This window comes from Eutrema salsugineum, unplaced genomic scaffold, assembly GCF_000478725.1.
Source record: "Eutrema salsugineum unplaced genomic scaffold, Eutsalg1_0 scaffold_8, whole genome shotgun sequence".
NCBI classification, from domain to species: domain Eukaryota; kingdom Viridiplantae; phylum Streptophyta; class Magnoliopsida; order Brassicales; family Brassicaceae; genus Eutrema; species Eutrema salsugineum.
The window spans coordinates 7,635,437-7,706,122 of record NW_006256414.1 but is presented as its reverse complement, the minus strand read 5'-3'; the positions used below and the strand labels follow the sequence as shown (position 1 = coordinate 7,706,122).

The following is a 70,686-nucleotide window of genomic DNA, read 5'->3' as shown; positions in this document are numbered from 1 at the left end:
TTAACTGGAATGACTCGGCTTCTCTCATGCTCTGTTTCAGAGTCCTTTATGAGAGGTTCAGGCGTCAATCTCCCCTTAGAGTCTGCGACAGGTTCTTCCTCCAAAACTGCTGTCATAGCATTGCAAAACTTCTTTGGATTATCTTCTACTCTTTCTGGTAAAACTCCTGGTTGCCTCTTCATTGAATCTGCAGTTTGACCTATTTGATGTTCCAAATTCTTGACATGGATCGCAAGAGATTCGAACTTCCCATTCAAATCAGTGTAGATACAATCGATCTTCACCCCCATTTCCCTGAATGACTTCTCATTGCCTTGAGTAGTCTGCATCATAGTTTGTTCAAGCAATTTTACCTGATTACTTAGCTGGGAAAGGGTTGCTTCTAATTAGATGGTCTGTGCTTGTTGAGGATCGAATGCTGGTCTTTGTTGGAAGTTTCCTCCTTCATAGTTTCCAACTTGAAACTTGTTTTTGAAAACTCCTTTGTTGCTGTGGATAGGGCTGATTTTCTGCTCCTTGATTTCTGTATGAGAGATTGTTGAAGCTGGCACCAGAGTTCCTAAAGTTGTTGTTGAAAGCTGGACTAAATCGATTATGATATGCCTGGGCTCTCATAAAATTGATTTCTTCCTCTTGGTACATGCCATCTTCTTCATATCTTCCATCTTCCTCATTTCCGACAGCAATATCACAAGCATGTATATTCTTGTTTTGAGACTTATGAAGTTGACTTACCATGCTTTTTAGCTCATCAATCTCCCTTGATTCATGACTAGTGATAGTCTTCTTTGATCTGTCATACTCAAGGTTGTTGTTGCAGTTAGCTACAGCCAGATTTTTGATGAGTGCTCTCCCTTGTGGTATGGGTTTTGAACTGAAATATCCATTGCTGGCAGTGTCAAGAGAAAGTTGATACTTCTGTAGAAGGTGCTTAGCAGGTTTGCTCCAGAAAAACCATGATGAGGGCAGTCTCTCTCATACTCCTTGAATCGCTCCCAGGCTTCATAGAATGATTCTATTGGGCCTTGTTGGAAACTTTGTATCTTGTTTCTCAGCTGGTTCGATCTGGACTTGGTGTAGAAGTGGTACAGGAAAGCTAACTTGCATTCTTCCCAAGAAGTAATAGAACCAGATGGCATAGATTTCAACCATCTAAAAGCTTTATCACTCAGAGAGAAAGGAAAGAGGTTACACTTCACATAGTCCACAGTTTCTGGAGTTGTTCTCACCATTCCAGAGATTTCTTCAAAAAGATCAATGTGATCCATTGGATGCTCAGTAGAGATTCCATGGAATTGGTTCTGTTTCACCAAAGAGACTATCTGAGGTTTTATCTCATGATTATCTCTTGGAACAGGGATTTGAATAGCTGATCAATTTTGAAAGTGTTGGTGAGGTGCATCAAAATCGGCAATGAGTCTGTTCTGAGGCTGTCTTCTCGCAGGATTGGCAAGCTGTATTGGTCGATTTACTTCTCTAACAACTGGTGGAACAATGTTTTCATCATTCCTTCTTCCTTCAACATCGGCCTGGTCTTGTCTCCTTTAATTTTCAGGTGCTCGAGCAGGATTTAGAGGAACTCGGTTTCCCTCTTCATCGAGTTGTGGCTTTCCATCTTCTTCATGAGCAGCATCTAGGTCGTCACCATGAACTGAACCACGGTCATCATCTCCAATGTGATCCTCCTGATCACGGTTTAAAAGATTTTCCCGATGGGCATTAGGATTGGCCATCTTGAGCGTTCTTCGTCTGAGTTTCCTAAGTGCTCTTTCGTGTTTGTCAATCTCGTCTAAGGGAAATACGATTTCGTCAGAATCTATCCTAGTTTTCATGCACCTGCAATCAAAGAAAGCAAAGATAAAAAGAGGAGTTAGAAAATCTCCAGCAGAACTTGAAAATCTTGAGGCTTAGGATTGAAATTAGATTAAGAAATCAAGTCAACAGCGACAGATCCCCGGCAACGGCGCCAAAAACTTGATATGAATGCAGTGGGCAATACAAGTTTTACCCTAGACAAGCTGCAAGTGCACAGCAAACGCAGTAGTACTTAGGGATCGAATCCACAGAGATCTGTGTGTTGAGGACTTCTAACTGATGCTTAAAACAATCGTAAACCTAATCTAATAAAAAAGGGTTTTGGTTTGTCACTAAATCTAATTATGCAGAGAATTAAAAGAGCTTTAAGTAAAAATCGGTTGAAAAACAGTAAGGAAAAAGCGTTGGGTTCAAGGTTCATCTTTAGGGTTCATGTTCTAAAACACAAGGAATTTAGGCAAGGATTTTCTATGACTCTGAAACTAGGATAGACACATGTAAGATTAGCCAACTCTCGTCACCCTAATCATCTAATCCCTTGTTCATGGCAATTAACTATCGCTCTCATGCCAGAACAAGATCATGCTTTGTAGATCGGAATCCATCTCTGCTTACGTATCCTCCGTAGGTACCTTTCGTCTCCTACGACGGGGACATCAAAAAGATCCGGTTCAGGCAACCCAGATACAACACTCTCATGGCTCGGATTAAACCTAGGATTGGATTCTGGGTGATCAATCCAGAATTACCGCTTTGAGAATTGGATGAATGGGAGAATCATGTTAAAAATCAAAATCCTTTTTCCTAAAAACCTAGATGTCATTCTAACATGGGATCCCTTTGGATTACCCTTTCACCCAACTAGGTGACTACTTAGACATGGCTGAGGTAGACATCATCATCGGTTTAGAACTAAGAAGAAAAGTAAAAGAAGCAAAGTTGCAGAAAAACTTCTCTTATTGAAGACAGTATGGCGATGGAGAGCTTCTACAGATGCATAAAAATAAAACCTAAAACTATGAATGAGTTCTCTCTCAAAGAGAAGAAAGAGGCTCTCTTACAAAAGACTTAAAAATGAGGATTTATAGTGTTTCTCCAAGTCTTGGGCGTCTAGGGCTTGTAAAATGGGTGCAGGTAGTGTCTTGGGCCTTAGTTGGGCTCCTGAGGTTCGGACATAGATCCACCGGGGGTGAAACCTCCTGAGCAGCGGTGGTAAGAAGGCTGGCCGCGGGTGAAAGCACTTGTGCTTTATTGGGCTTGTGTTGATTGGCCTTCAGTGCATTGATGATATTTTGAGATCCAACCGTTGGATTGCTTTGATTGCAAGTGTGTTGGAAAGCTGGTTGGCTCCTCTATAATGTCTCCAAATTTGGGGATTATCAGACGGTGAGAAGGTCTTCTTTGGTTGCCAAACTTCTGACGGCCTGAATTTATCCAAAAATGTACTTTTGCTCCAAAATGCACTACAAAATCCCAAGTTTCCTGAAAAACCTTTTAAAACTCCAAAATATGGAAAACACTTATAAAACATTTAAAACTGAGTAAAAACACCTGCATAATATATTGAAAGTGATCCATAAAAATGGTCAAAATCAGGTGTTATCACTCATGTCAATAATTTTTCTACCTCTGCCACTGACAGCAACGACTCGTTCGTGTTCTGAATTTGGTCCACGAAAATTAAGTTATGACGTTTTGATATATTATATTTACGAGCATATAGATATCGGACATCGTCCTCAAATACTTGGAAAATAAAAAAATGTTAATTTTCAAAGTCAGCTTTGACACTTTAGATATCTTTGTCTTACAACCTAAGGAGTTTTTGTTCTTTTTTATAATTAAGGTGATTCAAGTTTTTATCACACAATTAATCCTCTCTATAGTGATCGCAGCTGTCAAGTAGTCTATTCACAGGGTTTTCTAACGAGTCAAAGCATAACATTATTTCAACTGGCCAAATGAAAGTAATTAGATCATTCTAGGCTTGAGAAAAATCAATTGGTGGTCTAAACCAACAGGATAACTACTCAATTCCTCACTAAGTGGAAACCACTATCCCCACTACCATATGGTTGCAGTTTGTGTTCTATTAAGAGTGGCAACGAAGAAGAAGAAGCTACGAGAGAGAGAGTGCAAAAGAAATATTTCTGATTAGTTGTAAAATGAATATACAGAATTCGTTATATACTGTAGTACTCAGCTTAAGTTAATAACAAACTTTGCCAGCTCATACTTGTGCATTGACACTTATACTCGTGTATTCACACTCATAATACACTCTCTCAAGCCTTAAGTCCTTGCTGTCTTCAGGAAGATAAAGGCTTGACATCGACATTCAGGAAGATAGCCCACAATATCATCAGGGTTGTGTTTGATCTTATACACTCATTTATAGCCTCCAACGTTCTTGCCTTCAGGAAGAGAGAGCACATCCAAGGTGTCTGCGTCCTCAACGGCAAGAAGCTCAACATCCATTTCTCTATTCCATTTAGGCAATGTCATAGCTTGTTTAAAAGATTTTGGTTCAGTTTCGGAGGTGAAGTTGAAAATAATGTCTTTGTAGTGTGGGGAGAGGTGGTCATAGGAAAGAACAGAGGAAAAAGGATATGGGGTGGTGTGTTTGGTAAATGATTGGTTGGTGAAGTCAGAAGCTTGGGTGAGATAACAATGATACTCAGATAACTAGGTGCTTGAGTAGTCCGCCGAGGCCTAGCATTGTTCAAAGAAATCAGACCAGTATCTGCACGAGTGTTTATAGGAGTACGTACGGTACTAGGGGATGCAGGCGGAGGAGATGCTGGTGGATCAGAAGATGATGCATGAGGTAATGCAAGTGATGATAATGAAGTAGGGGATGATGCAGAAGAACTAGATGATGGTGATGAGTGGAAGTAATATGCACAGGCAAAGGCAATATAGAAGAGTGGAAAAACTCAGAGTGAACAGGTGGTGAATCTTTAAAAGGAAAAAAAAGTTTCATAAAAGAAAATGTCATGAGATATAAACACTTGATTAGTATTTAAATCTACGACCTTATATCGTTTATAACCAACATGATATCCAATGAAGACACAACTACGAGCACGAGGAGCAAACTTTGATCTATTATGGGACAATGTAGAGACGTAACACAAACAATCAAATGTGTGCAGAAAGGTGTAAGCAAGTTCTTTACCAGTAAGCATTTCATAAGGAGATTTGTTTTCTAAAACAGGAGAAGGCATGCGATTGATCAAGAATGCAGCATTAGAAACACAATCAGACCAACAAACCAAATGGAGATTGGACTGAGAACGGGCTACATTAAGAAGGTGTTGGTGTTTCCTCTCGACAACCGAGTTTCGTTGTGGAGTGTCAACACAAGAGTAAAAATGAAACATCCATTTTTATTTTAAAAAATTAGAAATGCAAGTTCAGAAGCATTATCTGAGTGAATGGATTTAACTTGAGTTTGATATTGAGTTTCAACGAGAGTAACAAAGAAGGGAAAAATAGACTGAACTTCACTTTTATTTTTCATTAAGTAAAACTAGGTAACTCGTGTACAATCATCTACAATGGTAACAAAATATCTAAAGCTATCAACAAACTCTTGTCTAAATGACCCCATACATCTAAATGAATCAGTTCAAATGGAAACCTAGACAAATGATTATGTGACAAAAAAGGTAAACGTTTTTTTTTTCCAATGGGCAAACTGAACAAGGGACATCTTTTTGTAAACAATACTTAGACAAAGACAATTTTGAAGGCAACTGAGTAAGTTTATCTAGTGATGGGTGGCCTAAATGATGATGCCAAAGATCGACATCGCTAACTAGAGAAGCCCACAAAGAAGAGTCAGAAACAGATGAATCCAATGTATGTTGATCTAGGATGTAAAGCTTGTGACGAAGCATTCCTCTACCAATCATCGAGGCCTGAGTAAGGTCCTGAATGATGAAAAATTCAGGGAAAAATGAGCAGATGCCATGCTATGATAAAGCAATGTATAGACGCTGATGAGATTGAAGCTAAACAAGGAACAAACTAGACGTCATACAAGACTAATGATCAGACAGATACACAGTCCCTATTAGACTAATGTCAACCCTAGTACCGTTTGGAGGTGAAACCGTGGTGAGAGACACTGATCTAGTGTCTGAAAACAAAATTAGGTCTGAGCAAACGTGACTCATAGCTCTACTATCTATTATCCAAGCACCATAGGGAAAATATATGGATATGGAAGAAAGACATTGATGCTGAAAAGTAAGGCTGCTGTTCTCAAATCGAAAGCTAGAAGAAAGACGGAAAACTGTACCAGCAGAGGATTGACAAGCCATGACACCGTGATTAGTGACTGATGGTCGATCTTGAAAACTGAGTTGATTTATCAGATGATTGGGAGGAGCTTGATTCGGATCCATTTGTTGAATGTGATCTTGATTATGCATGTTCTGCACCTGACTGTAATCGTGAGAGGCATTTGTCATGACATTGGCAACCATTGAAAGTCTTTGAGATGCCGTAGCAGACTGAGGATAAGGAGAATAAGTCTTTAGTGCAGACTGATATGGTCTTGGACCAGAGTTGGCAAACTGCTGTCCATGATAGTTTGAAGGAGACTGAGCGGGACGAGGAACAGTGCTAGATACAGGATTAGATTCAAAACCAGGAGAGGGAGGAATGCGATAACCGGGAGGATATCTGTAGATCTGGTAAAATTTGTTGACTGTGTGGCCAAGAAGATCACAATGGGTACATAAGGGTTTCTGCTTAGCTCAATGAGCATCATTTTGTTTAAAACGACTCAACAGATTCTTCCAGATTCCTTTAGCAGTGGAGATAAACAAGAGACTCTAGCCTATCTTCTTTCTAACGGATTCCATTTACCAAATGATGGTCTTGCGGGCCTTGGATTTGTTTTTAACAAGCTCATTGGTCCTCAAAAAGTTTTTAAAGGTAAAACTAGGAACAAACTAGACGTCATACAGGACAAATGATCAAACAGATGCACAGTACCTATTAGACTAATGTCAACCCTAGTACCGTTTGGAGGTGAAACCGTGGTGTGAGACCCTGATCTAGTGTCTGAAAACAAAGTTAGATCTGAGCAAATGTGACTCGTAGCTCTACTATCTATTATCCAAGCACCAGAGGGAAAATATGTTGATATGGAAGCAAGACATTGATGCTGAAAAGTAACGCTGCTGTTTTCAAATCGAAAGCTAGAAAAAAGAGGGAAAACTATACCAGCAGAGGATTGACAAGCCATGACACTGTGATTAGTGACTGATGGTTGATCTTGAAAAATGATTTGATTTATCAGATGATTGGGAGGAGCTTGATTTGGATCCATTTGTTGAATGTGATCTTGATTATGCATTTTCTGCACCTGACTGTAATCGTGAGAGGCATCTGCCATGACATTGGCAACCATTGAAAGTCTTTGAGATGCCGCAGCAGACTGAGGATAAGGAGAATAAGTCTTTGGTGCAGACTGATATGGTCTTGGACCAGAGTTGGCAAACTGATGTCCACGATAGTTTGAAGGACACTGAGCGGGACGAGGAACAAGGCTAGATACAAGATTAGATGCAAAACCAGGGGAGGGAGGAATGCGATAACCCGAAGGATATCTGTAGATCTGGTAACATTTGTTGACTGTGTGGCCAAGAAGACCACAATGGGTACATAAGGGTTGCTGATTAGCTCAATGAGTATTGTAAGCTGCAACAAAAGCTTGATCCATTTCTGGAGATTGCTGATATCCCGAGTTTTGAAGGTTGCCTTGAGTATAGATGACCATAGAGTCATTTTTAACAGGAGGCTTGATTGCTTTTTGATGCTCATCCTAAGAAATGATATTGAATGCTTCCTCCATATTTGGCAAAGGTTTGAGCTGGAGAATGTGTCGACAAGTCTGCTCATAAACATCGTTAAGTCCCATTAGAAACTTTGTGACTTTACCACGTTCTTGCAGCTTTTTCCACAGAACTGCAATACCACACTCACATAGTCACATCTACCACATGTACACATAGGCAACTCAGCATAATGTTTGTATTCTTCCTAGAGAGTGATCAATTCTGTATAATACTGACTAATACCCATGGATCCTTGTTGTAGTGAGCTCAAACGCTGTTCAATTTCATAAACACGCGGAGCATCATTTTTTTTAAACCGACTCAACAGATTCTTCCAGATTCCTTTAGCAGTCGATATAAACAAGAGACTCTAGCCTATCTTCTTGCTAACGGATTCCGTTAACCAAGTGTTGGTCTTGCGGGCCTTGGTTTGTTTTTAACAAGCCCATTGGTCCTGTAAAATAAGGAACAAACTAGACGTCATACAGGACTAATGATCAAACAGATGCACAGTACCTATTAGACTAATGTCAACCCTAGTACCGTTTGGAGGTGAAACCGTGGTGGGAGACACTGATCTAGTGTCTGAAAACAAAGTTAGATCTGAGAAAACGTGACTCATAGCTCTATTATCTATTATCCAAGCACCAGAGGGAAAATATGTGGATATGGAAGAAAGACATTGATGCTGAAAAGTAAGGCTGCTGTTCTCAAATCGAAAGCTAGAAGAAAGATGGAAAACTGTACCAGCAGAGGATTGACAAGCCATGACACCGTGATTAGTGACTGATGGTCGATCTTGAAAACTGAGTTGATTTATCAGATGATTGGGAGGAGCTTGATTCGGATCCATTTGTTGAATGTGATCTTGATTATGCATGTTCTGCACCTGACTGTAATCGTGAGAGGCATTTGTCATGACATTGGCAACCATTTAAAGTCTTTGAGATGCCGCAGCAGACTAAGGATAAGGAGAATAAGTCTTTGGTGTAGACTGATATGGTCTTGGACCAGAGTTGGCAAACCGCTGTCCACGATAGTTTGAAGGAGACTGAGCGGGATGAGGAACAGTGCTAGATACAGGATTAGATTGAAAACCAGGGGAGGGAGGAATGCGATAACCGGAGGATATCTGTAGATCTGGTAAAATTTTTTGACTGTGTGGCCAAGAAGACAACAATGGGTACATAAGGGTTGCTGCTTAGCTCAATGAGCATCATTTTGTTTAAAACGACTCAACAGATTCTTCCAGATTTCTTTAGCAGTGGAGATAAACAAGAGACTCTAGCCTATCTTCTTGCTAACGGATTCCATTTACCAAGTGATGGTCTTGCGGTCCTAGGGTTTGTTTTTAACAAGCCTATTGGTCCTCAAAAAGTTTTAAATTTAGAAAACCCTAGTGTCTGCAAGTGCACAGATGTACGTTGTAGGACTTAGGGTGTCGATCTACAGGGAGGATGTCTAATCTGCAAGAAACAACAAACTGGGAAAGTAAGCAAAGTCATAAACTCCTGGGGTTTTTAGGTTTTTGGTTAAGAACCCTAAACTAAACCTATTGTAATACTCACAAGAAATAAGATTGAATGCAAATGAATTGTTAAAAGCATATCTCAACCATATCGACTCAAACTATAGACACTAATCTCATAGATGGCGATTTAGACTTCTCCGATTTTCTCTAATCGATATTTGGTGGCATTTCCAATTAGTTTCTGGGTGATTTATTTTCATCTGTTTCTGGGATCTGCATGGAACTAGAATAGACATGTGTATGATTAATCAACTCTCGCCATCTTAATAAACTAATCACTCAGATCTGACAGCTAACTCGCTCTCATGCCAGAAGTAAGATCATGCATTAAATATTGAATTCGTCTGCTCACATCTTCTCTATAGGTAGCCCTCGACTCCTATAGCGACTATGTTCTTCTAAAGCTAGGTATGGATGATCTGATACAACACTCTCGTGGCTCTGATCGATCCTAGGCTCAGAGAATAGGTCATGAATCTACTCTCATGCAATATGAACAAGTTAGAAGAGATGAGATCCAGAATATGGTCTAGAAACTTAGAAATCATAATCGATATGTATGCCTATCGAAAAGTCTTCAAACAACTTGACTCTCTGGGACAAATCTACATGATGCAATAAATAATAAAAGAAATGAAAGAATGCAAAACATGAAACAGAAAAGTTAATTAGATAGAAAGGAGAAAGAACAATGGATCAGGGGAAGAATTCCCATCTCCATCGCCTAACCCTAGAAAAACAAAGTTTGGTGGCTCAAAATCTCATTACAGGAGCACACACCCGTTTAGGGCTGCTAAGAAATGTATTTATAGGTCCTAAGGTCTTCCAGGTCTCATTTAGGGATTCTCTGAAGAGGAATGGCGAAGTAGGCATTAATGTTGGGCCTTGTGGCTCGTCATTAGGTCTACCGGGTGAGAGTCTTCCAGAGCAGATAAAACATAGTTTTGCCGCGGGTGAGAGTCTTCCAGGGCCGGTGAATTTGGTCAACTTGTTCTCCATGTATCTTTTGATTGCACCGTTGGATCTTTGTGATGTAAAGTGCTATGGAAAGCTGGTTGTCTCCTCTTGATTTTCTCCAAATTTGAGCTGGAGGCAGATGGTGAAAAAGTCTTTATTTGAGGCTGAACTTCTGACGGTCTGAGCTGAAAATGTGGAAATCTTCCATTTTGCCATCAGTTTCCCTAAGTTTCCTGAAAAAAGCCTTGAAACTACAAATACATAGAAATCATAATAAAAGTTCCTAAAACTGATTATAAAATTTGAAAAGTCATTTGAAATCAATGGTGAAAATGGGTTTACAGTGTTATCACCAAGTACCTACCATATCGTTACATCTAGACCATGAACCAGCATCAGGATAATCATTCGGAGGTTTAGAGATAGTAATGTTGATAAAGCCAAGTTTATTGCGGATATTCAGAGCCGTTTGAACGGGGCAACGCCATGAGTGGAAATCAGTGCCTGTCATCAATCGATCGGTCACCAGCTGAAGTCCCGCGTGATTGGCGTTATGCAGAAGTAGGGATTGTTGTATTGATTGAAGTTATTCGCCATCGGCGACAGTGAAGATTGTGAGTGATTAGAAGAAGACATTGCGAAGAAGATGAATCGCAAGAGATGTGAAACCCTAGGATTTGGGAAAAAACAAACACAACTCGTCAGATCAAGGTCTAATCGAGGAAAACAACGATTAAGAAGGAAAATGACTCGATGAAATGAAGAATCGATTTGAAAAGAGTTAGAAAGATGAATTCAGAAACAGATGCACTCATTGTCGAAGTAATTGCGCGGCTCTGATACCATATCAAGAGTGGCAACGAAGAAGAAGAAGCTACGAGAGAGAGAGTGCAAAAGAAAAGAAAGATTTCTGATTAATTGTAAAATGAATGTACAGAATTCGTTATATTCTGTAGTACTCAGCTTTAAGTTAATAACAAACTATTTGCCAGCTCACACTTGCACATTCACACTTATACTCGTGTATTCACACTCATAATATGTTCTTTACAAAAAATAACAAACTATTAAATTCTATCTATTTTGATATATCTAATTGAACCAGTTACGTTAACTATAATTTCGGATGAAGGGATTGTTTTCTACTTGATTTCAGGTTGGGTTAAAGTTTTAAATCCCAACATCGTTCTCGGAAATTGTAACATCCTTATTCTTGGTATATGTGGAAGCGCTTATAAGAATTGATTTGGCTACCTATGTCATCAAAGTGTACTTATCTTTTTGGGCACTGGTCTTGAGAGAACTCCAGAGTTAAGTGTGCTTATGCTGGAGCAATCTCAGGATGGGTGACCTACCGGGAAGTGGTCTGCGGTATCGTTCCAGTGAAGACAAAGCACGGCGAAAGATCACGTGGTGATTGCAGGGACAGTAGACAAGTCTTACGAGCCTCCCTAATATGAACCTCACTGAATTCGACACTCACTAAACTGGATCTAAGGGATAGCCTTGCAATCAAGCGAGTGGTTTCAAGGTTTTTGGACTTGATGAGACTCCAAGGGTTGCGGAAGACCCTTAATGAATTGGTTTTCGAATCAACTAAGGATATTACACACCAAAGTAGAATCGAAAAGGCCTTGAAGGATATTACACACCAATAAGAGAGTTTGATCTTACTTAGAAAATATTTTGATAAAAAGATAAGATGATCTCAAAAGAGAGTTTACAAGAGAATATAAAGAGAAGAACAGGAGAGTCTACAAAGCATTAAAATGTCTAGGAACCAGTTCTTTGAAAGCTGGCCAAGTTTGAATTCAAACATCCTTCACACGCTCCTCTTCTTCTTCTTGGACTCGGCTGATGGGCTTAGATGTGAGGTGATCCAGACTATGCCTCATTAAAAACCTATCTCAAGAAAACTCATTGGGACAAAACTTGAGATAGGGAAAAAGAGTACATATCTGGATCACAAGCCCATTAGCCTTCTCGGACTTGGATCACAACTAGAGTAGTTGTATTCATCTCTTTTCCTGTTTGTTCCATAAGCACTCCTTGCTTAAGTATATCTCCAACAGCTTCCTTGAGCTTCTTGGTCTTTGCTCGGGTCATGGGACCTTTTGAAATGAGCAAAGGGTCTTCTTGTTCCCTTCCTTGATCCTTGTCTTTGCTCCTCAGCTCTTTATCTCCTTGTGGCTCTTCTTCTGGTTCCAACTCTTTGTCGATGCTATCCAAGATCATATCATCCCCCCTTTCTTGAAAAGGATTTGTCCTCAAATCTGGATCATCTGAAAAATAAGGAATCAAGTCAGCAATATTGAAAGTAGAACTTATCTTGTACTTACCTTGTAGATCAAGTTGATAAGCGTTATCATTGATCAAACTAATTATCTCAAAGGGTCCATCAACTCTTGGCATCAGTTTAGATTTCCTTTCTGCTGGAAATCTCTCCTTCCTTAGGTGCACCCAAACAAGATCTACCTCCTCAAAGGTAAGCTTGCGTCAGCTTTTTTTAGCGTGCTTGACATATTGCTTTGTTTTCTCCTCTATGTTAGCTCTGGCCTTCTCATGGATCTGTTTAACAAGTTCTGCTCTTTTCTTTCCATCTAGGCTAGTTCTTTCACTCAAAGGAAGAGAGGTTAGATCCAAAGGCGACAGAGGGTTAAAGCCATAAACAATTTCAAAAGGAGAAAACTTAGTAGCCGAATGCACTGAATGATTATATGTGAATTCTACATGAGGCAAACAGTCTTCCCATGCTTTAAGATTCTTTTTGATCAATGCTCGCAACATTGTAGACAATGTTCTATTCACTACTTTAGTTTGCCCATCAGTTTGTGGGTGACAAGTAGTGGAAAACAGTAGCTTTGTACTTAGCTTAGACCATAAATTTTTCCAAAAATAACTTAAGAACTTAGTATCCCTATCAGATACTATGGTTCTAGGCATGCCATGTATTCGAACAATGTCCCTAAAGAACAGATTAGCTACATGCGATGCATCATCAGTCTTGTTACATGCAATGAAATGCGCCATTTTAGAAAACATATCAACTACAACAAATATCGAATCCTTTCCAGTCCTAGTTCTAGGCAATCCAAGCACGAAATCCATTGATATGTCAGTCCAAGGGTGATAAGGAATAGGTAAGGGTGTATACAAACCGTTGGACTGAACCTTAGCTTTAGCACTGATACCACTTCCAGTTGCACACCTTGCACAGACTCGTTCGATGTCTCTTTTCATGTGAGGCCAATGGAAATGTTCTTGTAATACCTTCAGAGTTTTGGCTATGCCGAAATGACCCATAAGTCCACCTCCATGAGCTTCCCTGACTAACAAGTCTCGAATAGAACAATTAGGGATACACAATCGGTTATGAAAGAAAAGAAATCCCTCTTGTCTATGATAATAACCAGAAGCAAACTTAGTGCAAGATCTATAAACCTCTTGAAAATCTGAATCAGAGGAGTATAGAAGTTTAAGCTCTTCAAAACCAAGAAGTTTAGCATCAAGAGTAGAGAGTAGAGTGTACCTTCGAGACAATGCATCAGCAACTACATTGTCCTTACCTTTCTTGTATTTGATGACATAAGGAAAGATCTCAATGAGCTCAACCCACCTCGCGTGTCTCTTGTTAAGCTTTTGCTGTCCTTTAAGATGCTTGAGGGATTCATGATCAGTATGGATGACAAAATCCTTGGGCTACAAGTAATGTTGCCATGTTTGCAAAGCCCTGACCAAAGCATACAGCTCTCACTACAAGAATATGGCTTATTTATAGCAGATGAAGATAGCGTTTTTTATGTTTATGCTATGGTAGAGCATACGCTAAAATAAAGATAGCGGTTGGTTACTTAGAAACGCTATAAATTAGTCGGGGATACAAAAAAAAGTTAGAGGGAAATTTTTTATGTTTTCGCGGTCAATAATTGATAGCATAAGATTCAATAAAACGCTATTAAACTAGGTGAGCCGAGAAATTTTTTTAAGTCCCGCGTAGATTTAAAAAATGAAATATTAGAAAAACCTAACTAAATTTTTTCTAACTTTCCTCTTCACTCTCTCTCGACTCATTCCCGCACACCTCACTTTCAATTCTCACTCTCCAATTTCACGAATAGATTCTTGTTGATTTCTCCAATTTCACGGTTCTTCTGGGTCACGCAGAGATTCTTCTCGATTTCTCATTACCTAAGGTAATTGATAGTCCTAGTGTCGTCTTTGTTGCTGTTGAAATCGTTTTACAATTTCCTTTAATCAATTCGTTTTTGTTGCTGTTCTTCTCGCAGAGATTCTTCTCGATTCCAGCAATCTCTTCAACTTCAGGTATACATGCATGGTTTTCGATCTACTTTTCTTCAGGGTTTAGTTTTCGATCTACTTTTCTCCTGGGTTTAGTTTTCTAATTTGCGTTTAATTTTTCGATTTGGGCAGAGTTAATCAAAGGACCCGAGCCTAATTTGTCTGGTGAGGAATTGTTTGTATTCTTTATTTTGGAGTTTCCATTGCGTTTGTGTATTTCATTGCTTATGAACATCAGTTTATGAACATCAGTTTGATTTTAAGTTTGTTTTTATTATGTTGTACTTGGTCGTGGAGCTGGGCACAAGTTTAGGCTTTTTCAGATGGAAAAGTCTTGGGTTTGGCTTCCAAGGTATGAACTTGTTTATTTTTCAAATTCTAAGTATATAATTCAGAAGACAAGTATTTCAAAATGTGATTAACCATTTGATTTATTTTTTTCACTTGAAGGGCTAGCAATGAGTTTGTGTCGGGGGCAACTTCGTTTGTGTTTGATTCAGCAAATAGATTAGGGAATCCTACTGAGATGTTATGTCCTTGTATAGATTGCCGGAATTTGTGCCATCAGGAGATAGATAAAGTGTTAGAGCATCTAGTGATTAGGGGTATGGATCAGAAATACAAGAGGAATTCATGTTGGAGTAACCATGGGGATATTAGGACTGATAAGCCAGCTGACGCTCCGAACTCTGAGTTAGAAACTTATCACTTGATTAGGACAGCTTTCTTTGATGCTGATTCACATCCGACGAGCCACATTGAAGATGAGACAGATGATGTTGATAGTCAAGAAGAGGTTGACTTTATGAAGAAGCTAGAAGATGCTGAAACTCCACTATACTCTAGCTGTCTCAACTACACTAAGGTGTCTGCAATTATGGGGCTTTACCGCATCAAAGTGAAGAGTGGAATGTCAGAAAATTTTTTTGATCAGCTTCTGACGATGATTCATGATATGCTTCCTACAGATAATGTTCTACCGAGATCAACAGATGAGGTAAAGAAGTTCCTAAAAATGTTTGGTTTCGGATATGATATGATTCATGCATGCAAGAACGATTGTGTTCTATACCGGAAGCAATACGAGGATATGCAAAGCTGTCCAAGGTGTAGTGTATCAAGATGGGCTCGGGATAAGCGTACTGGCGAGGAAAAGAAAGGGATTCCAGCCAAGGTACTCAGATATTTTCCTATCAAAGACAGATTGAGACGACTCTTTAGATCCAAAAGGAAGGCTGAAGACGTTCGTTGGCATTTCAACAACAGAAGTTCAGATGGTACAATGAGACATCCGGCAGACTCAATTACTTGGGCAACTGTAAATGAAAAATGGCCACAGTTTGCAGCTGAACCCAGAAACCTACGCTTGGGTATATCTACGGATGGGATGAATCCATTCTCCATTCAGAACAGCAAGTACACCACATGGCCGGTTTTATTAGTCAACTACAACATGCATCCAACGTTGTGTATGAAGGCAGATAATGTAATACTGAGTCTTTTGATCCCAGGACCAACATCACCTTCCAACAACATTGACGTCTACCTAGCTCCACTGATAGATGATCTGAAGGACTTGTGGAATGAAGGTATTGTGGTTTACGATTCATTTATGAAGGAGAATTTTCAATTTAAAGCAATGTTATTGTTGAGTATCACCGATTATCCTGCATTAGGAAGCTTAGCTGGTTGTAAAGTGAAAGGGAAACAAGCGTGTATCGTGTGTGGAAAGGATACACCCTTTAGGTGGTTGAAATTTAGTAGAAAGCATGTTTATTTGGGCAACCGAAGAAGGCTTAGACCTGGGCATCCTTACAGAAGAAAAAAGAAATGGTTTGACAACACAGTGGAAGAAGGGAATGCGAGTAGGATTGAAAGTGGAGTCAACATTTTTGAGTTACTTAAGGATGTGAGAAATGATTTCGGAAAACCTTTTGAGAAAAAAAGCAAAAGAAAAAGGAAAGGAGTCTGTGAAGATGAGGTGATTTCAGAAGATGAAAATGGTGAAGAGAATGACAATTGGAGATGGAAGAAACGGTCCATTCTATTCGATTTACCTTATTGGAAGGTAAATGGTGAACTAATTCTTTAATAAAATTTCATAATAATGTTTGTTTTCTAAGTTTATCTAAGTATTTCTCTTCTATTTTAGGACATGCCTGTTCGTCACAACATAGATGTTATGCATGTGGAGAAGAACGTGTGTGATGCTATATTGTCGATTCTGATGCAAAGTCCTAAGTCAAAAGATGGTTTGAAAGCACGGAAAGACTTGGAAGATATGGGGATTCGAGGAAACTTACACATTCAGAACCGAGGGAAGAGAACATACTTACCTCCAGCTTCTTATTGGCTGTCGAAAGAGGAGAAAAGGAGATTTTGTAAGAGGTTAAGTTCATTCCGAGGACCTGATGGATATTGTGCAAATATTGCCAATTGTGTTTCAGTGGATCCTCCCATAATTAGTGGCTTGAAGTCTCACGATCATCACGTGCTGCTCCAAAACCTCCTACCAGTTGCTTTGCGAGGGTTGCTACCAAATGGACCTAGGATTGCAGTGACTCGACTGTGCAGCTTCTTTAACAGATTGTGTCAGCGAGTTATTGATCCTGAGAAGCTAATAACATTGGAGACTGAGTGTGTTGAATCAATGTGCGAACTGGAGAGGTATTTTCCTCCATCTCTGTTTGATATAATGTTCCACCTTCCCGTACATCTAGCAAGAGAAGCACGGTTGGGTGGACCTGTCCACTTTAGATGGATGTATCCATTTGAAAGGTACTCACCACTTTTACTTTGCCTTTGATTTCAATTTCTTCTGAAGCGTGTTTATGTAACTAACAGATTATATGCTTATATATATAGGTACATGAAAACGTTGAAGTCATATGTAAAGAACTATGCAAGGCCCGAAGCATGTATGGCTGAAGGTTATTTGGCTGGCGAATGTATTGAATTCTGTATGGAGTTCCTTCAGAGTTCTTTAACTGTTCCTGAAACCACAAAGCGTAATGAAGATTTGGTGTCCTCTGAAAGCATACTTGAAGGCCGTCCACTGCATAAGGCAGCCCAAGTGGTACTTACTGATAAGGAACGAGACATTGCCCACCGTTATGTATTGATGAACATGGCAGTGATGACACCATATGTTGAGTAAGTTTCCAATTTCGCTTAACATTCATAACTATAAATACTAATTCTGTATACAACTAACTTGTTTTTTTATTGTCTAAGTATGCATTTGGAAGAATTGCAAGAAATGGATGGTAGATGTGCCAGAAGTGAAACTCTGTTATGGAAATTTCATGCAGAGAGATTCGGACAATGGGTAAAACAAAAGGTCTTTGTAACAATTATCACTGTCATTTTACAAATCTGTTCACTAACTGACCATATATACAACTCATATTTATTTAAAAATTTGTTTCTTTAGATCCCTGCTAACTCAGAGGAGCATTCGAGCAAACTGAGATGGTTAGCTTATGGGCCGAGAAATACAGCTGATACATATAAGGGTTTTATCATTAATGGGCTAACAATATTCCTCTCGGACCAAACGCTGCTATCGTGAAGGTTGAGAAGGTTGTCAAACCAGACGGTTATTTGTGGAGACCTACAACTGAAATGTTCATGATGGGTGATGCACTTGGTGAGTTTATCGCATGGCCTATTAAGAAGGTAGTGCTCAGTTGTATACCTCCAACAAGACCATCGCCAGTAGCATCATCACCTGGGGTAAAACTATTCTCTAAAAGTATATATATTTTTTTAAGCTATTGGTGATGACTATTTCTGAGTAGAGTGTATCATTTGTTTGAATTGTAGAGTGTAAGTTGCAGCATCGACACCAACAAATCAGGTGGGAAGAAGAAGTGTATGTTGTTAGATTGCAATAATTCTGGACAAATCGTTGCGGAAGGGAGAGTTTGTTCAACCAATCCAGAAGACAAAATCCACTTTGTCCCATTAGGTCCGAACGCTAGCAAGGTATGGGTAGAAGTAGCAAAGATTGGAGATGCAAAAGTGTGGAGACCAAATTCAGAAATAGAAGTAATTTCTGATGCTTTAGGTACAACTGTTGCATGGCCTAATGACAAGCTTATGTTTGTGTGAACTCGTGAAAAGCTTATGTTTGTGTGAACTTGGGAAATAATGTTGAACTTTGAGATGTGGTGTCATTATGTTTTTCTTTGAAGTGAATCTGAAGTTGTCTACTTTCGATTATTAATAAAATTTGTATTTGCATTATATGTTTTATTTTTAACAATTTATAATTTTATATTCAAATTTAAATAATCGAATAAAACCAATAAAATCTTTAAAATTGGCACCTATATATAACATAATAAAAATGCTATAAGAATTATTTTAAAACGCTATTAAATGTCATAAAAATAACATAAATTAAATGCTATTGTTAAATATAAAATAGCGCGAAAATAACGCTATCGTATATGACGTAACCATAGCATACAAAAAACCGCTATGTAATGTGACGGACCTATTATCGCGGTAGATGACAGAGCGCTTTCTAAACCGCTATCATATAACTAGATAGCGTTTTTCGTTCGTTAAGAATACCCATTTTTCCTGTAGTGTCTTTGTCGTATGTTGGGTAGTTGAGGGTGGCTCCTCCAAGCTTTTCACTAAAGAATGCAATTGGCTTCTTGTCTTGCATCAGCACAGCTCCGATTCCTATGCCTGAAGCATCACATTCTATTTCAAAAGTTTTAAGGAAATCAGGTAAAGATAATAGAGGTGCATTAGTAAGCTTATGCTTCAAAGCTTTGAACGCGGCTTCTTGAGCTTCTCCCCATTGAAATCCAACATCTTTTTTGATAACTTCCGTGAGAGGGGAGGCTATAGTGCTGAAATCTCGAACAAATCTCCTATAGAATCCGGCCAGGCCATGAAAACTCCTAACTTCACCGACAGTTTTAGGGGTTGGCCAGTCTTTGATAGCCTTGATTTTCTCTTCATTTACCTTAATGTCATCTGAACTCACAACAAAACCTAAAAAGACATGGTTATATGTTCCAAAGGTGCATTTCTTTAGATTGGCAAATAGTTTTTCCTTTCTTAGCTCATCTAGAACAGCTCTTAAATGCATTACATGCTCATCTAGATTCTTGCTATAAACGAGGATATCATCAAAATAGACAACTACAAAAACCCCTATAAATGATCTAAGGACATGATTCATTAATCTCATGAAAGTACTAGGTTCATTAGTTAAACAAAACGGCATAACAAGCCACTCATACAAACCATGTTTGGTTTTAAATGCAGTTTTCCATTCATCTCCTTCCTCCATCCTAATTTGATGATATCCACTTTTAAGATCAATCTTAGAGAATATGCTAGAACCATGAAATTCATCTAACATATCATCTAATCTAGGGATAGGGTGGTGATACTTTACAGTGATATTGTTGATGGCTCTGCAATCTACGCACATTCGCCAACTCCCATCCTTCTTGGGCACAAGCAGAACTGGTACGGCACAAGGACTCATGCTTTCTCTTATGTGTGCTTTCTCCATTAGTTCATCGACTTGTCTTTGTAATTCCTTTGTCTCAACCGGATTGGTTCTATAAGCAGGTCGATTAGGCAATGAGGCACCAGTCAAGAAATCAATTTGATGTTCAATGCCTCTAAAAGGAGGTAACTCTTTGGGATTATCTTCAGGGAAGACATCATTGTATTCCTGCAAAAGAGTTTGAATCTTACTCGGCAAAACCGGTGTGAGGTTAGTCATATTGGTGAGAAGCCTCCTTAAACACAAATAAAAGAACCGTTTGCTTAGAGTTAAGAGATCTTTTGACATCACCAGCCTTCAAGTAGAAGTTAGACGATTTAGTAGGCGGTTTTGTCTTTTGCTTTAGCTGCATTTCATCCTGGTAGACTTCTTGAGGCGTCAAAGGTATGAGGGTAGTCTTTCTTCCTTTAAAAACAAAGGAATACTTGTTAGTAAAACCATCATGAATAAATTTTCAATCCGATTGCCACAGCCTGCCTAGAAGTATGTGTCCTGCATCCATGGGTAGCACATCACATTGTATCTCGTCTTCATATCCTCCAATGGTAATAGGGACCATGACTCGGCTGTTGACCTTTAATTCCCCATCATTGTTCAACCAGTTGAGCTTATAAGGTCGGGGTGCTTCTCGGTGACAAGGTTGAGCTTTTGAACCATCTCTTGACTTGCTACGTTTGTGCAGCTGCCTCCATCTATGATGAGGCTACAAATTTTCCCTTGCACAAGACATCGGCTATGAAATAGATTCTCTCTCTGCTCCTCTCTCATTGATTTGGCTTGAACACTCAGAGATCTTCTTGATACAAGTAAGGAACCTTGAGCCGGTAGCTCTTCATGATCATAATGAGATTCGGCTCCAGATTCAGCTGTTGATTCCCATTCACCATCATCCCTGAGTATCATGATCTTCTTATTCGAACACTCATTTGCGTAATGTCCTCTCCCAATACACTTGAAACACTTGACATCTCTGGTTCTTGTCAACCCCATAGCTTTGTTTCGGTTATCAGATACCGAAGTGAATGATTTAGGTTCTTCTTTAGAGATACCAGTTGGCTTCTCTTCTTTTGATACTGAGCTCGGCTACTCCTCTCTAGAATACCTCGGCTTAGTAGGTATTGTCCCAACTCCATAAGCGGTTTTGGTGTTTCTCCTCTTGAGCTGTTGCTCTATGAGGATAGCTTTGTGCAACATATCTTCTAATTCCTCAAATTGCTGCATCTCAAGCTTGTCTTGAATCTCTCTGTTCAACCCTCCTAAGAATCGAGACATGGTGGCTTCAGCATCTTCTCTGATATCAGCTCGCAGCATCAAGGTCTCCATGTCTTGATGGTAATCTTCAACGGATCGGTTGCCTTGTGTGAACCGCCTAAGTCTTTGGTGCAACTCTCTATGGTAGTGGCTCGGCACAAACCTTTTCCTCATGAGAGATTTCATCTCCTCCCAAGTATCAATCGGAAACTGCTGATTTCTTCTTCTAGTTGTAACAACCTGATCCCACCAGCAAAGAGCATAATCGTAAAACTCGGTAGTGGATATCTTTACTCGATTAATACCGGTGAATTGTTGGCAGTTGAACAACAATTCGATCTTCTTCTCCCACTCTAAGTAGGCGTCAAGGTCGTTTTTGTCGTGAAAAGGAGGGATCATGAGTTTAACTCCTCCAAAACCTTCTTGAGGTTGAGCTCGATATTCCTTGTGTCACTTATGCCTTCGTCGGCTATCTCTTGAGGAACTACTTAGGGGACTGTAATAGTCTGTGGCCGCATCATCTCTGAGAGGTCTAGTCAGCTCCAAAACTTCCTCAGATTCTTTCCCTAGATCCCTTCTTTTATCTTTGCTAGCCTTTGTTTTAGTCTGCTCTTGAATCTCCTGTCGAAACTCCTCGAGACTCACAGACACAAGCTTTTTAACCTCAGCCAGCATCGCCTCCATGTATAGCTTGTTAACACCATTAGCACTGGACTCTTCTTGTTGCTCACTCATCGTTCCTGAAACATAGATAACACAGAATCGCCAGCAACAAGTCTATGATTGTTTCACAAAACAAAAATGACCATTCGTGTTCCACAAGCAATCATGTTCGATAATTTGAATGCAAAAAGTCAGGTTTGCAAAACACAGATCCGATGTTAGAAGTTAAAAGGTTATTTAGATCTATCCCGACTTGATGTAAAACAGCAACTAGTTCACTGATAATCGATCTCGCTTAATGAATCTAAGTCGATTTGATGCAGTGATACACAAGTAATAGATTCGATTGAATGATTATGATGATCAAACTTTTAAAAACACAGAAATAATCGATAAACATCAAGGGTAAGATACAACCTGATGTTTTCGACGATCCAGCGGCTAGAGTGCTTGCTCTGATACCACTTAATATGAACCTCCCTAAACTGGATCTAAGGGATAGCCTTGCAAACAAGCGAGTGGTTTTAAGGTTTGTGGACTTGATGAGACTCCAAGGGTTGCAAAAAGACCCTTGATGAATTGGTTTTCGAATTAACTAAGGATATTACACACCAAAGTAGAATCAAAAAGGCCTTGAAGGATATTACACACCAACAAGAGAGTTTGATCTTACTTAGAAAGATTTTGATAAAAAGATAAGATGGTCTCAAAAGAGAGTTTACAAGAGAATATAAAGAGAAGAACACGCGAGTCTACAAAGCATTAAAATGTCTAGGAACTAGTTCTCTGAAAGCTGGCCAAGTTTGAATTCAAACATCCTTCACACGCTCCTCTTTTTCTTCTTGGACTCGGCTGATGGGTTTAGATGTCAGGTGATCCAGACTATTCCTCATTAAAAACCTATCTCAAGAAAACCTATTGGGACAAAACTTGAGATAGGGAAAAAGAGTACATAGCTGAATCACAAGCCCATTAGCCTTCTCGGACTTGGATCACAACTAGTGTAGTTGTATTCATCTCTTTTCCCGTTTGTTCCATAAGCACTCCTTGCTTAAGTATATCTCCAACAGCTTCCTTAAGCTTCTTGGTCTTTGCTCGGGTCATGAGACCTTTTGAAATGACCAAAGGGTCTTCTTGTTCCCTTCCTTAATCCTTGTCTTTGCTCCTCATCTCCTTAGCTCCTTGTGGCTCTTCTTCTGGTTCAAACTCTTTGTCGATGCTATCCAAGATCATATCACTCTCGGACCAACGACTCTCGACCGTCGGACAGGGGTGGGCTCATGGACCTAGAAAGAGGCCAACCGTCGGACAGTGGTGGGTCAGCGGACTTAAAAGAGAAGGTGTTGGGCTTACTGGTAGGGACAGTTGGTGGGCCAACGTGCCTAGAGAGAAAAGATGTTGGACCCCTGAGTATACGGCATTGGGCTCATTGATAGGAACGGTTGGAAGCATTCAGAATTGGTAACCAATCCAGATGAAAGGTGGATTCAGAATTTGATGGATTTGATAACCGGTCTGTCTAGTACTCGGAAGGAAAGAATGGAGCGGGGTCTCATAGAAATTGCTATAAATCAACGATGGAGACTCTTCATAATCAACTGCAATTGAACTTGTTGTAATCTCTTCGTTTGAATCATAATAAATCAGAAACTACATAAATCATAACAATCTCGAAATAAAGGAAAAAAACATGCAGATTTCATAAGAAATTCTGGAATCGACAAGAAAGTATTATAGATCAAGCTTAAGAGGGTTCGTTCCTACTTGATTTCAGGTTAGGTTAGAAATTTTAGTCATAGATTCAGCTACTTGTTTGCAAAACAAAAAAAACAAAAAACAACAAAAAAAAGGATTCAGCTACTCGTGATTCTGTAAAGCACGATTAATGGTTAAGTTAATGGAATCAAGTGTACAATTAAATAAATTTTACATACATGCATCATGCTAATCCAACCAACATCGATGTCTCAAATCTGAAATTTAACTTTAAGTAGAAGGTTGGCGGCGGATGATTGAATTTGAAGATGGTTTCAATCATGCATGATCCTAATCGAATATGTTTCAGTTTTCGGGGTGGAATTAATATTTTCTGTTAGCAGAATATGTCTTTTTATTTTATTTGTTGTATCTTCTGATACGAGTTGTTCGAATTAGTTTAATTGTATAATTAAAAGAAACTCTCTAAAGGTTTGGCTAGTTGGATGTATCATGTATGCAATTGCGTTTCGAAAGTCATTCATATATTATATGGTATCTATGCAGTTCAATCATTTGATGAATTGTATAATCCGAAGTATTTTATCGACAGCTTCGTTACATGATATCATACAATAAAATCAAGTAGCCCATTTATTTATTATGTTCCAGTAGCAGTATGGGACATTTCTTGTCGGTATTTCTCGTTTTATAACTAAAATATTTAATTAGCTACTTCTTGTTGGTTCCTGCATGAACAGAGCATTGTACGTGATTCCTTCGTTTTTTTTTACAAAGAATTTTTTTTTTAATGAAAATTGTTTTCGAATTGTTTTTTTATTTTACAAAGAATTGTTTTTTTTATAAAGAATTGGTTTTTTTACAAATAATGGTATTTTTTTTTTGACAAAGAGACTCCCTCGTTGAAGGCTACTTTGAATGCTCTTGGATTCTTAGTGTGATATATCGTCTCTTCGTAGACTGACCCTCTTAATGCTATAATCGGTGTTAATGTTTTGTAAAACTTGATTTGTATTGCTGGTATCTATAATGGTTCCCATAATTGAAACTGTTGCTGGTAAAGGTTTTGAAGTCTAGATTAATTGTTAGAGCGAAGCGAGGTCACTTGATTCCATCTTCTCAATGATTTGGATGAGATGAGAAGTAGACTGGTAGGTTACAAAAACCAAAAAAAAAAAAACAAATCATAATTTTAATGCTACAATCGGTGTTAACCATGCACTTGTGGTATAATTAATATGTTTTGTAAAACGTCATTCCTGTCAAAAGTCTCTTTCATCAAACTTATAAAATATCATGTTTAGCTGTAAGAAATAAACAAATAAGACTATATGTAATGGGGTTTTTAGGGAAATTAGGTAATAAAAATAATTAAGAAAGCATTAAAAAGCTAAGAATCCAAGTTTTTAAGTTTTTAGATAAGAACCCCAAATAAGGGAAGTTTTTAAAAACATGACAGGATCTCATCGGTGAAATATTTTTTTTGTGTGTGGACTAAAACTCGAGAATGGGCCATAAAACAAAAAAGTCCAACTCTGAAATTGGTCAAAACATTGTCGATGGAAAACATAATTTGCGATGAGAGAGATGAAAATGGTCGACGATTTGGAGAGTCAAAAATTGATCGGTGATGGAGCAGCAAATCGATCGGTGATGGAGGAGGGAATCGATGGAGCAGCATAGCCAATGGAGGAGCAAATCGATCGATGATGGATCACCAAATCGTTGGAGCATTAATTGAAGGTAATGAGTTAGGGTTTTTTGTGAATTTTCGAGTTTAAATTGCGAATTGGAGATGAATCCAATATCCACATAGGGTTTACATCTGAAATTTCCGAGTTCCTTATGTGAATTTTCCATTCTCAGTGCTTTGGGGTTCATATCCGAAAATTTGGTCTCTCGAGTATCCACATAGCAAAAGAAGAAACGAGCATATATAGAAGGACAACGTAAAGAAAGCCACAACCGCTTATGGAATGACTATATTAATGAAGATGCTACATACTCTCATATATTTCGACGTCTTTTTAGAATTAACAGGCCTTTGTTCATGTGTATTGTTGATCGAGTCTCCTAATAAGTTCCTTACTTTCAACAAAGGAGAGATACTGTCAGAAAGATTAATCCCTAAAGATTACAACTAAACATTTTATGATTTCAATATATGTATTATGTATGTTTAAAATTTTATGTAATGCAATATAAATTTGGTTTTATTAAATTTTGTATGTTTATAGTTATTATCAAATCAATAATTACTTAAATTAAATAAATTTAAAAAAAAATAATTTAAAAACCCCTAATGAGATTCAGGGATAGAGAGAAAAAAACATAGAAATTCTTAAATTTTTTTTAGTCAAAAATTTATAATAAAAAAAACTTAAGAACCCCGTCTCAAATTTAGGGACGGAGATGCTCTAAGAAAAACACGAGTCTCATTGTACATTGTACATTGTCTATTTTCTCTTAAAAATGAACATAGACAAACAGAAAATTCAACAAAAGTCATCTTATGAAAGTGACTTTCTTTCTTTGTTTCTTCTTCTCAGTCTTTTCTAGCCTCTATTTATTTCTTAAGTCTCTGTACATCATTTACTTCATTTTCTAAACCTTTCTCCTTTCTTTTCTCAATCCATTCATCTCTTTCTTTTGTTAATCACAGAAAAAAAAACAAGTCTTCTTCATTATTCCTTTGCTTGCACAGCATTGCAACATGGGTAGACCTTGCTGTTACAAACAAAAGCTGAGAAAAGGTCTCTGGTCTCCTGAAGAAGACGAGAAGCTTCTAAATTACATCACCAAAAACGGCCATGGTTGCTGGAGCTCTGTTCCTAAACTCGCTGGTCAAACTTTTTCTTCTCCTGAAAAATGGTATAACTGTGATTTTTTCCTTTAATCAATTTACAGAACCATACTTGTCTCAATCTACAGGTCTCAATAGATGCGGTAAGAGTTGTAGACTCAGGTGGATCAATTACTTAAGACCTGATTTGAAGAGAGGAGCTTTCTCTCCAGAGGAACAGAATCTCATTGTCCAGCTTCACGCTGTCCTCGGAAACAGGTAATAATCAAACATAATAATGCTATGTTTCCGAAATCCCTTGTTTTTTCTTGATGTTCTGTTTTTAAGACAGAGTGTTTCTTTAAATTCCTTTTTATGAAACAGAGTATTTCTTGAATCCCATTTTTATGTTTTACTCTGTTTCAGATGGTCCCAAATTGCAGTGAGGCTTCCCGGAAGAACCGATAACGAGATCAAGAACTTGTGGAATTCATGCATCAAGAAGAAGCTTAGGGTAAAAGGGATCGACCCTAATACGCATAAACCTCTCTCTGAAGTTGATAACGACCACAAGTCTCCAAGTTTATCCTCAGAAACTAATCAAGAATTCATTGTCGAGCAACCGTCTGATTTCTTTGACTACTTGGCGTTTCAGAAGCTAAACTCCAGCCTCGAACACTCTGTTTCCCTTGACAGTTCGCTCTGTTCCATGATCCCTTCGCAATTCAAGATTGATTGTTCTGTCTCAAAGGCGCTTTTCGAGCCCTCCGTTACTCTTTTTCCTCCTTCAGACAACACTTCAAGAACTGTCTCTGAAGAAGATTATGTAGAAGCGACAGAGCCTAATTGGGAATCAAACTGTGGAGGCATGATCAATAATACCTCGAGCAGCCTCGAAAATCCTGGATTGGAAGATATGAAATGGTCAGACGAGTATCTAAACGCATCGTTTTTTACTCTACAGAACGAAAGCTCTAACACAATTAACGTGAAATCAGAAACGGATTTCAACTCGAACACTGACTTTCCTTGGAGCCAAAGTCAAGCTAGTGACGTGTTCCACAAGGATCTTCAAAGAATGACAGTCTCTTTTGGTCAGAGCCTTTAGCATTGCTTCTTTCTTTTTCTGAAATTATAGTTTATTCTGTATATTCCTGTTTGGTACTATATGGTTTTTTTCCAGTTTGTTAAAAAGATAATGATGCTGTCGACAAATCAAAAGTTATGAATTTGCTTAATCTATTTAAGAAGAAAGAAGAACGCAAATGCGTGCATTACTGATTTTAATAAACAAGTTTCCTAGAACACATTGTGGTCCAAAGTCACTTCTTTCACCATTATTCAGACTTCAGAGCTAAAATCAGTTAAAAGACAAAACAAAATATCAAAAAGAAAATGGGAAAACTAAAAAGTACAAAAGTTACCAACTAATATTTTTCGTCTCAATGTTCAACTCTCTTTTGTTGACAGCTTGCCTTCTACGACCTTCTTAGAACAATAAATGAAATTTGGTAAAAATAAATTAGCTGAATAACATCTCTTTTAAACTTTAGAGAATTTGTTTTAGCATTTTATCACTTTTTTTTTTTTTTAAAGAATGTAAAATTATATTCATCCAAAAAAAAGACTTTTTTACATCAAATGCAGCTGTGTTTTGAAAACTAAGAAAACCAAACTACCAAAATTTTTTGGACTTTGCTAGCGATAGCTGAACCACTTCTCCAGGCCATCCTCCAAACGGCTGGGGCCTTGGCTTCGAACTGATGAGATTCGGTTGCGGATACTTTTGTCGATGATGCGGATTAGTTGAAATGGGGTCTTCGCCAGATCACTATGTTTCCTGCAGTTTCGCTCCCGCCAAATGCTGTGCAGAGTAATTTGAAAGGTGTACCGAAATAGGAAGAGCGATGTCGCATCCGTCCAAGTTTCCGATACAAGCAGAGGAGTAAAAACTGCCCATTCCGTGCTATATCGGGATCCCAGAATACCATGTACGAGCCGGTACCATATTACAGAGGAGAACCGACAAGAGAAAAAGAGATGCTCTCTGGTTTCAATGGGGTGGTGACAGAAAATGCACGACGTAGCAGCTGGCAAGTAATTACTCCAATGGAGCATATGATCTCCTGTCGAAAGACGGTTGTGGTGAGCGAGCCAGGCGATGAACGAGTATTTAGGTGTGGCAAACTTGAACCAGACACCTTGAGACCAGTCCACCTTCATGCGCTCTAACCGTATCTGATGCCATGTTTCGCTTGACGAGAATTTCTCCCTGAACTTTCCATTCTTCCCCCTCCACAGAATTCTGTCCTCCCCTGTTTTTCTATCCCGACGATTTGCAGCAATGAGTTCTTCAACTTCGTTCAGATTTGCAACACGATGTCTCCTGCGCCGGTGCATTGTGAGTGTCCAGTCAACAGAAGCTTGCGCAGGGATTCCCAGATCAATGAAGCCCCGGCAACCAACTTTATCGATCAACCGCCCCAGAGATGACCAATTATCAAACCAGAAGGAGGTTGAAACTCCACTACCAATGTCGATGCAATTGAGATCCCGAGCCATGTCTCTGCATTTCAATAGTTTTTGGCACATCCAAGAGCCAGCACTAGAGTCAGTAGGTATAGACCAGAAACACTTGTTTTTCATTATGTTCACCCTTAACCATTGAGCCCATAAAGATTGTTGCGGGTTTGTGATTCTCCAGATGAGCTTCAAGCAACTCGTCTTGTTTACTTCTTTTAGTAGTCTTAGTCCTAAGCCTCCCTCCTCCTTCGTAGAGCAGACTACTGACCACGAGATTTTGGCTTTTCTGGTATTAAGTTCCGGCCCACTCCACAAGAAAGCTGAGCAAAGCCGATCAATCTCCTTGAGGCACTCTCCAGGTAAACAGAAGCCTGCCAACCAAAAGTTTGTAAGACTCCCGATTACTGAGTTTATCAACTGCAGGCGACCTGCGTAAGAGAGGAATCGAGCTCGCCAAGAGCTAATGCGTCTGTGGATCTTGTCAAGCAGGGGGAGATAGTCTGCAGCGGACATTCTCTTAGTTGTCAGCGGTAAGCCAAGGTATCGGACAGGTAAAACGCCTGAGTTGAATGGGAACCGAGCCTCAATCGCTTCTCGCGTCTGAGCCGATACTCCCGCCATGTAAACTGTGGATTTTTCAAGGCTGATCTTGAGTCCAGAATATGTTGCAAAATCCTTGAAGACATCGATAATTCCTTCCATAGATCGAAGCTTTCCATCTGCAAACACCATTAAATCATCGGCGAAGCAAAGGTGTGAGATGGAGCGTTTCCTTTAACCGATTTGCGAGGATTTTTGATATCACTTTGTAGATCACATTACAGCATGATATAGGTCGGTAGTCTTTCATCTCTTTGGCCTCCTCGTTTTTCGGGATAAGAGCAAGAATGGTTGCATTTACCCCTTTTGGAAGGAAACTTTTTATGAAAAAAGATTGTACTGCTATAGTGAAATCTCGTCCAACAACCGACCAAACCGCTTTAAAGAACTCCGATGTGTAACCATCTGGCCCTGGGGCTTTATTTTTTGGCATTCGAAAGAGGACCCTCTTCACCTCCTCCTCCGTTACCTCCTTTTCCAGAGTTGCTTGTTCATCAACAGAGCATTTTATCACTTTGCTTGTTTTGTATGGCATTTTGCCAATGTTTACAAGGATCGATATAACCGAACAAAGAAATTACTCAGATTAGTACTAATTCATCCAGTTATTACTAGATTAACACCCAAAAAAAATTACTAGAATAGCATATATATTTAATCAAAGGACTGAATACCCTATGTAGTTCCTAATAATAACAGCTATGCCATTATATTTTATCAGTTTTGATATTTGAAATTTGAATTATGTAAATATGATTAATAAATTATTATTAAAAAAATAAACACAAAATCAGAAGGTAAAAAACCCTAATACTTACCGGGTACAATATCATCATTATACGAGCACGTCGTGCTAATTTATCTTGTTTTTATGTTGTTTGTGCTTGAGGTGAACGAGCTAGGAAAAAGGTATACCCCCTTATCATATCTTCTTCTACTTTGGTGATTGTAACACAACTTTTTGTACTATTTGTCCAAGATTTATTTTTTTGGTACTCTTAATTACAATTTTATGGTTTTATAGATGATTATCACATTTCTATTGTTTGGGATAAATTTTCGTTTGCAAAGTCTACGGAAATAACAGAATCAAAAATCTTTTATATTTAAACGAATAACAATGCAAAAAAACAAAGATCCAAGAAACAGACATAATTCGTAATTGTGGAAAAACCAAGAACTATGTCAATGTTCGTTCTAAGGATGTTATTTACACTATCTCTTAGAAATTCTCTAGTTTTTCGGTCCTTCTCTTTGTTAGCCTCTCCTCCTTTGTATATAGAAAATGTTGAATTTTTTCCGAATTCCTTTGCGAATAATGTCTTCCATATTCCTTTGGAAAATATTCACTGCGAACAGTTAAGAAAGACTTAGATTCTAAGTGTTTCCTGAAATCTCTATTTTTTCTCCCCTCTCTAGACTTCTTCCTTTATTCTTTCTTAATTGCTCTAGATTTCCTAGAATAGTTACTGAACTTGGCCTGAATTTATGTCCAACATCCATTATTTTTATTTTCCTTTTTTATATAAAACATCATTTGTAGTAGATTTTACGATATGGCGATAGCTTTTTGATATTGTCATAAATTCACTTGTTTTAGCATGCATTTTACTTATTGTTTTGTGTCTCATGCATACATTTTCATAGGTTTCTTAGTGTTTTTGTTTTAATTGTGTTTAGATAGGTTTTACATCAGGTTCTAGTGTGTTTTTGCATGTTTTGGAGTCTATCTAAGTACTTTGAAGCAGCTTGGAGCATTCGGAAAAAATGGAGCTTGGAGAGACTTGAAGAATGGATTATGGACAGTGTCTCGGCTAACTGTGCAAGAACATCGGCCAAGCTAAGGCCGATGTGCCTATGGGCGATGTTGGAGCTGAGCAGGAAGCATTGAACAATGGGCCATAAGTATCACCCAAACTCTGACCGATGTTGATCCTTTCCTCATGCCAAGAACAAGCAACATCGGCCAAGCTATGGCCGATGTATCCATGCCTGATGTTAGGTCCGAACAAGCAGCAAACAACATCGGCCATGCTGCCCTCACTCACTGATAGATAAGACTTTTTAGGGTCTCAGGGCTATCAATCCCCTTGTCAATGTAGCACAAAGAGGTTTATCAATCCAGATGTGGTGTTAGACACTAAGCTATATGATCAAGTTCTTAATTCAAGCAAACAAGATTGGGTTTTGATTAATCTAGAGACAAATATAAACATAAACAGGATTAAAGACTAATGACAATGACAAATGATATGATGTGAATATGATATGATGGAGGCATGAGATTCTAGACATGATAGTTGGTTAGGGTGCTTTAGTGTTAAACTAGAAATGCTAATGACAATGATGAGACATGATTCAAGTGATTAAGAACTCTAATCTAGGTTAATCCTCTCATGAAGGTATTAACCCCTATACTAATCCATTTTCAAACCAAATTCCCATTTGTGAAATATGAATCAATATGCATTAATAAACAGTTCTCAATGATCATTCAAGCATTTAACAAATCATTCCTATAATGAAAAATTACTTAAACCTCTAACACAACTCTTTCAGGAATTTCATCAAACACTTTTGGTGCATGAAATTCCCAGAATCTAGATTTCAAGTGATTATCAAGGATCTAGCATAGAGAACAGTTGTTTAGAGAAATGAACCAATGAATCTAGCCCTAAGCACTCCTAATCTAACACTTTAGCTCCCTAACCTACACATCTAGAACCTCATTAAGGTAACTACTCACTAATCATGATCAACACACTAGATCCTTTGCAAGATGTGTTGTTAATCATGATTAGAAGTTGATTTTGATGAATAGAAATGATGAACAAGATGGAAAGAAACTGCAAATTGATTTAAACTCTCTAAAACAAAGTGTATTAAGTGGTTTTTCACAAAAAGGGGAAAAAAGACTAAAAGTAGATTCAGTTCCCCTCAAAAATTAGGTCTAAAAACCTTATAAAGGAGGCTTGGGCAAACCGGGTCAACCCGGAACAAACCGGGTACTGACCCGGCCTTGATGGGCAAAGAAGGGTTTGCCACGGTCTGGTGCATCCTTGGTGTGACCGTGGCATTCCTGACCGTGTCAAAGTTTTTACTTGTGTTCTTGGTTCCTTTTGTTGCCGCGGTCTGATCAAGCTTCATCTGGGACTCGTGGCAAGTTAACCGTGTCAAACGCCGAAGATGTGTAGAGGTTGCCACGGTCAAGCCTCCAGACCGTGGCATTCACACCGTGCCAAAACTCGCATGCATGTGAGGACCTTCCCAGCCAAGTATATGCTTGCCACGGCTAAGTTTCAGGCCGTGGCATTGAGATCGTGTCAAAAGCCGAAACTGTGTAGAAGTTATCTCCAGCCTCTTGTTCATTTGCCACGGTCAAGTCCTAGACCGTGGCATTCAGCTCGTGCCAATCGCCGAAGGTTGCAAGATGTTGCCACGGCCAAGCTTCATACCGTGGGATGTTTAACTTAGTCATCCTGGGCTGTCTGGACCATCTCGCATTCCGGAGAGTGTAACTTCCTGGAGACCTGTCCGAATTGAGTGATTCCGGTTTCCGAAGACAGAGGACTCATTTATCTCCAACTTTGATGAAGGAAGTTTCAGTGCTTGGGAAGTGTAAGGTTTCCTGGAGGGAACATCTTTGAAGTGCATTTACACGACCAGAGAGAAGCGTCTAGACATGTGTCCATTCCGGAGACCGTATCTTTCTGCTCAAAGCTCCGAATTGACTGATCTCGGTTGTTCTGGAAAGAAGACTCAAATGTCTCTGATTCTCATGAAGGCCGCGGAAACTGAATCGGTCTGGAAGTGCACCGTCCTTCGCATCCTTCAGAACTGATCTGCTCGGTCCGGAATACCTGCGAGACAGGGGTTTCTTCCGACGAGCTTATCTCTCTGCTCACGCGTCCGAATTCCACGATTCCAATTGCTATGAGACCGTTCTCCAATGCGCTCCAACTTCTATGAAGGACTCGCCGTCTGAATCGGACCGGAAGGCTCCCCGGACAGGCAATTTCTGAGACTCGTTCACACCCGGAGATTTTGGCCGATACACTTCATTCGCGGTACGTGAAAATGGCCGGTAAAGCTTCCCGCGGTACATGAAAATGGCCGGTAAAACCTTCCTGGCCAGCGAGAATGGCCGATAATCTCCCAAGACCTGATTTTTCCACTTTTTCAAGCTTTGCTCACCATTCCACCTCCTGGATTCATCTTTTCAGTTCCATATTCACCTGACAGACACTCAAAATATGCAAAGACTCATTGGGACCTAATGCATCTCCTAAGTTCTAAAATAAGCCCTAAGGACCTAAAATGCATGAAATAAAACATGATTTGGGATGATTTATGCAACCTAAATGATGCAAATTATGAACATATCACTCACTCAAGTCTTGAAGCTGCTACATTGCCCAAGCCACGCCCGATGTTCCCCAAGCCGATGCTGCACCTGGATGAACGCCAAACAACATCGGCCACAACATCATCCAAGAGGAGACCGATACAACATCGGACACCACATCGGTCCAGCCATGGCCGATTTTGACCTCCCCCAGACCATATTTGACCGGGTCAAAACCTGATTTTTTGCGGGTTGATCCGGTCCATAAAGTTTTCCTATATATATTTTTAGACCTAATCTCTAGAGACATCTTGATTTCTCTTAATAAGAAAAAATTTCCCTTTTAAGAGATTAAGAGCTTTTTGTATTGAATCTTTCTAAGTTTATGCAAATTTATATTTCTATTTCATATGATTTCTCTTTTTTTTTATCTCTTTAATCATGAATAACATCCTAATCTCTTTTAGATTTTCTGTGTTTAGTTATGATTAGTGAGTAGTCATCTTTTTAAGCTTTTGGATGTGTAGATCAGGGTGCTTATATGTTTGTTCTTTGACGTTTAGCGTTTAGATTCTTTATTTCATTTCTCATTTAGCTATTCCTAATGCTAGATTTCTTTTGATCAGCTTAATCTAGACCCATAGGCATTACATGCACCAAATGTGTTTGATGAAATGTCTAAATGAGCTAAATGAGAGTTTAATACATCTTTCACATGAGAATGTTTGTTAGAGCATTAAATGGTAATTAGAACTGGATATTAATACTTGTTAATTAATGTTTTCAATAATGAAAATTAGATCTTGATCAGTTAATTAACATGGTAATTATCATCATGAGAGTGAGTTAATTAAGATTAAAAGTTCTTAGCTACTTATAAAACCATCACGGCACAGAACTACCATGTTACTGCTCTGATAAGCCTTTCAAGCTTCCATTCACTCGATATGGGGAGAAAGAAACAATAGAAGGCATAGAGAACCTCCTGTTGAGGTGCAGCGACTGTCCAAGATGATAGACAAAAACATAAGGAACCAGGTAAGTTCTATCTGACGCAGTGGTGATCTGAGATACGAGGAAGGCCTGCAATCAAAGGAGGAATAACCTGAAACACTCATTTGAGGAATTATTTATTCAGACGTATACCTCTTCATTCTCTCGTACCCCTCTCGGGTCTTTCACATTTTAATGAGCTTGGAAATGTCGAAGTAGTCCTTGTAATTTTCTATAGAAGAAAATTAGAAATAGAAATTTGGCCAATGATAATTAAGCGTTGATGAACCAATGCAAAACGGTTTAACAAATTTCGGCCAATGAGATATAAGCACAACTAGCCAATCAGAAACGAGCGTCTAGAAAATTGACCAATCAGGAGGGTGTAGACGAATATTAGGCGCCAAAAATATATCCAATCAGGAAGAGATCAGGAACAGGGCTTTGTGGATCATCTTTAAACCATCTTTGACCAGCTTCCTCTCCCAGTGATCCCGACAGAGAGAACGAGAGATCGTCGAGTTCTTTTTGATATTTTGCTGCACTGATCCGACATTGAAGGCTAATCGAGGTAATTGACATTTCTGCGGTTGGATTATATTACCTCGTTTTGATTTTGGGAAGTCGTTGCCCTAGAACCACTATTGGGGATTAAATTCGATTATTGAGTAGGGAATTGTAGTAGACTATGGAAATGGCGATTGGTTGCTAATCGAATGGGTATTTAGTGGATTGTAGGTTTAGATGTTATACCGCAGTAAATGAGAGTTAGATTAGAGTATTTTCTCGGAGTGAGAGGAGGACGAGAGAGAGTAACAATTGGTATCACTTGCGTACAACTGGAAACAACTGGAAACATGGTATCAATTGGAGGATTGCGTACAACTGGAAAGTCTAATTTTTATGTAGTTGAGTATGGTGTATGTGTTATTTTTTCAGGTGATAATGATTACAAACTTATTTTTCGATTACGGGGAATATTATTCAACTTCGGAGGATATATGGATTTCATAACCAGCTTCCATGTATGGTGTAATGTTTAAGTCATCAACTTTGGAGGAGATTACTATTCTGGCTTAGTGGATAAGATATGCACGAAGGTTAGGATTGTCAAATCTTCGAGTAAGCTTAAACTGAGTTACATTCCGGTACTAGTGCAAACTCAGAAACAATTCTATATTTTGAATGACGATGACCTAGCTGTGTTCCTGACCTCATTGGATAAAGAGGGACGCAGAAGTATTATTCATGTAGAGGTCATCAAAGGTGTTGAAGTTGGAGAGGAATTTTCAAGAGTTGAGAGGGTAAGTTCAGTTGGTATCAATTGCGGGGGTTGCGTTTAGGTAATAATGGATTAAATAATGGTGTACTTGCTATTTACACAGGCAACTGTTCAGCAGAATCTCCCGGTAATAGAGGAAGCTGATGATGATGATGTTGACGAGGGAAAAGATGGTGATGATGTAACACGTGACAATGGAGAAGGTGGTGATGATGTATCACGTGACAATGGAGTATATGATGGCAATGGAGTAGATGATGATAAAGCGAAGTTTCACAATAAGGAGGAAGAATACAGACGGTTTGATTTTGATGATGGTCCCCGTGCTGAAGTAGAAACACAACATTTTGAATGGGATGATGGTATGAATCTGAGAGTATGGCAACAATTTTCATGTAAACAAGATTTGATAGATTTATTGTATAGAGCTTCACATCAGAATTGTTTTGGTCTGAATATTAAGAATTCAGATAAGAAGCGATACGTGGTGAAATGCGGTGAAACGGGGTGTAATTGGTATTTACGAGCTTGGAAGGATGTGAATACACTCTTTTTCTATTACAGTATACCGGAAGATGCATAGTTGTTCTCGGGCCAGTGCGAGTACAAACAGCAAACAAAGGAAAGGAACACCATAATTAGTAGCATCTGTTGTTAAGGAAGCATATCCAGGTCGATTAGATACACCAACTCCTCACGATGTCATGGTTATGGTTAAAAATAATGCTTTTGTGAGTGTGTCATACTCTACCGCATGGAGAGGAATACAGAAAGCTAAATCTCTGATTCGTTGTTATCCTGAAGACAGCTATAGAGATCTGTACTTGTATTTGTACATACTAGAGCAGGTGAATCCAGGTACAAAACACAATGTGTTACTGGACGGATAACGAAGATTCAAGTTCTTATTTGTCGCTTTGGGAGCTTGCATTCACAGGTTTGTAGCAATGAAGAAAGTGGTAACTGTTGATGCAACTTTTTTGAAAGCCGGAATGGGTTGTCAGCTAGTCTTTGCTGCTTCTCAGGATGGTAATCGTCACCATTATCCGATTGTTTTTGGAGTAATTGATGCAGAAAAAATGACAGTTATGGCTGGTTTTTCAGGGCGTTGAAAACTGTTAAACCCGATAGTCCTAAATTGGTTATTGTTTCTGACAGAAATGTAAGCCTCGTCAATGCAATAGCTGAGGTTTACCCAGAAGCTAAACATGTGTATTGCATCTGGCATCTGAGCCAGAATGTGAAATTGCAAGTTTTAAGGGATAGAGAAATAGTTGCAGAGACATTCAGGGAGTGCGCAAGACAGTATACAGAGGCCGAGTTTCTTGATCATTATACGAGGATGGGATTAAAGTATCCTAAAGTGACTGAGTATCTAGAAAGGCGTGTAGAAGTATGCAAATGGGCCATGTGCTATTTTCCAGGAGATAGGTACAACCTAGAGACTAGTAACATTGTGGAGTCCTTGAATAGTCTATTTAAGGATGCAAGGAGGCTATGCTTATTACCTATGGTGGATAAGATTGTTGCAAAGTTGTGTGAGTGGTTTAACAAGCATAGGAACGAGGCTGCTTCTTCGCCACCAGGACGTAAACTGGTGGCTTTTGTTGAGAATATATTTTACAGTAGATGTGCTGAAGGGAAGAGGCTAACTGTCACCGAGTTAAACATCAGTCAGATTGAATACAGTGTAATTGGAAGCGATGGGATGAATTACACGGTGAACTTGAAAAGTAAAACTTGCTCGTGCAAGTGGTTTGATATAGACAAGTTCCTTGTGTGCATGCCTTAGCCGCACTTGAGCATTACATGAAGCGGCCAGACAGAGAGGAGAATATATACGTAGAGGACTTGTGTTCAAAGTATTATTTAACCGAGCAGTGGGCTTTTGCTTATAACAGAATGATCTATCCAGTCCCACACAAGTCACACTTGGGTTGTCCCCGATGATATAAAGCAATTGAGTGCTTTATCCCGGAACACGAGAAAAAGAGGGGGGCAAAACAGCAGAAAAGGCATCCATCCGTTGGAGAGCATCGACTGAATTCTAAGAAGGCGAAGACGACTAATAAGCGTCGCCCTGAATCTTATGGAATTTATTCCTATTTTACTGCAGGTCAAAATGCTGGAGTTGAAAATGCTGCAGGTGCCTCTGAAAGTACTGCATGTGCCTCTGAAAGTACTGCAGGTGCCTCTGAAAGTACTGCAGGTGCCTCTAAAAGTACTGCAGGTGATAACGTGGTTTAGTTACTCTGAACTCCTGTAATTGGAGATGCGATATTTTACTCGGGATTACTTGGTACAATTACAGTCGACTATTGTATTTGGAAATGTGATGTTTTACGATTTTTGAAAAAAAAAAATGAAACAAAGAAATATAAACGACGTGTCGTTTTGTTTTCCAACGGCGACTGCAAGAGTTTTTAGGGAGTTGTGCCCTCTTTTATTTAACATAGATCCAAGAAGTATCTGAAACACTTTTTGTCTCCTATGGCAAAGCAAGTATGGATTTATGATTTGCCCATCGAGATGAAAACCAAAATACTAAAGAAGATAATCAGTAATTACGTACGAGATTACTGTTCTGCTAAAGTGGCCCTTAGGGATTTTAACGAAATCTCCAAGGATCCAATCTTCCTACGGAGCGTGGATCTGTTAAGCATGCCCACACCTTGGGTCTTTGATATGGCATGGATGAGAATGTTTAAGGACAGATGTTTGGCAGCAGGTAATCCAACGGCTTTATTTGAAAGAGGTCTTTCAATTATTTTCTATGACCGTAATATCAAGGCAGGGATGGCTATGATTAAACCCAAAAATATTATACGGTTTGTCTCTTGTAGAATCTCGGATGTCATCTCTTCAAGTGGTGTGATGAGGCGATGCTAGAAGAGATTGCAGATGTTCGACATGATTTGACCGAGATGCAAGGCCGGAGTGGTTGGACTAGAACCATGAACCGGATTCACTCGACGGAGATTTTTCAGCTACAGGAATCAGTAAACAACCTGAAGGAGGAAATGGTTGAGGCAAGGAGGTCTTATGCTCTCCTTTCTGAGGTGGTTTGTGACTGGGTTTTGAAGGAAATGGATAGGGAATTGGAACAAACGCGACGAACTAAGATATTTAAGGAAGTTAAGGACATGTTTGTTCTATCTGTTCTTGCTGTGGCCTCGGTTTCTTCACCTATCTACCTGTTCAAGTAGTTACGATTCATGGTTCTACTCAAGACTTATTCGATTTTCCAAAAAAACATGTGGTTTCACCAAATGATACTGAGTATTACATATTTTCGATTTTTGGGAAAACATGTGGTTACACCAAATGATACGAGTATTACATATTTTCGATTTTCTGATAAACATGTGGTTACACCATCTGATACCGAGTATTACATATTTTTCTATTTTCCGAAAAATGTGTGGTTACACCAAATGATACCGAGTATTACATATTTTCGATTTTCGGGAAAACATGTGGTTACACCAAATGATATTGAGTATTACATATTTTCGATTTTCGGGAAAACATGTGGTTACACCAAATGATATCGAGTATTACATATTTCGATTTTCGGGAAAACATGTGGTTACACCAAATGATACCGAGTATTACATATTTCGATTTTCGGAAAATATGTAGTTACACCAAATGATATCGAGTATTACATATTTTGATTTTCGGAAGTACATGTGGTTACACCAAATGGTACCGAGTATTACATATTTTGATTTTCGGGAAAACATGTGGTTACACCAAATGATACCGAGTATTACATATTTCAAATTTCGGAAATCCATGTGGTTACACCAAATGATACCGAGTATTAGGGTTTCCTTTTTATGGATTCCTTATGAATCGACTGAGATAATATAGTGGATAGAATAACACAAGGAATTTTATTAATATTTTTTGTAAATAAATATATTACAGGCATAATTTATAAAGAATAAAATATTTTACAACGGAAAATAATAATACATAAAATTTATTATTTTATTGTGAAAACACCATAAATTAATTCATGGCGTGTACCTCAGTCATCAGGCGGGTCTCCTTCTTGAACCGCTCCGGTTCCAAGACGCACATGCGTGCGACGTCTGCAAGGTAGTTGTCCTCTTCCTCCACCTTAGGGTGAAGCAGCATGTCATGGAGCGCTTGGAGGATTTCCTTCACCGTCGTTCCAACCTTCAAGGTAGCGGTGACGAGTAGCGGATGGAAGACGCGGGGTTTGTCGATGTTGGGGTGCAGAATCGGCGTCTTCCACGACACCATTGGTGGCTTGAAGGGGTAATCCAATGGGAAACGGATGGAGATGAAGAAGATGCCCTTTTCGTATGGACTACTAGGAGGGCCTAACAGCGTTGCTTGCCATTCGTAAATGTCTTCCGCCACCGGCCCTGCACTGAACCCACTCGCCGGAAACCGCACCACCTCCTTCAGATGAGTCATGATCCACGCCTTAGGGGCCATTTTGAAGTGATAAAGAGAGCAACGATAGCACTAAATAGAGAGAAGAGGATTTAGAAGATAGATATGATTGAGAGAGAGAGAGAGAGCGAGTTATATTTATGGAAAGAGAAAGGAAAACCCTAAGGTGCGACTCATATAATAAATACCCTTCAACCATTCAGCCTTATCGTGCGAAGAAGTTAAAAGACATCTTTCTCTCCCCTAATAAACCCAAAAATATTTATTTACTTAATGTATTGGTAAAAATCAAATACAGTGTTGGTAGTTGTACCAGTCTTACGGCAGTTAATGAAAGCATTAACAGCCGTAAGACTGGTACAACGATTACACGCGGTGTGATTATGTTTTAGACAGTTATTATTATATATTTATTTATTCACTTTTACAGAGATAAATAAACGTGTCGTTCCCTCTTTCCTCGTTTTCCGTCCATGCGACGCGTCTATACAATAAATAAATCCTCTCACGTGAGTAAATGCTGAGTAGACAAATATCCATGGAACATTGTATATACACTAAAAATATTAGTAGTCTTCCCCAAAAAACTTAAAATTCGTAAAAAATGAATACTATTGCCCACTCTATAAATAGACACTTGAGATATTGTACTTCTAGAATTTTTCAAGTAGTCTCATCGTTTCTAACAATACATAAACAAAATGGAGAAATCAGATGGAAAAAAACATGATGAGAATGGTCTGCTAATCATCAACCCACCACCTTTGATAATGAGATTTGGTGTGGTGGAACCTAAGTCGCCACCTTCGCCAACCGATTCTGAGATCGAGCAAGCAGAGCTGTGGGAACTATTTCATCTCCTCAGCAAATCAAATGATCAAGTAAAGCAAAATCTTCCAAAGGTAATATATTCTCTCTGTTTAATGGTTTATAATATATGTCCTGATCATGAGTGAAAATTTATATATATATTTTTCCTTGAGGAGAAGGACAAAGGCATCTCAGTCGATAAAACTCCCCACACACGTTTTACAAAACCGGAACACAAATTTATTCTGGATCTGGAGATAGGATTGAAGTGCATGCATTGCGGATTCGTGGAGAGAGAAATTTGAAACATGGATACATCCGAATGAGTAAGTAATTAGTCATTTTTTTGGTTATAACAAATCTAAAATAAGTTGAAATCTATATGACTGGATTATAATCAGTTGATGTTGTTTGGTTTTCTAAATTTTAATTGTAGACATAACTCATGATTAAGTAATAATATTGAATAAAAATTTAGGCTATATGATTTTTAAACATAAATGAGATTTTCTACATTTCTGTTCGAAGGGAGAGATGAAGAAGATAAAGAGGAAGAGCTCTGGAATGTCATCGAAATTCACATGAAGCCTCTTTTTTTTTAATGAACATATCATATATGTAATCTCTTTTTTTTCCTAAGAACCTTGATATATAATTTTATGACATTTGATAAATTATATTTGGAGAAATTATTTATGGTTGGTTGAAAATTTTAATCAGAAAAATTGACGATAACTTGATGATATATAGCATGCCAACGTTTTAGTAATCCAGACATAATGTTTGAATATCGCAGTATATGAGTAAAAATCATACATTAGAAACTCTATAAATTAATATTCGATAAATTAATAAACTCGATTAATTAATAAATTTCTTTGATCCCAAATTTATGTTTTGGTTCAATTAATTTCTTTATAAATTAGTAACTCTCTAAATTAATAAAATATAAGAGTCCCAATGTTATTAATTTAGAGGATAGAGTTTTTACTATATTTACTCAATAACGCATTAATGAGAGTAGCAGTTATTCCTCTCTCTCTCTCATACGGTCGCGTTTATTCGACATGAGTACTCACTTCCTCCCTCTCACTTCCTCCATTTTCTATTATTTAAGTTCGCAAAGAAGTTCTGAAATTCATTCTACACCTTCACTACTTTCCCAAATCCATCACTTTTTCCTTCCTCCTCTCTCTTAGGGTTCCTCTCAGATTTTCCTTTTATATTACAAAATCCATCATTTTCTCTTAAGGTTTCAGAACTTTCAGAAAACTCGGCCTCGACCACTTTTATATATAAATCCATGGCAGAGTACTCCTACCTACTAACCCTACCAGACGAACTACTGAAAAAGGTTCTAGCAAAATCGGCTAACACAATTGGTGACCTTATACGGATTCGCTCGATTTGTCATAGCTTCAACGACTGCACCAGAGGCCCTGGCTTCTACGCTGAAGTTGATCCCTTTAATATGGGTCATCCAGAGGATCAAGATGTCCATCTCATCATCGATGTCTTCAGAGAGTTCTATGATGCACGAAATCCAGACATGCTTTTCATGCGAGGTATGCAACTCTTTTTTTCGTCGACACGATTTTGGAGGGATTCTACTGATCTAGGAAGCAGCGGATAGAGGGTACACGCGTGCAGTATATGTCTACGGGATGTTCATGAAACTTATTATGAAATATCCTGAGGGTGATGAGTACCTCATCAAACCAGGAAACAATAATGAAGTGCACCGCTACCTCGTTGAAGAAGTATATCTTGGTTGGCCAATGAGATTGCCAGAGATATTCGATGAAAGTCACCGTCGCTTTTTACCGCGCCTCAATACTCTTATCCACTGTCCGTACGGTACAGTTAACCGATGGGAGCGTTGGGGGAATGATGAGTATAAACCAGGGAACATCTGCGACTACTGCTTCTTAACTCGCGAATGCGGAAGGTTCAGCCTATATGTGTACCGGGTAGTTAGGGTTTTTCTTGATACGGTCCATTGGTGAATGTGTCTGATTTTTTCTGTTTAATGTTTTTTTTTTTTGTACTTCCCTATGTTCTGGATTCCGTATGTGCACAATTCGTAATGTTTAGTACTCCCTGATGTTGTGTACAAACATTATTCTAATAATTTTAACTCGAACTGTTTAGACTTAGTATTCCACATATATAAGTGGTTACACCAAATAATACTAAGATGGTTACACCTAATAATACTAGGTTATACCATTTATATGTGGTTTCACCAATAATACCAAGTTTTTCCAATATTTGGTTTTCAATAATCCAAAATCAATAATAAAAATAGAAGTACACACCCTAATACAGTTTAATCCAAATACAAATGCATATATCAAATGTCATAGGAGACTTAACGTCTCTGCCTTGTGTTTGGCCCTAGCTTCGATTGCTCTTGTTTCCGTTTACCTGCACCCACTTCTGCGTTCACAACGTCAGCACCGTCTGGTTCTACCTACACATACCAAGTAATACAACCTAGTGTTACCACGAAATATTAAGTATTACCAAAACAATGGATATTACTCTTCAAACTCCAATACCTCTTTACTTCTAAGCAGGTACGGAGATCGAGCTACAAGCTGCTTCGCCTCTTTCAGCTCCGCCTCATTCATCTCCGGCTCTTTCTGCTCCGCCACCTTCTGCTCCGCCTCCTTCTGCTCCGCCTCCTTCTGCTCTGCTTCCTTCTGCTCTGGCTCCTTCTGCTCCGGCTCCTGCTTCTTCTTTGGCTTCTGCTTCGGTTGTTTCTTCTTCGGCTGTTTCTGCTTCCTTGCTTTCTCAGTTTTCACCAGACTTTCAAGTTTCTCTCCACCTTGATCATGTTCATGTTCTACATCATTTCGAAAAACTTCTCCTCCCTTATCTCCTGGTCCTTCCCTTTCTCTTCTTGTCTATTTTACATATTGTTCTACAGAGCAGAGTCTTGTATCAAAGCCGTCCATTCGGGCACTGATTCGGAGAAACTGAGCGTTCATACTCTTCTGCAAGCTCTGAAGCTGTTCCTCCAATCCAAGAGGCGCCGCCTTCTCCGTCCCCACATTATTCTTAGCCTCTGCAGGATGGTTTACCCACTCTTTATTATCTCGGGCATCAACATCGATCTTGCATATCTCTTTCCAGAATATCAGCTTCTTTTCCTCAACTAAATGCCTCGTCCAATTTTCAGGAATGATATCACCGATATCTTCCTCTTCATTCCTTTCCATGACTTCAGCAAGCATAATTACCTCATCCTCGGATGGTTGCAATATACTCTCGATGACCCTAGTGTTACCCAGTGTTTCATAGAGTTCCGACAAAGGAAAACCTTTTAGGGTGAATGGTTGGAACTTCTGCCTACACATCCGGGGACACCCCTCTCTGCTCCTCTAACATCTTCTCTGTATTTGTTCTTCAGACATGGGATGGTCTCAAAGGCTAGCAACTACACATAAACCCAACAAATTACACTTACGCTCATAGTATTACAAAGTTACAAAAAATTTTTAATGTGACATTCCTCCAAGGGAGTAACAAAGCTTGGAAATGTCCAGGCATCTGTTTCGACGACCCCATTGAAATGCCTCATTGTGTCCTCAATCTCCTTCATATTTACATCGAATGAATACCTACCCCAAGAAAACTTTTTACAAGCCTCGAGATCATCCACAATCCTCAGGAATAAGGGGTCAACAGATGGTGTTCCCTTACCGGTTTTCGTTTTCCCACTAGTTATAGAGGATAAGAAGTAGACGACACACATCTTAAACCGATCAGGATTAACTAGCCCTCGCATCGACTCTAGCTTTTTCTCAACAGCAGCAAGGGAGGGTACGGTTTCCTGGAAATATCTATTCTTAAACGAAGAACTTCTTATGCTCTCATAGTCCTCTGGGTACGGGAGACAGTTTAATCCACACAAAATGGCATGCTTTCTAAGGGAATAGTGAATTGGTACGCCATTCACTACAAACCAAACCAAGCTTCCCTCTTCTTATTTGTGTTTGCTGTCCGAAGAAGAAGCAACCACATTCCCATCATCTTGTGTGTTGTGTCCTCATGCATGGTCCTATGCATATGCCAAAAGTGCTTGAACTGTGGGTGTTCTGTAAACCATAACAGCTCATAGGGTTCAAGGTCTAGGGACTCCAATTTCGCAACAGCTTTGTGGATATAACATCTTGTTCCAAGCTTTATTGCATTATGATACTGACTGGGCTCGAAGAACATTCTCACGGGTGGCAATGGCTGGTTCTCCTCCTCCTCAGCCTCAGCCTCAGTTCCCCTCCACAACACTATCTGATTATTACCCGTCTATGACTCGGCAACTCCTTCTACATTTTTCTCCTGCGACGATTCGGAATCTGAGTACAGTTCTGGTCTAGCATATCTAAACACTCTTTCGTTGCCTAAATTCATAACTCCTATTTTGTAATTACCAACCGAATAGAGAACATATAAATCGAATTTTGGATTCTACACAAAACTGAGTTGAAATCTATAAAGTAATCTAGATTAGAAATCAGAGGACGAAGACGAACGAACCTGATTTAACGAGGCGTTGATTCAAGACAGGGAGCAGCAAATCACTCGTAGTTGTCCCAGAGAATACTAGGCGAAGACGACGATGAGAAGACGATTTCGAAATTTGAATTTTTAAAAAAAAAAAATTTAGGGTTTGACTTAGAAGACTTACCACAATTTTGACCAAAAACCGTCTCGAAAATCCGATTTCTTTGGATTCAACCCGATATGACAAACTAGGTATGGATCTTCGTGGTTGGGTTAGTAAATATGAAACTTTAGTAAGGACCTGCAAGTATTTGACCGTTTTTCTCCCTTTTTCTTGCTTTAAAATAAATTGAAAACAAATTAAATATTATGAAAAGGAGATTTGAGAATTTCTATAATGCGGAAGGAGTATGCGAGATTATTCCTCGAAATAGTCGGACGTTGAAGTCGTCCTTGATGTACGTTGAAAAACACTAATAATCCCTACTATGGTCATTGTCATGCAAACTGAATAAAAGGTTACATCTAATTTACAAAGCAGAATTGACATCAATAAACTAACTGGCCATCAAAAAAAAAAAAGAGTTTTACAAGTTTTGAGTTCGATGAGCACGACAAGAGAGAAGATAAATACTGAATTTTTACTTTACTAATCCGAAAAGAATAACAAACTTTAGTATCATCATTCACTGATCCGAAAATATTATATGTCTAGGCTCAAAATATCTTGAGTAAATATAAAAGAATATTTGTTTTCCAAAGAGTATTTAAAATTTATAAACAAAACAACGTACTTCCTCTTGCTCAGAAGAAGTAGTATATAATAACAAATTCACCCAAAATTTCAACCTCTACATAAATATACAAAAGATAGTATACAAAGCAATTTCATGACTATGAGTCTACGAGAGCTCCTCTTTTGGACATTCCAATCCCGACATGGCAAATCGATGCTGGATTGATCATGAACCTGTTGGCGGCCTAGGATAGGGATCATATGGGACAGGAGATATTTGGCTTACAAGAATGTCAAAAAAGCTTCTCGGCGATGTCGTGCCTACAATAAAAGCAGATATATTGGATTTGTTTCGAGACAGATTGTTTTGAATTGGTGGAAATTATCAAGAACTTGGTAGATTGGTCAGCTTTTATGTCAGAGTTATACTCTTTTTATCTCACTAGAGATGTTTTTGATGACTTTAGCTTACCCTACATTCCATGCAACTCGAATGTCTGTCTATGAGTTTTTCTTTATTTTTCGGTGTAAGTTTGACAGAACCAGTAGGGACAGTTCCATGGAACCGTTATTCACCGGTCGAAACTTGATTTAAATATATGGGTAGTTAACATAAAACCTATGATTTTACGACTTAATTGGATAGTTCAAAATAAATATAGTAATGGATATGAGGTTTCTAGGTAGAGTCACAGCAATGCAAAGAGAATATATCAAATGAATTTATTTTCTTTCATTGTTTTTTCTGAAAAATGGGTGCTCTTTAAGAACAAGAAAAGAAGAAAAAGGCATTTGAATGCCCAAATATATGTAAGGAAAAAAAGAGTTATCATCTGAAGACTAAATTGTGGCAAGTCTTGTCACAAGGATAAGCACAGTCTATGAGCTTTGCTCCTCCTCTTTCGAAATACCAATCTCCCACAGCTACTGCAATCCCCTGTTTTGTAAAACAACAATAATATTCGGTATTAAATCACATATAACAATCAACAATGGTAGCAAAAAGTGGTATTTTGGGTTTTTTCCAAAATGTTTGTAGCTTTTCAACAATTTTATGAATCAAAAGACCAAGGCAAAAAAGGCGGTTTTTGGTGGTTGGTATTGTGATTTTATGAATCATGATCAATAAGTAAAAGACCAATATTATTGCTCACCTTGTTCTTAACCGCAGGAGAGTTTTTGGAGTACCATGTGTCATACCTCTCTGTTTGGCAATGAGCAAAGCACGAATTAAGAAAAACTCCATTCTTACTCGGCTTTGCGAAACCTTTGATCAAATTCACCATACGAGTCCTAAAACCTGTAAAAAAAAATTCCAAAAGCAAAACAAGAAGAAAAAAAAACATTAGCTGAGTTTGTTATTCAAAATCAAGAAACACTATTAGCTCATGTTATTACTTTGCAAGAACTGAATCTGAGATGCGTTGCACTTGGCGTAATTAAGTCTGCAATCATGCCAACTTCCACTTGGATCTGCAGATTTAGGAGCTAAACTCTCTTGGATCTGCAAAAAGAAAATATATTAAATACACATTTTCCCTTTTGTAGTTCTTTATATAGAAGAAAACAAACTAACCTGCCACGAATCATATGCAGCATTTAGAATAAACAATGGAGTCTTGATTTGGTTGATTAGGTTTTGTGGGAAAAAGCACTGCAATTATTGAAGCATGGAGTACATTTTGTTAATTGGTTTTGTCATTTTGTTATTTGGTTTTGTCTCATTATAAAGATAGCTACAAGAAGTAAAAGAAAAACAAAATACCGAAGTTGGATTAAGACGGTTTATACAGTCTCTAGGGAGCTTTGTTTCAAGATTCTGTAGAAACATAACACAATTTTCGTTAGTATTCTCGAGACAAAATGTAACACATTGCAAATTTCTGTGTTCTTTGATTCTTTCTTACCTGTAATTTTACGACACCAGCGTATAAACGCCTAAGAGATCGACCTCCAGACACATCGATGCTTCAGTTACAAAAATTACAAAACCAGTCACTAGTTATATATACCAAAGTCATGACTTATTTACTACTCAAGGAAACTATCAAATCACTCACGCGTCAAGGAAAAAGCCAGCATCACTCAAACATTTCACTCTAGTGGAAGGAAGAAACATATTCCCGAAATCATCACACCGTAAAATCGCAGCAAGTCCTCCAGCAGAACATCCAGAGAGCAGAGCCTAACGTGACTTAAATTTAAAATACTGCAACAGACCAATACGTGAAAACATAAAAGAAAAAGAAAATGTTACCTGTTTGGCTTGACGCATTCCTTTTGACATCAACTCTTGCATAGCAGCTAACCATATTCGTTTTCCTCTGAACTGAAGTTTTGCAGCCTAAGTTGTAGCAAAATCATATGTAATAATCAATATTACACAAGCATGTACCAAACGTTAGTTTATGTTTTCAGCTAAACTAACCTTATTTTCACTGTCCCCGCTAAAGGATCCTCCATCACAGTACCGGACTTTTACTCGATTCCAGTTATAAAAGTCTGCATAACATTTGTATTAGCAACAACAAAAGGAGATAAACACCTTACAGAGTGATTTGCTAGACAGTAACCTGGATTTTCAGCGGCTCTATCACTTAGAATTCCTGTAAAAGGTATCTCTTTCTCCATATACATAGACGATCCACGGCGACTGGTTTTGCGGTATTTACAATTTCTAATAGTATCACACCATCCACCTCCCTATCAAAACATAAAACGATCATCTACAACTAAGATTGTTATACCTATTACTAGAGAGTAGAGACTATCTGTATGATGCAACAAACCTCCAATTGAACGAGCCAATTCTTTGCTCCTGAACCAAACCCGCGATGCATATGATATCCGGGAAGACTTCCATCCAAACACACTGCAAGAAAACAAATTATGAATCAATATTGAAAAAGTGTGACAAGAAACATATATTATCCAAGGAGATAGATCAGATCATATATATATAGAAGATGTTACCTGCTCCTTTAGCAGCAGCAGATTGAATGAGAGTGAGTCCTACCATTGGAAACTTAGCTTCAGAATAAACATCATTTTGAGTCTGAAACATCTTTGTTCCATTGAAATCTGTGAACCACTCCATTTCTTCAAACTCCATCATCCCATTTACAGGGAGGATTATGAGGATGTGACCAAACAGAGTCAAACTCCATAGAAGTTTCTTCATTTTAAATGGAGACACAAGGTGTTTCAGACTTGATCAGAAACTTGTGTTTATATGGAGAAGTTATATGAGAATTCGAGTGACATTAGAGGGGGAGAGAGAGAAAGAGAGCATTAATTATCAGAACGTTTTTCTTAAAAAAAATATTAAGAGAGAACATTAAATCACCAGACTAGGGAGATTTAACAGGAAAGTTAGATGCCTTTTGACAAAAGATTCCAGATCAAGATCTTGCCAACGTAAAATATAATTTGGTTACCAGAGATCAGATCGCAGAATGTTGCAGACAGATTGCAATTATTTTTGTGCTGACCAAAAGTCTATTCCTTTCACACACAGAATTGTGTAGCCTTTTAACTAAAAACCATATTTAAGATAATCTATAGAAATTTAAGTTTTTAGATTCTTAGGAAACTGCATTTCGGTTGTCCTTGTTGGTAATAATGTTGTTCGGACACTTGTGCAAATTCTATGTTTAAAATCATCACTATCACCACTTGATGCAAATCCATTACGTCTAAACTGAGATTTCTTTTTAGAGCCACATGATTAAAAAGCAGAGGTGTGTCTTAATCCTCCAATGTCTTGTTCCAACCTGTTCTTGTTGGATTAGGAAGGGACAATGGTCTTCTTCAGTGGTCTCAATCAGTTTCTCCATTGTACCTAAGCCCATTAAAGCATGTAATGAAATCGAGCATCAACCCTCATGATGCTCTGTTTCATAATCTCTAACCATTTCGTTTCTTGCATCTTCACTCTCTCTTTCTCAACTTCTCGAAACACCTTCTTCCATGGATTCTGATCTTTGCACATGTCCTGATTCGCCTACGAAATGCCTAAAAGAGACTTGGTGTTTTCAACGCTTAGACCCTCCTCGTCTTGTCATCACGTAGGTGTCCTGAAGACGAGGCTTCAGGTTAGACAGAATAGCCCGAGATAGTCTGAGTAGCATCTATGAACACCCAATTTGGTAACTCTTGATACATGGATATGTTTACTTGTGATTGATGAATGTGGAGTTCAAGGGCATGACATGGATGAAATACCTTTCTATGAGATGGTCATGGCTGGGCTATACCGGATACGGCCAAAATTCCCGGTTGTTCCAGTCATCAAAGTTAAGGAAGTTTCTGCCCTGTGGATAACTCTGCTTGCTTCTGGCAGAAACCAAATAAAGACTTTTATAGTGTGCCAGAATGAGGAAGCTGTAAAGAATCTACGGAATGTAGACAATGCCAGGATAGTGTAGGCAATCGAACTCATAGGTCAAACCGTAAATGGCGAATATGGAGCCATCAAGTACATCAAACTGGTTTAGTGTATCATATACATATGGTCTGTAGTCATCCAGAGATTACTACTGCTGGGAATGCATCAAAAAGCCTACGTAAAACTGATTTAATTTTGCATCTTTCAGCAAGGAAAAACACAGTTACTCCAACCAAAATTCCACACAAAAAATGTAAATAACAATAATGATATTACTTGATTATAACCAAGGAGACTACGACTCTTTGCCCCGGCTACCTCGGGCTATGTACCCCACTTCTCAAGTCCTGGATGTGAAACATCAACTGCATAAAAAAAAGGAAACTTATTATTTAAACAACAAATCCAGCTCAAAAACAGAGTAAGAGTCATTTAGTAGCTGTAGATAACGGAGAAGAATCATTTAGCATAACAGAAAACTGCATGCGCTAGTTACCTTTGTACCCAAGTAAAAGCTAAAGAACACGCCGCCCAGAACAGGTAATCCTGTGATATCAAATGAACATTATTGAATCGGTTCGTAACACAAAGGACATAAACGAGGATTGAAAACCATTGGGTTTCATACCTTCTCTGCTAAGAAAGCTGGAGACCAACCAGTTTAGACCTGATGGTCCAATGACATAGCCAGCAAGATTTGCAATCTGCAATTGAGAAACTCAAACTTATTTCTCGGCATCAACGTAAGCTTTTGTATGAAGGAAAATACTTCAATGAAACCAAGAATATTTAGCAAAAGCTATTTACCATGAGGCATGTGATTGTGACAGCACCAGACAACGCCTTAAGTTCACGAAAGAGGAATTCTCCAAAAGCACTCTCTACCTACACAAGTAATTAGTTACTTACCATGTTTCCTACTACAATTTCCATATATAAAAGGCTCTCAAGAGAGTTGACAGGCCGAAAAAATATGATTTCCAGTCATACACATTGGGTCCCATTCATTTTTGAATGTTAGCATGCTAGAGACTTTGAAACCTTTGAGGCTTCGCTTATTTGAGTGAATCAAAACAATCTTTGTTTAACTGACCTTAAATGCACTGGTTGCTGATTTAAGTAACATTTCTGGCATGAAGAATAAACATGTTAACCATGCCCATGAAAGAAGCTTCCTGATTGCAAACGAAACAATCAACCACATGCGAAATGGATAGAAAAGTTCATACAACCCAAAGAAATCATAGGAAGGGAACGGATAATTACCATTCTAAATCATGCCACACGGCTACAAATGTAAATATCACCCACACATTAAGAAGCTTTCTTCTTGATCCACCAAGAGGAATATACATATACCTAAAGGAAGTTGTTAACTTATTATTTTACGAGTGACCCTAAAAGAAAATGATTTAGTGACACTATAAGTTGAAACCAGGAATTAACAATTCTCACCTGATAAGCCACCTATTAAAAGAGGCATGCCAGGTTTTCCAGAATGTTTCCAAACTATAGCAATTATTAATGCAATTCGGCATGTTCTCCACAGTTTCAATGCCATTCACCTAAAAGACAATGGTTTACATTGTTAAATATCAGAACCCGACTATCCATCCAAAAACCAAACCTAACTTGTACCACATTCTTGCTAATGTTTTATCCTCTGATACTTCCAATAATTCTGGCTCATGTCCATGAAACTAGCGACAACTCATAGAGCAAAACATCATTAGTTCAGAGGACAAAGTTTTATTACCATAGGACTACAGAACTTTCGTTCCACCAAAAAATCTTATCATCTTAGAATAATAAATTGATCCTTTAAACTTTAAGGGAGCATACCAGAGACCAGAAGCGGAAATATCTCCATAAAAGAAGGAACTTAAGCCACATGAAGTTAAGCACCTGTAGCAACACAAAAGAGCACTATGGATCAGTATCGGGTATTCTAGTACTTTTAGAGCCTCTTGAGCTGATATTAGATTGCTAAACAAAAACATAACAAGGAAAATATCATTAATATCTTACTCCGTATCCGACGATAAATATCTCCACAGGAGATAATTCTCTCCACAGACCACTGTCACAAATGCAAAGACTTTAGCAGCTTGTAAAACTAGAAGATAAGGAAAATAATAATAAAAGTGTCTAATAACCCCTAATTCTGAAAGAATTTCACCTGATCACAAATGCATTGTAATAGAAGAATTGTGTCATAAGTTCCATCAGCAAGAAGCTGAATAACCAACGTAATCCATACCGCGCAACATCTTTCACTGAATGAGTATTCTGTGGCATATCTAGCTGCAAAAACACCGACTTGTAGTAAGAACTCATGAAGAAAAACCAAGTATGACAAAAGAACAAAGACATGAAAGGACAACAAAAGTGAATGCAGAACAAGAACTACATACCTGAGAAGCAAATGCATTGAAGCTTATGATTGGTCCCGCAATGTATAATGGCGCATACAACAAATAACAAAGGTATAGGGAGAAACTGCAGTTGTCGCTTGCTAGACCTTTCTCCTAACAAATTATACCACGTTAGAGTCGAGCCAATGCAAAAAACTTAATAATAGAAGTGAAAGGGTGGTGCCCCGCAGTCAACCTGTCGAAGTACGTAGCAAGTCTTCCTTAACTTACATAAGGAACAGCGTGTTAAGTGTTTCTGCAGTAACAAAACAGCAGATAAGAGATGGTTACACGGTGTAACTTACACCATAAGCTTTTAATTGTTGATCAGGGAAGAATCATAAGTCATTTAGAAACCTTAATTAGCAAATAAGAATATCAGCATCTCTTGTCTACATGATGAACACGATTTTGTGCATGATATTTAATTTCTCGAAGCCAACACTAATTACCATGAACACCTATTTTAAAACTAATGAGAGACTATGGTAAAAGAATTTTCAGAGAGAACGGATAAGGATCTTTAGGAAGAAAAATCTATATATATCTGTAAAAAATCGCGTAGAAAAGCTGCAATATGAGAAAGAAAACACACCTCCTGATCAAAATGAGAATTCAGTTGGCCCCAGTGATAATCATATCCAAAACTTATCATGCGCAGAACAACTGCAGAAAATTATACAGCGAGCAGCAAACTGCAGTCAGATTGTGTTATACATGATAAAGAGAAAATTGCAGTCAAGGGAAACAGGATAAAACAAATACCAAAGTTGAAGCATATATGCCATCTGAATGTGCCCCGAAAGTTTTCCAGGAATTCAAACTGTTGCCTTGGATAAAGAGAATAAAAACCAAAGCGTTAGGCTTGACCATGATACAAACTTCATATATACGCCAAATAAAATAAGAAACCAACGCGATTGTACATGTACTCACCCGAAAATGGAGAATGAATATCCTTCGTAAATGCGATTGCACAAGAGAAAAAATATGTTGAAAGTCCAAAGCATGAAAGGAAAGTACTTTGCTCGTGCAAAAACCTGCACTAATGTAAATCTAGTGAAACTATATACGCTTAGGAATAATGAGTACACGCCACAATAAGCTGAGATTGACAGCTTGATATAACTCTTACGATCTAAACTATTGACATGCCAAGCTTAAAAATTTCAAGAGAGAACAGACCTTAGCAAGAAGGAAATTAGCCGTTGCAATCGATAAAATGTAAATGACGCTAGAAGTGAATACAGAAACAAGTCAGCTTAATATACAGAAGAAAATTAAGAAAAAATGTAAGTAAATGGAATCAGCATTACCAAGCTCCATGTAAGTAAGTCAAGTATAAAAGTGACAAGGAAAGCCACAAGATCGCCATTCCTTTAGCTCTTAACTGGAAAAAAGACCTAAACACGTTCGCAATCACGGCGAAAACCGCGAAAACCAAGGTGAGAATTGGCAAATTCCCGCGGAAATTCCTCCACTGAGCATCGGAAACATCCTACAATCAAAAAGAAATAAGCTTTCAAAGTGATAAAAACCCATTCTTATAACGAAAAAATTAAGGAATCAGAGCATTACATTGCGACGATTAGGAATGAGCCAGCCAGGTGCTAAACCGTGGAGCTTGAAGTAATGATCTAAAATTCCAAAAAAAAAAAAAACAAATCACTACATGAATGAGAGATTTTTTCAAAACGCAAAACCATTGTGTGAAATTGGAGTTTACCGTGAGAGAGACGAAGCGATATCCGTAGAGCATAGGCGTAGAAAGCGACGGCGTATAAGAGTATAAGAACGAGCTCTCTCTGTTTCCATTTTGCGTATCGATTCGTTTCTTGGTTCATGACTGATTTTTTTTTCCAATTGGAGTCAAACCCAGAAACAACCCATTTCACGCCTTCATCAAATCTTGATCGAATTCTGGTTCTGTTGATCGATGCTGAGAATTGGAAAAAAAAAGGGTTTTTAATCTGAGAATTGGTGGAAGCTGGGTCTTACTGATTAATGAAAGAGATAAGTGGTTTTTGCAGTTGCGCGATGAAGAGGATCTACTTCTCTACTTGCTGAAGCGTGAGCCTAATCTTCATCCTCCAAGCAAGACATTTAGCTGTGAAAAGCGTCGTTAACCTCGCCGGAGAGTCACTAGGGTGGGAGAAAACCGAACCAAACCAAACACAAACACAAAGCAAGCCAAACCGAACCAATGTCTTTTTTTTTTTGGTCGGCCTAATATTTCATTTCATAAGCCTTTTACATGGTTGCACATTTAATATAACACTAGGATAGTACCCGTGCACGGATTATTGTTATCATTTAAATCGATATCACTAAGTAGTATAATGACTTGTGTAATAATTAGTAGTTGATATATTTGAGTATTTTGTAGTATTTGACAGAAATTTTTATTTTTAGCGAATGTTTTTTTTAGTTAAAAAATTAAATGTCAAATATAGATTTTATATATGTAAAATAAAGGTTTGAATTTTTTTGAATTTATTGTTATTTTTATTTTTTTATACATATATATATATATATATATATATATATATATATATATATATGTTGTGAAGATTCTTGATGGTTTATGTGTTTTCCTGAATCTGAACTGTATATTCAAACGTTTCTTTTTACTATTTTTATTGTTACTACTTATTTGGTGTGAGATTTTGAAGATTTATATGTTATTATATCTATGAAACTTTGAAAATTGCTACTTTCTTTTAAAATATTTAAAATTATTTCATTATGGTTTAAAATCCTTAAGATTCTTGTAAAAATTCATAAAAAAATAACTTGTTCACATTTTCATTCATGAGATGATTTATTTTTTAAAAGCCAGCAAAATAATTTTTTATCATTAACAAAAATTGTTATTTATTATTTTAAAATCAAATTCTCGGCAATATTTGTATAGAAATACATTAGCAACATAAAGTTAAAATCCCTATCAATCACCTTTTTATGAGGATCTTTAAATTGAGAATAATTGTAAGAATAAAACATCAACAAAAATTTATAAATCAAGATCAATCTAATCACTTAGAATTTTACCCGTATGATGGTTATATATTAGAACCATTCAAACAATTCAACTATTGTCATATGTCTCTTACTTATACTCGAGTTTGTAATTTCGCCTATCCATCCCTCTCCATCCCTCTCTTCCTCTGTCCATCTGTCCTTCTCTCCCTCTCCTTTTTTTCTCTCCTTCCTTCCTCCTTCCCTTTCTCATTCCTTCCATCGTTCCCTCTCTCTCCCGCTCTCTCTAGATTATAGACGCGTGTTGTACACATATTTATTGTTATTTTTAATTTTTTATGTATATATAAATATTTTAAAATAGTATATATTATTAAGGCATTTTTTTGTCAGTTTTTTCTCTTTTTATTCATAAATACTATTTTACTAATGTTTGATTCTTAACTTCTTTTCAATATTGTTATCAAACTAACTCACTTTTATTTATAATTTAAAGTCACTACAACATTTTCTGAATAGTAACTTAACGGCATGAGATTAAAATTCGTACTAATCGCCACTCTATCAAATATAGGAACTTACAGCTTAGAATAATTATAAGGGTGATACATTAGCAAAAAAATATTAAATCAAGATCATATTAATAGTTTAGAGTTTTTTCCATATGGTGAATATATATTAGAACTGTTCAAAATCTCAACTCAACTATCGTCATCATTCTCTTGCTGATACTCTGATTTCTAATTAAAGTACATATTCTCGGTTTCATTATAATCTCATATCTAAACCATTTCTGTTGAATTATATTTACTATTTTCTATGTGACACTTTAAAACTTTTACTTTATCTTAAAATATTTAAAATTTAATTTATCCAATCAAACTTTTTTTGTTAAAGCATCCAAAAAAAATTTAACACTTTTAACTGTTACTACTCTACTAAAATTTCACACAGTTTAACTAAGTCTAGATCCTACAATTGAATTTTTTTTAAAAAAAAAACAAAATAGGGATTCTTTTTTTTTAATCAATATCCATTATTTTAGAGTCAAATTCTGTACAACATTATCTTCAAAGTACCTTAATATCTTAAAGTTAAAGTCACCACAAATCACCTCTCTATCAGACCGAAGAAAATTCAGCTAAATAAGAGTAGGATTGACACATCATAAGAGTTTTTAAAAGAAAGCTTAAACTAATCTTTTAGACTTTTATCCATATGATGAACTTACATTTGAACGGTTCAAAATTTTAACTCAACTATCATGTCATCTATTTCTTGCTTTACTCGATTTTATACTTAAATTCCATCTTATACAACATATTTACAAAATTCAAAGACATTCAAATTACGAATACAAAAGTATTAGCTAGACCTAATTACCGTCTTTAAAAATAAATTACTTATTTGACTTTTTTGGCTTCCGAATAGCTTGATATTTTAGCTATATTTGAAACGGTATTAGAATTAGTACACCATTAGAATTAGTATAAAAATAATTTAATTAAACTCCACGATGTATATTAGGTTTAGTTATAAGACAAAAGAAGTCAAACAGTTTTACAATGAAAATGTCTCATTTTTAATACATATAAGAATGAGAATCTCGAATGAGAATAAATTTATATATATATATATAGAATTATTTATCATCTTAAGATTATATTGTATACGTAAAATAACACATTTTAAGCAATCTCATTTAGACAATCTAAATAGTTTAGATAAAATTGTGTTTTTGAATATGAATAATCAAATTTACCATATGTACTAATTTTTTTTTTCAAGTGCATACAAATGCATATATTAGTCCACTGGTATTTGCACATTCATCAAAGGATTTCAAATACTAAACGATATAATCTTCAGTTAAGATCAATATATAAAACCCAAAATTTGATACAAAATAATAAAAAAAAATAAAGTATTTCCATAATTCAAAAACTTTCTTAGGCCTTGTAAAGGTGGCTAGGCGCATAAAACTTGGTATTTGTCATTTTGTCACAAAAACTTGATTTATTTCTAATGGACTTAGAAATAATTATTAAATATTTTGAGGATAGTCGCTATTATAAACGTAATTAACGTCAAATATTTTAAAAGATATTGTTACTGACAGATTTTTATCTCCCGTTTAAAAGATTTAAATTTGATTTAGTTTTCTTATTTTTCAGATTTTTAACCACAAAAGATGCAAATATGCTTTACAATTTCCTAGTTTTTGAAATATTTAACAGATCTAATAATCGTGCTACTTTTACCTCAGTTTTTTTTGTTAACTTCTAAATATATTATTTATTCATTCCCTGATTGAAAAAATTTAAACTTTTTATCAGATAGCTCTAAAATTATGACAGAATGTTTTATACATAAAAAAATAGAGAACCTGGTCAATTATTATTCTATTCCTATGTATGACAGCTTGGCTAACGAAATAAGCAACATACCTTTAAATTTTTCGATGTATCAACGAATATGTAAGTATATAAACTATAGATTAAAGCAATTCACCACTGTTGTAACTATAAGAATAAATATGTTGATGTGTGTTTAAGGAAGAAAACTCTTAGAAACAAAACAAATCAAATCCTCATACGATCGAAGCAACAAAATACAATTCAAATTTTTGTAACAAAAAAAAAAAAATACAATCCGAATGTGGAAGTCATATTGAGACCATAATATTTGTTTTTAATCAAAATATTGAGACCATAAATAAACAAAGGAAACTTTAAGACAAAAAATACAAAAAAAAAACAAATAAACGGCTATTTTCTCAGCAGCGTCTTGAGCTTTAACCCCTCAATTACTCAGAGTGAAGAAACAACAGCCATAGTTATTATCAAGAGAAGCAGCCTTTTTCGATTCTCATAAGGATTGGGATTTCCATCTCTTTGTTTTTGCTTCTCTGTATTCATCGCCTTTGCCACCAAGTCCATATTTTCCGATAGATGTTGGATTAAGTAGGTAGCAAATTCGGAAACACATAAGTTAGAGTGATGTTAAAATAAAAATATCAATACATGTTTCTCGTTAAATAACAGGATATATATATATATATATATTAGAAATGTGTCAGTAAATAAGATATTTATGTTTTAAATTCAGATCCATTCCAAGAAACCAGTTCATATATCATTCCGGTCCAAAGTTAAAGAACTAAGAATCATATAATACTAATGTCATTTCACAAAACTATAAGACTCAATATTAATTTTAGTGAAACAGAGCCATACCTGAAGATTCTAACATGTCTTTTCAGGTGATATTATTACTACTGGTTAGCTTTTAGATGCTGCTGGTCCTTAAACAATCATATAAATTTCTGTAAATATTCTAAAAAAAAAATACAAATCATTGCTATTGAACAAATGCATAAAGAAAAAAAGTTTAAGCGAGTGAGAAAATTCAAAGAGATTTCCCCATTGATATTGTCAATCAAAACTAAGAGAACACCTTTATTTTTTTTGAAAATAATTTGTCTAGATATGGAAAAGACATCAACCCAGTTGAGAATATTAGCCAGAACTCGAAGGGAAAAGAACAAAAAAATTTTAGTTTCGGAAAGTTGCAACTTTAGGAACATAACAATACCTTCCTTAGTAGCATCATCTTACTGATGAACTTCTTGTGCGACGATGAAAGATTGATGATGAGCTTTACCAAGAAATTCCATTCATATTCAACAAATGTGATCTTGATTCATCATCTGAAACATATGAAAACACATATTAAGAATTTGTGAAATAGTCTAGATTTATTAGTCAAAGAGAGAGCTGTAATAATACATGTGCACATCAATTAGAAATTCAAAACTTATGTTCGTTTAATGGAGTTACGTTGTTATATAATAAAAGATGAGGAAAGTGAAAGATCTTTGAAAATAATTCCAAGATTTGAATTTGAATAGTAATAATGAACGAATATACAAATGCTATAAATTATAGGAACATGTGGAGCAGGATGGGGATCCAGAGCAGGACGATGAGGAGATCAACGACATTAGTTTAGGTTTAGATCTTTAGGTTTTTTTTGTAATTATTATAAATTTTTTTATATTGAATTTTAATTAAAATTTAAAATTTAAATTTATTTTTTTTAATTACATTTTAATTTAGATTAAATAATTTTTTTTTAATTTTATTTATAAAAAAACGTCGTATAATCGTCGTAATATATTTATTATTTATTTATTAAATCGTCGTAAAATCGTACGACCCGATTATGACCAAATATTCGCCGTATAGTATACGATGTATAATATGATGAATATACATCAGAGTTTTACGATGGTTTTATGACGAATAGAAAAAAATATTACGATCGAATTACGATGAATCGTATGTTGTATATTATACGACGAACCTACGTCGTTTTCAATGACGACTTTGCGACGGTTATGCTGAAAACCAAATCGAGGCAAATCGATGTAAAGTCTTCGTAAGCCTTACGACGCGTTTACAACGATCCTTTTACGTTGATGTTACGACGAATTTAAACCGTCCTACATTTTACGACGATTTTACGACGAAATGTCTTTTACGACGATGGTTTTACGACGATTTCCAAACTGTTACTAGTTCGTCGTAATAGGGCTATTACAACGAACTTACGACGGGTTTGGCCGTTGTAAAACGGTGTTTTTCTTGTAGTGATGAAATTAAAACAAATCTAGTTATGCTAAAACAATAGATTCAGTTATGGACATATCGTATGGATTGTGTTATGTGGATGGTATGATATAGACATAAAACATGTCTAGTGTGTTTTTGATTTTTGTTTTTGGTGGTAAAAAGGCAATGAAGATTGTAATTATAGGAGTTATAACAAAACAAGAAATTTATTGAACGATGAATTGTGGACGATGCAAAATGTTTATCCACTCCACACGAATATGTCCATATAGATATGTAGAGGCAATGTAGATGATAATTATGAGAGTCATAACAAAACAAAAATTCATTGAATGATGAGTTGTAGACGATGCAAAATGTTTATTCACATTGATATATCAATGAAAAAATGTCCATGCGAACATGTCCATGTGGCCATGTGGGTATGTCCACGTAAAATTTATCCATGTGGATATATCCATTCCATAATTTATTTTGTGAATAGATATTTAATTATATTTTTCTGATTTTTTTTATTGTATTTGTTTGAAAAAAAATGGTTTGACACATAAAATAGTATAGTAAGATGAATCTTAAAATAATGAGTCTTAAATTGTTTCACACATAAACTTTTCCGTATCCTCAATCGTTATTGTCAGTTTAATCATTGACGTATTTTGATTAGACTAGAACATTATGTATCCCCGAGATCCAAGACGAATTAGGGAAGTCTGAAGTGAAAACTTAACAGGATCTAGTAATGTTTGTTTAGTGTCATGAAAGGACCACGGGGAAGGCGGGAGATGGAACAGAATTGCATGACGGAGGAGAGCACAAAAAGGAAAAGGGCCAACGAATGATGCCGCAATAAGGGCCAAAAGAGCGTGCAATACAGCCTATGATTGGCGCCCCTTTGCGGACCGTAACCTGTTTGTTTATAGTAAGCCTTGTGGTGGACGGCTCTGCCTTAGAGAACCGGAAATCTCTAAGGTATCAGTCATAAAGTATTACTAGATAAGTGGAACGTCACCTCCTCTTGGAACAATCTATTGGGTCAGACATTGTATCCTCCATTAAGCAGGAAACACTGTTCAAATTTCTCTCCATAAGACAATCGGAATATGCATTGGACTGATTTGATTGCCTATATCTTATACAAACCCACTAGATTGGCATTTCATGCGTTATGTTTATACGTGTCAAGTGACAATGACCATTCACAGAAGACAGAAGAAAAGCAGAGGTTCAGCGAAGATCATACCGCGTCTGAGCCACTGAACCTAACTCATACGATGAAGGTGAGAAGTACCCAACAATGAACGGTCTCGCAGCAGGAGGAACATGCCAAGGAAAGTTGGTGAGTCCCTCACAAACGTGATGCAAGAACAGGATTTAGACTCACTCAAGTCAGATCCCAGACTGTCCCCTGAACCCAACGACCCATGGACCGATCCGGTATACTAACCCGGGTCAGGTAAAATCTTATGAATACTTAACCCTTTCCAACAAGAAAGGAGTTCAATTCTTTCGCAATCTTAAGGCTCATGCTATCTCTCTAAATACTTGTGAACTTTAAGCTGGACTACTCTCTGTTTTTCGGTCATTACTCCGATCAACTCAATACTTCGCCCTCATTCCCACTCCATGGTGGCTCCTAAACTGTGGATTTTTTTCACCCTTAAACTCTTACATTTCTTCTCTTCTCCACCCAAAAAGTCCACTATACTCAGGCCCAAATGGATTCTACCTTTCTCAAGAGCTTCCGGCCTGCTTTTCTTTTTTCCTTTTCTGATATCTTTTATCTCTTCGATTTTTCATTTCGTGGTCATTTTATTACTGTTTTCTGACTTGAACGTCAAAAAGCTATCAGAAAACTCTTCCATCATGTTTTCCAGGCATTCACATGTTTGCGAGTTTTGCAAGAAATTTTCCCCCAAAAAGACTGAAAATTCCTTGAACAATGTTTATGATTTTTTTTTTACAAAAAAACGTGATCAAACCAAGATTATATGAAGAATATAATGAATAAAATAACTAATTTATACTATTATTTGTGAAGCCATAAATACTATGTCTGGTCTCCACATCGATTCGCTTACGTGACATTTCTATACTATTATTTGCGAAGTCAGAAATCCTATGTGTCGTCTCCACATCGATTCGCTTACGTGTCATTATTAAAAAGAACTATGTGGCATTTTAATTAGTTCTGATAGGACAATCATTAATCTTACGTGTCAATATATGTGATATGGCTTTTTCATCGATTATGGGCCATCAAGTTGATTAATGGGCCAGCGGTTTAGTTAATGGTTCACCGATCTTGAAATTTGTCCTAGCCACCGATGTAGAAATTGATACTAATATAAACCTTAGTGTATCCATCGTGATATCGGTTTTCATATTTCCTTATATATAACATCCGTCTACTAAGTTTAAGCATTTTTAAAACAAAAATTTCTTCACCTCTTTTTAAACAATAAACGATCATAGCAATTTAAAAAAAAAATCGTCCATGTCTTTTTTAAAAGTAAACAACTTCTACTATTATTTATGAATATTCTTAATGACAACGTAACCTACTTATAATTGATACTTTTCTGGTTTTGTAATTCATCTCTCGCCTTATAATAGAATCACTAGGTAAAGATGAAGAAAAAACCAGAAGAAGATAAGTTTGACGAAGACCAAAGAGGAATAAGAAGTAAAGAATAAAGAAGGCTAATAAAAATTAAAAAAAAAGAAGAATAAGAAGAAGAAAAAAAACTGAGAGAATACAAAGATGATGAAGAAGAAGTCAAAAATGATGATGAAGATGAAAGAAAAGGGTGAGAACTAAGAAAATCGAAAGATATATAAGAGAAAGAAGAAAAATTACAAGTCAAAGCGATGAAGAAGAAAAAAAAATATGAGGAAGAAGAAGATGAAGAATTTAGGATAGAAAAATAAAAATGCCTTTAAATTAGAGAATGAAGAAGAAGATGGATAAAACCAAAGAAAATTAAACGAATAAGAAAAATACAAAGAAAAACTAAACCAAAAGATAAAGAGTAGAAAGAAGAGTACAACAAAAATAGAAAAGCAAGAAGAAGGAGACAAAACTGAAGAGGGAATTGAAATAAAAGTACAAGACGATGAAGAAGAGGAAAGAAAACATAAGGAATAAAAAAATTGAAATCGATGATAAAGAAAAAAAAAACGAAGAAGAATACCAAAAAAAACAAAAATAAAAATCATAATAAGAAAAATTATGAAAAGACGAAAATGTTTAAAAAATAAGAATGGGAGAGGATGCTGAATTTGGAGAAAGAGAGAGAGATAAAGAGCAATTAAGTTAATGCTTTCAAGGACATGTAGATGGAGAGAGAGACAGTGAGTGAGAGAAATAGAGAGAGAGAGAATAAGAGTTAGTTCGTCTTTTTTGTGTTCCTATTTTTTTATATCTGAAACATTTCTTACTTAAAATGTAGTTGTCTAAATAATATAATATATACAACTTAGGACGAGGGAGAAAGGGAGAGAGTGATAGAGATATACTGAAACATATGGAGGGAGAGAGAGAGAGAGAATGATAGGGAGGGATGCATGAAGGGGAGAGAGGGAGTTAAAGTTTTCAGATATATGTATTTGATTGATATAAAAGACGAAGAAAAACAAAAAGAATATAAAGTCATTGAGAACAAAGAAGACGAAGAAGAAGAAGAAGTAGAAGAGGAAGAAGATGATGATAAGATTTGGAAAACACGATGAAGAAGATGACGTGATTAGAAAAACACTAAAGAAGAAGAAGTAAGAAAAGACATAGAATGAAGAAAAATTAAAAGAAAATGAAAGGAAACTAAGAATATGTGAGAGAAAAAAGAGAGATAAAGGTGGAAGACTATGAAGAAAGATAAAGAAAAGAAGATATTAACGAAAAACCAAAAGATAAGAAGAAAAAAAATGATGAAAAGCGATTATGTGGAAACAAAGAACTTGTTTTCTTAGTTCAATAGGTTTTGTGAATTCATACACTTATTTGGTAAGCATTTAAATCTTTAATTTTGGATAAGATTTATTTTTTTGGATTTGTTTTATTTTATCATTTATGTCTTAAGTAGGTGTTTTAATTTTCTTAAAGACCAGTTTATAATATAACATCAAATTATGTCGTACGTTTTTAAAGCCCTTATGCCAACACCTTGCGCATAACTGGTGAGTATATTAGTCAAAATGTCTTGATTCCACGAATGTTTATTTTCTTCATCAGGACAAGGTTTCCTTTTAGAATGAGGCGTAGAGAATTCTTTATAGTCATCGCCTATGCAATTACTATCAATAAAAGCCAAGAACAAACTTTGCAAAAAGTTGGACTGTATTTATCAAAATTTATATTTTTCTATGGACAATTTTATGTGGCTATATCATTTGTCACTTTGAAAGCTGGTTTGAAGATTCTGATAACAGATACCATAGATATACCACAAACCAATACTTTGACCATTTTATACAAGACCGTCTTTCAGAATGTAAGAAAATGATAATTTATTTTATTTATTTTGTTTTAAACTTTGACTAATTAAATGGTTTATTTTAATGATACTTTGGTTTATTTATGCATCAGAATTGATACTCTTACTCTTTTTTTCCATTAATGGTTATCTTGATTGTCGAGAATCGATACTTTTATTAAACATAAAAGAAATAGAGTGCAAAATCATAATAATGTTTAAAAATATATAATGAAACAAACTGCAACTTAAAAATCTACAGTATTGAATACACCAACAAATATTTATGTACATAACGATAATGGTCATAGTTTACAAAATGATGTTAAAACACATCGGCATAACATCTTACATCGACATAACATCTTACAGTCAATGCAATGGTTAAACTCTAATAGTTTTTCTCAATTAATATATAGGGGATTTAAGCAAATCTCAATTCTCTACCTTTTTCTTGGTACTATATTACCATCAAGACTTAAATCCAACGGAAAAACAAAATTTAACAGGTAAGAAACGTTTTTTTGGTAGACTCATCAATGAGTTCCATAGTAAACGAGACTATTATAGTCCGGCAAATACATTTAACGATAAAGTTAATTATAATTATCAGCGATTTTAGATAACAGTAGTAGCTCAAGATTATCAAATAAAAAAAATCTCCATGCCTATTTGCAAAGACAAACTAAACTACCTCTTCTCATTCTTTGGGATCTTTTTAAACACCAAAGAATCAAACACGAAGAACCTACCTTCAGATATATTGGTTAAAAGTATATAATATAGAACTGAAAAATGGTTAGAGAAAACCAGAAACTTATGAATCAATCTCTGCGACTCTGCAAAGAATCCTCCAAATCAAGATCAACACCAACACGATTCCGAATCGACGCGTTTGCGTGGCAAGAACCAGACCAAGAAGAAGAAGAGCAAGAATTCATCTTCCACTTCCTCTCAAGCTCCTTAAACCTCTCAGCATCAAACTTACGGCTCTTGAGCAACTTCCTCTGCCTAGAAAGAAACAACCTCTTCATGAAATCTTGATACGTTGGGTCTCTCGAAGTGAACAAGAAATAAGCATAACCAACGATAATCCCAGTCGCTGTAGTGAAAAACGTGATCGGTTCCATTACATCCCATGAAAACTCCCAGAAAGTTAGTCTGAAGAAAAGCCCGATTTGTACCACAGAGTAACCAAGACCACACCATAGAATCTTCCTCACTTGCTTATGAGCTAAAACATCAATTTCTTCCTTCATACACCTAAGCTTATCGAATTCGTCTCTGATTGGATCGTCCTCTGTATTCAAACCTAAAGGCACTGCCTTTCTAATCAAATCCACCACCTGCAAAAAAATTCACAAAACAAGAACCAATTTTTAGATCAAATTAGGGTTTTCAAAAGAGGGGTTTTAAGTTTTTTTTTTTACAGGACCTTATCTGGATGAAGATAGACTTTATCCCGGAAAATCAAAATCACACCAGCATCATCAAGGACACGAGCGAAAGCATGAGCTTCCTCGAGAGATCTAGCGATACCTAAATCTTGAGATGCTTCAACGAGTGTATTGTAAGAGACGATATCTTTATCCGCCATACCAACTAGCTTCTTCTTCATCTCGTCAACATTCACTAACCTCATCAGCTTCTTCGCCTCCGTTACAGTTATCTCTTCCTCCTCCTCCTTCTTCTTCGCCGTTTTCACCGTTGGTTCGACGAAGAGACACCTGCAACCACCACCACCGAGAAATGGCCTAACCGGAGAAACTTTACCAACGGTGGAAAACGCCGTACGTCTAACCAAACCCATCACCGACCACATATCTTCTTCGATGGACCCAATCAGATCTGGCTTTTTTGTGGGCTCAAAGAAAAAAGGATTAAAAGCTAAGAAAACGAAAGTGAAGAGAAAGAGAAAAGGAAAAAAAGTGTCAGATTCGATTCTGACGCAGTGTGTAATGGCGCTCCACCAAGAATGTGGATGGTCAAAAATAGTAATGTATTTACAAAAAAGGAGGAAAGACGCAGTGTTAATGCTTACTTTCTGGAATTAGAAAAGTTTGGTCGACATTGTTGACTAGCCATGGCTTTTCGAAATCCCTAAATCCATTTTTTCGTTTTGTTGTGTGTTTTTATTTCTCTTTAAAGGAGAGGTTCGAGAAGGCGCCACTTAGGGATGGGAAAAAATCGAGATAATGTAAAGATGATTTGGGTCGGTTTAGGTAAACCGAAGAAAATTGCTCGAACGACTTTGGTTTTGCCTAAGGTTATTTCCTTTTTCTTCTTTAACGTTTGATGATTAGGCTCAGTTAGAAATGTAAAATCTCTTAAAATTCTCTAAATATACAGTACTCCGATTTGAAAGAAAATGGAAAATTAAAGATTTGCCGATTTTTTAAAACTAAACGAAGAAATTGGGGAAAATGGTCAAAATCTAATTGAACTAAATTTTGTGGGCCGAAAAAAATTTGGACTATAATACGGTATCAAAACCTAGCTAAAGTCTAAAAAAATTTGAATTATCTATCTGAACTTATAAAAATGTGCTAAAATCTATATTGACCATCTCACCGTTAGTCAACGCTCAAAGAATAATGAGGTGGCCGACATGTTACTGTTCCGATGTGACAATAATACCAAACGTCGTCGTTTTAACTATTTTTGAACCAAAAATCATTAAATCAAATCGAAGTCGTTTTAATTTAAGAAAAAAATTCCCAAATCGATTTAGAAATCAATTTAGGGTTTATCATGTCTTCTTCAAGAACAATGTCTTCTCCGAGATCTGGGCTTGCTCTTCCCAGAACCACCACCGTTTGATCTTCTCTTGCCACCACCTCTCATAATTTATAACCCAATGCCAGAAAACCCTAAATTGGGGAAGACGATGAATAATCGAAACGAAAAAATCAGATCTTTTTATTAGGGGTCACTTGCCATCTCTCTTGTTCTTCCCAAAACTGCTGGGCCACGTAGACAAAAAATAATGGGTTTCGTGTCGTTTTGCTTCCTCTAGTGGAGGAATCAACTGTTGGATATTCAGAAAATGTGACCCATTCTAAATTGAACCCTATTTTTCATATCCTATACTATAGTTGGACAAACCCAGGATATTACAAGCTCTGGTACCAAATAAAAGCTGTTTTTTATTGTCCAGAAATCGCCGGAGAAGATAAACCAACACAATAGAGCAGCTCCTCTTTTGAATCTTACAACCAGTTTCAGATCTGTAATTTATCTCATAGCCAATTGAGACCGAGCATCTGTCTTTTTATTGTTTGATTTCGATTTTAAGCTTATTGACTTGGGTAAGCTCTGGGTGATCATGAGCATCTGTCTTTTTATTGATTCGATTATTGCTTCGCATTGTTGCTCTCTTCATTGAATTGTTTTTAAAGAAGATAATGATAAATCCTAAATTGATTTCAAATAAAAACCGTAAATTAATTTCTAAATAGATTTGAGAATTTTTTTTTTCTTAAATTAAAACGGTTGTTTTGATTAAATGATTTTTGGCCCAAAAATAGTTAAAACGACAACGTTTTTGATATTATTGCCACATCGGAACAGTGACATGTCGGCCACCTCATTATTCTGTGAGTGTTGGCTAACGTTGGGATGATCAAAATAGATTTTAGCATATTTTTATAAGTTTAGATAGATAATTTAATTTTTTTTAGACTTCGGCTAAGTTTTGGCATCGTATTTTAGTCCAGATTTTTTTTGGCCCACAAAATTTAGTTCAACTAGATTTTGGCCATTTTTCCGAAGAAATTGCTCCATAATTTTTTTTTTACTTTTTAGTCAAAAATGAACTTTGTTTTTGCTTGTTTTTAGGACATCTTAACCTCCGCTCATAATTTTTAACTTTTTAACAATTTTTCCTCTCTGTTCTTACAAAGAGTAAAATTTCTCAATATGTGCATTTGGTTGTTCAGCTCGGTTTGGATTTTTTTGGGTTTAAGAAAATATATGAATGATGTATCCGTTTAATTTGGTACAGTTTTCAATAATTTGATTCGATTTGAATTCGGGATCAGTTTCGTTTTGGACAAAATTGTTAACACAAACAGCTAATTAATTTTAAATATTTTTGGGCTTTTAGTGTATTTAAAATTTAATATATATATTTAACTAAAATTATTATTTAGTTTTTGAATTCCAGTTAATCCGATTAATTCCATTCGGCTAATACATTGAGATCAGATAGTTTAGAATAAGGTGTTGATTGGTTCACCCGCTATCACTCGCAAATGCAGTGTTTGCGATTGGTAGCGGTTAGTGGCGTTTTATCACAATCATAGAAATCATTGCAAACCGCTCCGTATCGTTTTATACCGCTGAAACCCAAAAGCTGCTTCCCACCAGCGTTTGCGGTTGCGAGCGGTAGCGGTTGGGTAAAATAATTTAAAAAAAAATAAAATCATGCTAGAAAAAAAAATTAAAAGATCACTCTAAAAACAATTATAAAACCCTAACCCTACTAATCTTCTCATATATAACCCTAAATCTCTCACTTTTTCTATCAAGTTCTAATCTCTAATCATGACTTTCATATCAGTTGAAAAAAATTAAGATACAAGTAAGTGCCATAATACTTTGGTTTAATTCATTTATATTAATTTTTCTGTTTCCAATTTTAAAGTAAGAAATTATAAATAAGTTAGAAATTTTTCTGTTTCCACTATTATAAAATTTATTAGTTTTAAAATAATTATTTAGTATGTATTTATAATTTTTATTAATTATTTTGAAATAGTGATTTTGATATTTATCATAATAATATAGTTTTTTTGTTTTATTATAATTATATATGATGTTTATTTTGGTAATTTTAGTAATTTTATGTTTAACCGCTAAAACAACTGCTGGTCTGTCAGTCAAAAATGTCTCGCAAACAGACCCGTTTTTAAAAGTTTAACCAGTCGTGCAAATCGCTGAATAACGCTCAAAACCGCAATCGTCTGCTTCCGCAAACTCCCGCACTCGCAACCGCAACCGCTGCGGTTAAACCAGTCAAGCCCTAAATATTTCTATTTTATCTATCTATATACTTATTTGTGTAGTGATTTGCTTACGTGTCGCACTCACAGCAAGTTTCAGAGTCTTTCGCTTACGTGTCAGCTCCAGAATGAGTTTCAACTATAAAAAGACCATTTAGCCCCATTT

General features: G+C 36.9%; 7 protein-coding genes and 1 non-coding gene across 9 annotated transcripts; 3 read left to right on the top strand and 5 right to left on the bottom strand.

Annotated features, from left to right (window-relative positions):
* The first annotated feature begins 951 nt into the window (after positions 1-951).
* On the top strand, positions 952-1,057 carry LOC112082286. The gene has a single exon (XR_002896944.1). It is a non-coding gene; the product is annotated as a small nucleolar RNA R71 (small nucleolar RNA).
* A 13,720-nt stretch (positions 1,058-14,777) lies between these two features.
* On the top strand, positions 14,778-18,567 carry LOC112088417. Its single transcript, XM_024158697.1, has 7 exons — positions 14,778-14,806; positions 14,905-16,522; positions 16,607-17,232; positions 17,320-17,607; positions 17,689-17,782; positions 18,028-18,189; positions 18,280-18,567. The coding sequence occupies exons 1-7, from the start codon at positions 14,778-14,780 to the stop codon at positions 18,565-18,567; spliced, it is 3,105 nt and encodes a 1,034-aa protein (XP_024014465.1).
* A 7,679-nt stretch (positions 18,568-26,246) lies between these two features.
* LOC18010261 (transcription factor MYB61) lies at positions 26,247-27,671 on the top strand. Its single transcript, XM_006392335.2, has 3 exons — positions 26,247-26,466; positions 26,555-26,684; positions 26,832-27,671. Exons 1-3 carry the CDS (start codon positions 26,337-26,339, stop codon positions 27,511-27,513), a joined length of 942 nt encoding a protein of 313 aa, XP_006392397.1. The 5' UTR covers positions 26,247-26,336; the 3' UTR covers positions 27,514-27,671.
* Positions 27,672-40,165: 12,494 nt separating this feature from the next.
* On the bottom strand, positions 40,166-40,621 carry LOC18010268 (ubiquitin-conjugating enzyme E2 11). The gene has a single exon (XM_006392334.1). The coding sequence runs from the start codon at positions 40,619-40,621 to the stop codon at positions 40,166-40,168; it is 456 nt and encodes a 151-aa protein (XP_006392396.1).
* Positions 40,622-43,760: 3,139 nt separating this feature from the next.
* Positions 43,761-44,751, bottom strand: LOC112088401 (uncharacterized protein At3g43530-like). The gene is made up of 3 exons (XM_024158675.1): positions 44,385-44,751; positions 43,951-44,219; positions 43,761-43,862 (listed from the first exon to the last, which is right to left on the bottom strand). Exons 1-3 carry the CDS (start codon positions 44,749-44,751, stop codon positions 43,761-43,763), a joined length of 738 nt encoding a protein of 245 aa, XP_024014443.1.
* A 2,598-nt stretch (positions 44,752-47,349) lies between these two features.
* LOC18010081 (pectin acetylesterase 2) lies at positions 47,350-50,163 on the bottom strand. Its single transcript, XM_006392333.2, has 12 exons — positions 49,608-50,163; positions 49,424-49,506; positions 49,208-49,337; positions 49,063-49,136; positions 48,892-48,978; positions 48,695-48,819; positions 48,542-48,602; positions 48,400-48,453; positions 48,211-48,288; positions 48,033-48,138; positions 47,789-47,934; positions 47,350-47,571 (listed from the first exon to the last, which is right to left on the bottom strand). The coding sequence occupies exons 1-12, from the start codon at positions 49,813-49,815 to the stop codon at positions 47,464-47,466; spliced, it is 1,260 nt and encodes a 419-aa protein (XP_006392395.1). The 5' UTR covers positions 49,816-50,163; the 3' UTR covers positions 47,350-47,463.
* Positions 50,164-51,189: 1,026 nt separating this feature from the next.
* Positions 51,190-55,629, bottom strand: LOC18010087 (putative membrane-bound O-acyltransferase C24H6.01c). 2 transcript variants are annotated; one of them, XM_006392332.2, is made up of 20 exons: positions 55,488-55,629; positions 55,162-55,374; positions 55,014-55,072; positions 54,752-54,933; positions 54,621-54,669; positions 54,372-54,475; positions 54,201-54,265; positions 54,031-54,101; positions 53,632-53,691; positions 53,436-53,549; positions 53,201-53,325; positions 53,050-53,101; positions 52,864-52,926; positions 52,477-52,586; positions 52,288-52,380; positions 52,115-52,196; positions 51,829-51,906; positions 51,650-51,725; positions 51,518-51,567; positions 51,190-51,386 (listed from the first exon to the last, which is right to left on the bottom strand). In XM_006392332.2, exons 2-20 carry the CDS (start codon positions 55,277-55,279, stop codon positions 51,336-51,338), a joined length of 1,602 nt encoding a protein of 533 aa, XP_006392394.1. In that variant the 5' UTR covers positions 55,280-55,374; positions 55,488-55,629; the 3' UTR covers positions 51,190-51,335. The 2 variants fall into 2 exon arrangements, 1 of the variants encoding a protein (XP_006392394.1); XR_002896549.1 differs by lacking the exons at positions 51,190-51,386; positions 51,518-51,567; positions 51,650-51,725 and having other exon boundaries at positions 52,115-52,192; positions 55,162-55,562.
* A 10,465-nt stretch (positions 55,630-66,094) lies between these two features.
* Positions 66,095-67,627, bottom strand: LOC18010231 (calcium uniporter protein 5, mitochondrial). Its single transcript, XM_006392331.2, has 2 exons — positions 66,953-67,627; positions 66,095-66,863 (listed from the first exon to the last, which is right to left on the bottom strand). Exons 1-2 carry the CDS (start codon positions 67,337-67,339, stop codon positions 66,342-66,344), a joined length of 909 nt encoding a protein of 302 aa, XP_006392393.1. The 5' UTR covers positions 67,340-67,627; the 3' UTR covers positions 66,095-66,341.
* Positions 67,628-70,686: the final 3,059 nt, after the last annotated feature.

Coding starts and splice junctions, on each gene's coding strand:
- LOC18010231 (XM_006392331.2), bottom strand. CDS start 67,339: ATGTGGTCGGTGATGGGTTTGGTTAGACGTACGGCGTTTTCCACCGTT. Junction 66,864..66,952: donor TCTATCTTCATCCAGATAAG/GTCCTGTAAAAA, acceptor ATTTTTTTGCAG/GTGGTGGATTTGATTAGAAA.
- LOC18010261 (XM_006392335.2), top strand. CDS start 26,337: ATGGGTAGACCTTGCTGTTACAAACAAAAGCTGAGAAAAGGTCTCTGG. Junction 26,467..26,554: donor CTCTGTTCCTAAACTCGCTG/GTCAAACTTTTT, acceptor CTCAATCTACAG/GTCTCAATAGATGCGGTAAG. Junction 26,685..26,831: donor CACGCTGTCCTCGGAAACAG/GTAATAATCAAA, acceptor ACTCTGTTTCAG/ATGGTCCCAAATTGCAGTGA.
- LOC112088417 (XM_024158697.1), top strand. CDS start 14,778: ATGGAAAAGTCTTGGGTTTGGCTTCCAAG. Junction 17,233..17,319: donor TGGATGTATCCATTTGAAAG/GTACTCACCACT, acceptor TTATATATATAG/GTACATGAAAACGTTGAAGT. Junction 17,608..17,688: donor GTGATGACACCATATGTTGA/GTAAGTTTCCAA, acceptor TTATTGTCTAAG/TATGCATTTGGAAGAATTGC.
- LOC18010087 (XM_006392332.2), bottom strand. CDS start 55,279: ATGAACCAAGAAACGAATCGATACGCAAAATGGAAACAGAGAGAGCTC. Junction 54,476..54,620: donor CTAATTTCCTTCTTGCTAAG/GTCTGTTCTCTC, acceptor ACATTAGTGCAG/GTTTTTGCACGAGCAAAGTA. Junction 51,568..51,649: donor CAGCTTTCTTAGCAGAGAAG/GTATGAAACCCA, acceptor TTGATATCACAG/GATTACCTGTTCTGGGCGGC.
- LOC18010081 (XM_006392333.2), bottom strand. CDS start 49,815: ATGAAGAAACTTCTATGGAGTTTGACTCTGTTTGGTCACATCCTCATA. Junction 49,338..49,423: donor ATTGGCTCGTTCAATTGGAG/GTTTGTTGCATC, acceptor ATGTTTTGATAG/GGAGGTGGATGGTGTGATAC. Junction 48,603..48,694: donor GCTGGCTTTTTCCTTGACGC/GTGAGTGATTTG, acceptor TTGTAACTGAAG/CATCGATGTGTCTGGAGGTC.
- LOC18010268 (XM_006392334.1), bottom strand. CDS start 40,621: ATGGCCCCTAAGGCGTGGATCATGACTCATCTGAAGGAGGTGGTGCGG.
- LOC112088401 (XM_024158675.1), bottom strand. CDS start 44,751: ATGTGTAGGCAGAAGTTCCAACCATTCACCCTAAAAGGTTTTCCTTTG. Junction 44,220..44,384: donor GCTTCAGAGCTTGCAGAAGA/GTATGAACGCTC, acceptor AACATGATCAAG/GTGGAGAGAAACTTGAAAGT. Junction 43,863..43,950: donor ACCTGCTTAGAAGTAAAGAG/GTATTGGAGTTT, acceptor TGGTATGTGTAG/GTAGAACCAGACGGTGCTGA.